The sequence below is a fragment of the Amblyomma maculatum genome, chromosome 11, assembly GCF_055883805.1.
Source record: "Amblyomma maculatum isolate TAMU_Amacu chromosome 11, ASM5588380v1, whole genome shotgun sequence".
Lineage (NCBI taxonomy): Eukaryota > Metazoa > Arthropoda > Arachnida > Ixodida > Ixodidae > Amblyomma > Amblyomma maculatum.
The window spans coordinates 11,557,897-11,623,926 of NC_139354.1; the positions used below are offsets into that span (position 1 = coordinate 11,557,897).

At 45.0% G+C, this 66,030-nt stretch overlaps 2 protein-coding genes across 2 annotated transcripts; both read right to left on the reverse strand.

Moving 5' to 3' along the window:
- Positions 1-16,600: 16,600 nt before the first annotated feature.
- On the reverse strand, positions 16,601-18,810 carry LOC146172864 (uncharacterized). The gene is made up of 2 exons (XM_084584908.1): positions 18,490-18,810; positions 16,601-18,138 (listed from the first exon to the last, which is right to left on the reverse strand). The coding sequence occupies exons 1-2, from the start codon at positions 18,735-18,737 to the stop codon at positions 16,620-16,622; spliced, it is 1,767 nt and encodes a 588-aa protein (XP_084441034.1). The 5' UTR covers positions 18,738-18,810; the 3' UTR covers positions 16,601-16,619.
- An 8,060-nt stretch (positions 18,811-26,870) lies between these two features.
- LOC146172865 (tryptophan 5-hydroxylase 1-like) lies at positions 26,871-52,608 on the reverse strand. Its single transcript, XM_084584420.1, has 12 exons — positions 52,489-52,608; positions 44,608-44,781; positions 39,216-39,396; positions 36,270-36,409; positions 34,984-35,051; positions 33,885-34,034; positions 32,667-32,713; positions 31,248-31,383; positions 30,537-30,663; positions 29,540-29,635; positions 28,437-28,570; positions 26,871-27,172 (listed from the first exon to the last, which is right to left on the reverse strand). The coding sequence occupies exons 1-12, from the start codon at positions 52,606-52,608 to the stop codon at positions 26,986-26,988; spliced, it is 1,560 nt and encodes a 519-aa protein (XP_084440546.1). The 3' UTR covers positions 26,871-26,985.
- Positions 52,609-66,030: the final 13,422 nt, after the last annotated feature.

Consider the following 66,030-nt stretch of genomic DNA (forward strand, 5'->3'; position numbering starts at 1 on the left):
TGCCACAATCTGCTGTGATCTACGCAGTCAAACGCTTTTGCATAATCAATAAAGCAGAAGTAAATGGGTTTCTGGAACTCTCTTGCTTTTTCCATGATCCAGCGAAGGTTGGCAATTTGGTCTCTAGTTCCTCTGCCCTTGCGAAACCCAGCTTGCACGTCCGGAAGCTCCCGATCCACATACTGCTGCAGCCTACCTTGCAGGATTTTTAACATCACCTTGCTAGCATGCGAAATAAGCGCGATCGTGCGGTAGTTGGAACAATCTTTGGCACTGCCTTTCTTTGGAATGGGGATGTAAACTGACCTCCTCCAATCCTGTGGCCACTGCAGGGTTGTCCAAATCTTTTGACATAATGTATGCAGTGTGTTAACAGCGTCATGGTTGAGGTTTTGAAGCAACTCAGCTGGAATACCATCAATTCCGCTAGCTTTGTTCTTAGCAAGGCTGGCTAAGGCCCATTCAACTTCACTCTTCAGGATGCCCGGCTCGAGATCAGTAATCACAACCGTCCTATGTTGGGTTTGCACATCCGGGTCCTTCTTGTACAGTTCTTCTGTGTATTCCTGCCACCTCTTCTTTATCTCTGAGGTTTCAGTGAGGTCCTTGCCTTGTTTGTCCTTTATCACGCCCAGCTTAGCACAGAAGCTTCCTTTGATATCTTTGATTGTCTTATACAGAGCTCTTGTGTTCCTTAATTGGCTGTTGTCCTCAACTGCTTGACACTGTATGTTCAGGAAGGCATTCTTATCCCTCCTTGCTATTTTCTGAAAATCCGCATTGAGAACCTTGTATCTTTCTCTTTCCCCCATACCTTTTTGATTCCCCTGGCGCCAAGGAAAACATAAACAGTAGAGAAGCCTGGGAACTGCTACTGCGGAGCGAGTCCCCCGCCAACCAGCAGCAAGCTGTCCGCCTGGCGGCTGAAGCCGCGAAGAAACACTGTCACTTCGCCTGTCTTCAGTCGCGGAGGCCCCGGCCTCCGTCCCATAGGCCTGCGTGCCGGGGGCGGGGAGTAGGGGGCCTCCTACATCGGTGGAAAAATAAAGTTCATAACAACAACAACAACTGGGACGTCGTTTCTGGCCGTGAAAGCAGTTTCGGTTTCGATTTGCTGTTTTTTTTTTTAAATACTTCTAACTGGAATTTTGAAAAACGGTTTTCTGTGTTGGAGTCATGGGAATGCCGAGGAATGTAATTCAACTAAAAATACGAAATGATGAAAAAGCCACCGGAGTTGCCCTTGAGCAAACTCAGGAACTGTAACAGACTGATAATTCATATTGGTTTCACCGCGCTAACACATTGAACGACAGAAAAGACAAACACCACGGAGCGCGTGGTGTTTGTCTTTTCTGTCGTTCAATGTGTTAGCGCGGTGAAACCAATATGAATAACCAACTAGGCCCAATTCTCGCCATTTTAGCTGATAATTCAGTTTTCTCTTCGCTCTTGCAGCGACAAGTGTAGCATCAACAGAATCGCTGGTCGCGGGAAAGGAAAAAAAAATGCCCTCCTCGGATACGACGTGACAGTTAGCGCCCCCTACAAACCTCACTAGAGCGCTCACTCCGAAGCCGACTTGAGCAGAAGTGGAAAGCGGATCTGTCGATGACGACTTGCAACTGCTTCGACGCTGTCCACAAGAACCATAATCAACGTTTTAATATTTAGCTTTCCCGTGAATTATTTTCCCTCGCTGCTTACCTATTACTATAGTAGTTCTGAACAGTAGAGATGGTCTTTAGGCGGATATTTATTTATTTATTTATTTATTTATTTATTTATTTATTTATTTATTTATTTATTTATTTATTTATTGTGCAAGAAGCATTGTGCAAATACAAAGATATCCGCAAAGTGGGTTAAAAAACAAATACGATATAATGGTTACAAAATTTCGGCACTCATTTATTTGGTCAAAGGCGAAAAAGAAAAGCTGGTGACCACGTGACAGTGGCACGCGAGAGCGGTCACCCAGTTGCCATCGGCCACGGCCATCGGCCCTTAACAAAAATCAGGAGCGGCTGGCAGGGTCCTGAACTCCTCTTTCAATCATGGCTGGTATGGCATGGACGCTGCACCCGGCGCTGTTCTATGACAAGTATGGGCCCGTGTTGGTCCAGTTGTGGGAATCGGGTGCATTGGGTACCCTGTTCAGACCGGTACGACGGCTCTCCAGGACCATCGGTGACGCGCTCACTTCCGGCTTCGCTTCGAGAGCTCAGGCAGGCAGCGACGCCGAGCTCGGAGAGGCTTCCGCGTTGCACCTCAGCGACATTAGCGTCGCCACCGACGACGAGGCGTTCACGCGGGTCAACCGCGATCCTGGGGACACGTCGTCCGAGCCCAGCACTTCGCAGCAAAATGAGTTGGCTTTCCAGGGCGACCTGTACACCCAGATGAGGCGCAACCGCAGGCAACAAGAGCGAATCGAGAAGATTCGCGAGACCCGTCGCAAATTCCTGGAAGGCAGCGGCTGTTCTGCCTCCAGCAAGAAGCGACGAGTACCACGCCAAGGTGGATCCATTCTAATCTCCAAGAAGGAGAAGACCCTCCGCAGGAAGTTGGGCGGCGGTGGCACACCACTAGCGGACATGGAAGCCTTGCCCCAGGCTCGCGGCGTCGTCATAGACACCGGTGACTCGTCGAATTCCGGTGAAAGCTCGGGCATTGAGGAGGCCGCTGCACCAGCTGCGAAACGCGGAGGCAAGATTCTGGCCCAGGAGCTTCGGGCAGACAACGACAGCCTGAAGGCGTTCAGGGTCATACGAGGGGGCCGCAAGAAAGGTGGTGCGTCCCCACCGCCGGATTTCCGCCGCCAGTCTGAGACGGAGACCGAGGAGACAGGGTCCGTTTCTAGCGAGAAACGAAACCAGATACTTAGCATGAGTTCACCGGGCATCGTATCAGACGTGACGACATCGACTGAAGGGCCGCCGAAGCACAGTGCTTTAAAAAAAGAACATATTACGACCAGGAGGGGCTCAAAACCATCGATTGAATCAACTTTGCACTCTAGCAAGGAGACCGAGAAGAAAACACTCGAGTTGCCAAACGCAGAGCAAGCACAGCGGGTGGGACCAACATCGCCGGCAATCGGTTCGTTGGAGTCACCTACAAGTGCCAGTAAAAGCAATCAATTACCACTCAGTAGTGTTTCGACGACAACCGCGCTTTGTAAAGATGAGAGGCTGTCAACCGAAGAGAGTTCTTGGACTGTAAGCCCACCCGTTGCCGTTGAGAAGGAAGAGAAGGTTAAAAAAAGAAGAAGAAAGGCACGAGCTCACAAGAAGAAAGGAAAACGCAAGTCTAAAGTAGCGCGGCGTGGTAAAAGAGCGGAACCGGCCGGGTCTAAGGCTGAGGACCGAGAGCCTCGAGCTGGCGTCGAAAGCCAAGGACCTTCACACGACATGGCCAGTTATTCAGCCAGTCGCAGCCAGCCAGCTGTGACCAGCAGTGAATCGACGGAAGACCGTGTGACGGCATCTCTGAAGCTTCCAACTGATGCAACCCTTGAAAATGAGACAAAGGAGGCCACTGTCTCGCAGAACGTTCCTATGCCGAAGCCAGGTAATCTAGCATGCCCCAACCAGTAAACGATAGTATTAACTAGCTTGGAAAGCCTATCCTAACGACTATCTGTTCTTGGTTCTTCAGCACAGGAGGAAGTTATCTCTAAAGCATGCCTCAAACAGCGCTGTACTGGATGCGAGATCACACACCAGAGGAACTCAAGAATGGCTAAACAAAAAAGGAAAGAAAATTAGAAACCAGGCAGTCTTTGAGCACCCTGCTAGATATGATGAAGCGTAATGGTATTTATGAGCTGATATTTACCGTGTGGTCGAGCAGTCAAATCTGCTTAAAGTGCTAAAACTGTTCGAGGAAAAGAGGGTCACTCTTCTGATTTGTGGACTTTATGGAGCACCTCAAAGGGCTTTTACGGCTCAACACAATGACGCTGAGGTAGTGAAGGCGCGTTTTTTATATATTTTATGATCGCGCCGCTCCCTATCTCTTGCGGTGTAGCGCTCTTATGCCGCCAAGAGCGTGAATAACCTGCTCGCAACGCTGACTCTCTGGTTTCTCCTGACTCTCTGGTTTCTCCTCGTGACCCTCTCAGTCTGAACCATCGAACCGTAACCGGCAGGTATGGGTTGCCCTTGATGAAAATGCGAGGCCATTAGCCCCGTAACGTAGGGCATCGTCAACCAAGCGAGTCTCTCACAAAACAAACTATTTGAACCTGCGAACAAAAACATCTTGTGTCGGGAATGAAGAAACTACGCTTACTACAAGTAGTAATCACCGTTCATTCATCCTGCGGTTGGGGCCTGAGCAAGCACATGGAAACTATAATTGCTGAATCTAATTCAACGATGAGATTTCCGTATGTTTCCCAGTGAATGCAAAATAAGACGCGTGAATGAAGGTGGAGTGAAAGCTAAGTAACACTAAATGGGTACGAGTTCAGCCGTTCGAAAAAAAAATTGCACGCTCTAAAATTGAGACCAGCCACTCACCATGGGATACTGGAACATACACTTGCCTCGAAACCTATTCTATTTGTTTTTATACTATGCTTGGAATTGGTGCCACACCTAATGCTGTCTTTCACTGTTCGCCGCAGGTTCAACAAAACACGGAACTTTTAAGGAGGCCAAAATTCTATCACCACGCGTCCAGGAGTCTGCAATAAGCAGCAAAAAAGCTGGCCCATGGTCGCAGGTTGAAGAAGCAGTAGAAATGGTTGCATCGACATCCAGCCTTGCAGCGCCGGGTCACTCATCGACCAAGCGACACAAGAAGCACGCCAAGAAGCACACGTCAAGGTTGGCAGCAGCGGCCGAGGAGACTTCGTCCCATCAACCAGGAGACGACGCGCGAGATGAAACAGACGTGAAATCTCCTCCGTTGCCCCCCGAAAGTACCGAGAAGATGTTTGACAAAGCCGCTGCAACTCACGGTATCCGTTCGGGCCGCTTGGGGCATAAGAAACACCACAAGGGTGCCAAGAGGTCTCTCAAGAAGAAGGCAGCGCCGTCTTCGAAGCCGAGCTCGCTGGCGGTCGCCGGACAAGCTCAGCCGGAAATGCAGAAGGCCGGAGCTGCACCGTCGCAAGCAACCAGAGAGGCCGAGACGTCCTCTCCTCCTTATCAAGAAGGCGCCAACGCTGCAGAGGTGGCCGGCGTGAGTACATCCAGTGCATCGTCTGTGCGGCGTCTGTTGAACCTGCCTTCTACGGACATTACGGCATCGGACGTTAGCAACACACGGAACCTCACCACAGAACAGCGCCCGGGAAATGTAACAGTCGTTGAGGGCAACGACGTCACCATACGCCTTGACCTGACTAGCAGCAACAGGAAGTTCATGTTCTGGCCCTTTCGTCTCAAGGGCAAGAAAAAGAAATGAAGGACATGTCGACCATGAACGACTCGACTCTTTCTGCAGTGGCACTTCTCTACGCTTACACGGTGCGCACCATGTCGAAGCCCGAAATAGGTCCACCGCGAAAAGTATTCGCGGGGTTGAACGGAGAGGGCAGTAAATATTATTGCATGAGGCAGGGCTATTTCATCGAATAAGGAATTCGTGTTTCACTTCTGGCTATCTTGCTGAGCTTGAACGGTGGGACGCAAGCAACACTAAAAAAAAAAAAAAAAGAAAAATTTGATTCTGTTCGCCAATAAATCCCACCCGTAATGATCGCTTTTTTCACTTCGCCTTTGCTAGGCTGCACAGTGTGCAACTGCTCCACTTTTCGTCTTCTTTCAAAAACGCATTAATCTGACCCAAACAAGACTTCGATAATACCGTCACTTACGTAAGCTTTTTGGTCAACACTAAAAAAAAAAAAAGAAGAAGATTGGATTCTGTTCGCCAATAAATCCCACCCGTAATGATCCCTTTTTTCACTTCGCCTTTGCTATGCTGCACAGTGAATAACTCTCTTTTTACAACTGCTCCGTTTTACGTCTTCTGTCAAAAACGCACTAATCTGACCCAAACAAGACTGCCATAATATTGTCACTTACGTAAACTTTTTGGTTTAGTTTATGGGGATTAACGTCCTAAAGCGACTCAGGCTATGAGCGACGCCGTAGTAGAGTTCTCCGGAAATTTCGACCCCCTGGGGTTCTTTGGGGGGATCTTGGGTATCAGCGAGCTCAAGTGGACCGGAATGGGAGAACTTAGCTCCGGCGACCATTATGTCTTTTATCGTGGGCACGAATCAAAGAGAAGGAATGGGGTTGCTCTCATAGTAAACAGAAGAATGGGCAAAGCAGTGCTATGGTACAACCCCAAAAACGACCGAATGGTTTCACTTCGGATCCAAGGTCACCCTTTCAACATAACAGTTATCCAAGTCTGTGCACCGACTACTACTGCTGAAGAAGCTGACGTTGAGAGATTTTATGCGGACCTACAATGCCTTTTAGACCGCACCCCATCATCAGACGTCGTTTTTCTCATAGGAGACTGGAATGCTAAGGTCGGGAGTGAAGAAATATCCGGAATTATAGGCAAGTTCGGTCTTGGCGAGCCAAATGAGGCTGGGCAGAGGCTAGTAGAGTTTTGTCAAGAAAACAACCTGACCATAGCGAATACTCATTTTCAACAGCACAAGAGGCTCCTGTACACATGGACTTCACCGGACGGTCTGTACAGGAATCAGATCGATTATATTCTTTGCCGGCAGAGATGGAGAAGCGCTATACAAGCAGTAAAAACAAGGCCTGGGGCCGATTGTGGAACCGATCATCAGCTTCTTGTTGCTATAATTAAGCTTCGATTGAGGAAAACGCAGAACACTAGAAGGCCTTTCAGGTATGATCTGGATCAAATTCCATTAGAATATGCTGTGGAAGTGAGGAATCGATTTCAAGAATTAGATCTAGAAGACAGAGAGCCCGAAGAGATGTGGACTGATGTTCGTGATATAATACAAGAAGTTGCTACTAAGGTAGTTCCAAAGCAAAAGAAATGCAAGAAAGCAAACTGATTATCGGAAGAGGCTTTGCAAATAGCTGAGGAAAGGAGGATGGCAAAAGTTATGGAGGAAAGAGATACAAGGTTATCAATGCGGATTTTCAGAAAATAGCAAGGAGAGATAAGAATGCCTTCCTGAACATGCAGTGCCAAGCAGTTGTGGACAACAGTCAATTAAGGAACACAAGAGCTCTGTATAAGACAATCAAAGATATCAAAGGAAGCTTCTATGCTAAGCTGGGCATGACAAAGGACAAACGAGGCAAGGACCTCACTGAAGCCTCAGAGATAAAGAAGAGGTGGCAGGAATACACAGAAGAACTGTACAAGAAGGACCCGAATGTGCAAACCCAACATAAGACGGTTGTGATCACTGATCTTGAGCCGGGCATCCTAAAGAGTGAAGTTGAACGGGCCTTAGCCAGCCTTGCTAAGAACAAAGCTAGCGGAATTGATGGCATTCCAGCTGAGTTGCTTCAAAACCTCAACCATGACGCTGTTAACATCCTGCATACATTATGTTAGAAGATTTGGACAACCCTGCAGTGGCCACATGATTGGAGGAGGTCAGTTTACGTCCCCATTCCAAAGAAAGGCAGTGCCAAAGATTGTTCCAACTACCGCACGATCGCGCTTATTTCGCATGCTAGCAAGGTGATGTTGAAAATCCTCCAAGGAAGGCTGCAGCAGTATGTGGATCGGGAGCTTCCGGACGTGCAAGCTGGGTTTCGCAAGGGCAGAGGAACTAGAGACCAAGTTGCCAACCTTCGCTGGATCATGGAAAAAGCAAGAGAGTTCCAGAAACCCATCTACTTCTGCTTTATTGATTATGCGAAAGCGTTTGCCTGCGTAGATCACAGCAGATTGTGGCAAGCTCTTCAAGAGATGGGAGTTCCAATTCACCTCATCTGTCTCCTCAGGAACCTGTATGAAGGACAAGAGGCCACAGTCAGAACTGGGCATGGTCTTACTGATTGATTTCCGATTGAGAAAGGAGTGAGGCAAGGCTGCATACTGTCGCCCTGCCTATTTAACCTATATGCAGAGTGCATCATGAGGAAGGCCGGTCTGGACGAGTCTTCAGCTGGAGTGAAGATTGCTGGAAAACTTATCAACAACCTTAGATATGCGGATGATACCACTTTAATGGCAGAAGTGAAGTGGAACTCAAGATACTTATGATGCGCGTACAAGAAGAGAGTGAGAAGTTTGGGCTTAAACTGAACATTAAAAAGACAAAGATCATGGCGTCTTGCCCTATCAAGTCCTGGAGCGTCAATGGACAAGAAGTGGAAGCTGTGACAGATTTTCTCTTCTTGGGCTCCAAGATTACCTCGGAAGGAGACTGCAGCCATGAAATTAGGAGACGCCTGCTTCTGGGAAAGAGAGCAATTGCTATGGTCTTTCCAGTTGTGATGTATCGATGCGAGAGTTGGACTGTGAAAAAGGCTGACCGCCGAAGAACTGACGCGTTTGAATTGTGGTGCTGGCGAAGACTCTTGAGAGTTCCTTGGACTGCAAGAAGATCAAATCAGTCGATATTGTCGACCATAAACCCTGATTGCTCATTGGAGGGTCAAATCCTAAAGTTAAAGCTCAGCTACTTTGGTCATCTGATGAGAAGAGAGGAGTCGCCGGAGAAAGATTTGATGTTGGGAAAGGTTGAGGGTCGCCGGAGAAGGGGTAGGCAGCGAACGCGATGGTTAGATGGCATCCTCGAGGCACTGCAGATGAAGTTATGTGATGTTAGGAAGATAGTGAGAGACCGGAAAGCGCGGCGTGACATGGTCCATAGGGTCACGAAGAGTCGGACACGACTGAACGACTGAACTGAACTGGGGTTCTTTAACTTTCACTCACATCGCGCAGCACACGAGAGTCTTGCTTTTTAAACCTGATTGCTGGGCTACTTGGTGCATAGTCGCATAAAGGAAAGGTTAATAGCGCAAGAAGACACTCACAAATAGACACAAATAGACACACAGGAGTTAGCGCCGGGGCTGTGTGTCTATTTGTGCCTATTTATGAGTGCCTTTTTGCGCTGTTAACCTTTCCTTTAGGGGCTTTGCTTTTTGCCTACATCGAAAAGCAGCCAAAGAAGCCGGAATTCGTCCTGCATCCGGCACATGAGTTGAGCGCTACTTCAGCTTTCTAAACTCTGAAAGTTACGTGTTGGGTAAAATTCTGGCGCGTGACTCGAGAATACCTCCAAAATTGATAAGGCGAAAGCCTTACGGGCTGGTTCTACTATAGTGTTTGACAGAACCCTGCCGATCACACAGTGCAGGACAGCGGCTTCTTCCGTGCTGGATTCGAGCAGAGATTCGAGGTGAGTATAGCTCCACTCTGCAGTGATGCTCGTGCTCGCGACGGGGTTTCTTCTTCTTAACTGACGGCAGATGGCGTGGGTAGCGTTCCCTCCCTAAGGCTCCTCTATTTGCCTTATCCCTCCCCACTCCCGGGCACCCCATCCCACCTGGAGATCGGGGTGAAGGTGTCTTCGTCACTCCCCTACGTTGCCATAGAGACGGCAGGAACAGCAGGAACGTTAGACAAGAACTAAGATGTGTTACGTCCCCTGCTTGGCGTATTTGGTTAACGCACTCGGTTGGGGATCGGAGGGGTAGGAGTTTTATTCTCGGTGGAGGATTACTTTTTTTCCTTAAATGTTAGACACAACCGCTCTAACATCCCGCGGAAGCTCGCGGTCACATCTTGCGCCCACGCGAGATTGGCATATCATGAGCCAAGCAAGGCTTTAGAATTAAAATCGAATTAAAAAACAATTGCAGTGGCTTAGCTCGGCTACGCCAGGAGATACTTTACTTCAATTCACTTTATTTACCTTAAAGACCCCCTTTTCGGGGTGTTACATAACGTAACAAGAACTACTTTCCCCTGGTTTCGGGCATGTTGCCGAGCTATTGTTGAGCTTATATTGTTTAGCAATGATGAGTGACAATGGTCGTCACGCATCATTATTTTTTATTTCGTGCACAGAAAAAAAGACGGTCCAATAACCAGTATAGTAACACGCGGCCACAGTCCTTCACACACTGCACATGTGTCCAAATGTGTTGTTCACGAAGTCTGCTTCAAATGTTGAAGGTTGAAGGTTGGTTGAAGGTTTATTTCCGCAACTGGTGTTGCGAGGACAGCCAGGGAAAAAGCTGTATAGACAGCTTGAGAGGTCCTGGCTTCCTCTTACAGAGCAGCATTGACGGCGGTGGAGTACAATACATCAAACAAGATGTTAGGAAAAAAAAAACAACATCGTCGGTACAAAGAAAGAGACGTACTTTTACATGAACATTTGAGGCAATTCTTTCAAAGAAATATTGGTTAAATCTATATTTTCGGAGCAGTACAACTGGTTCAGAAGGGTCGGTAAGATATGCTGCAACATTTGCTTGCCATAGTTTGTGCGGCATTTCTTAACATGCCAAGGTTCTGCTGCGCGGGTATCATACACAGTTCTGCTTTGCTCTAACCCAGCAAGTGTAAGTAAGAAGTCATCCTTTTTCATTATGGCGAGTTTATATTTATAGCACAGCCTATAGTGATACATGGACTTCATTTGTATAACGTTGTGTTGATGGAAAAGGCTTGCAGTGTGGAAGAAATACGGCACTTTACATGCAATGCGTACAATACGCTTTTGTAAGACAGGGAGTTTGTTAAGATTTTCAGCTGTTGTTGTTGCCCACACCATACATCCGTTGTTGGCTATGGAAGAGAACAAAGAGTGGTAATGTAACATGTTAATTGACGTAGGAAAATTAAAGCAATTTCGGCGCATGATACCAACTGTTCTGGAAAGTTTCTGAACTACGTAATTAATATGATCCTTCCACGACATATCTGCTGCAAAGTAAACGCCGAGAGTTTTCACAGACTGCACAAATTCTATTCTGGTATTGTTTAATTCAATTAGAGGAGGTTCAAAATGTTTATGACGTTCGAGTCGCAGTTGAACAGATGAATTTTCTGACAGTCGAATGGTATGACCAGTTACACGACGGGCCTTTACATCCTCTTTTGTCGCTGTCGTCGGATCCACGATCTTCCGAAGGCTCCATCTTAGCTGATATGAGCTGCCTGTTACGCTCTGCATCCTGGCGTCTCCGCTGTCTCCGCTTGGCGAGACGTTCTTCTCTCTGTTCAGGCGTCTCTGCTGTTCGCTTGGCCTTTCGGTACTCATCCTTTTTTCTGCTTAATGGCGAATTGCCAGGCATGGACTACAGGATCCGAGGAATTGAACCTCTCCTGTCGATACCTCCGCTAAACAGCGGCCAGACTCTCCTCCGTGTGAAACGACTGGGCTGCGGCGGCCGTGTCTCGCCTTCTTTAATACACGCAGTTGCGCATGCGCATAGCTAGCACGCGGCAACAGCATAACGTTGCGCGCGGCAACGGCGGTCGAGTCCAACCCGACAGCAAATATCTGACGTCATGCCCCTCGTGCTTGCTCCTCCTCTCCGCGGCGCATTCCACACATTCCCTGCAGAGCGGTTTTACAGCGAAATGCTCGACTGGTAGCCGAATGTTGCTCTCGCTACAAAACGACGCAGTCACTCATCTGAATGGCGCCTATAGCTATCGCAGCGTCGTATTTAAGGACTGTAAACGGTGAAATGCGCTAAGTTTTTGGACAGTATGAATTAGTTTAAAGGTGGTTTTGAATCTAAGGCTCCTCATAATTCCACCTAATAAGAAACAGCTCGGAGAAATTGTAGAATGTTTTCTATGCGGTATAATTGCGGCCTGAAATTTAAAAACGATGATGTGAGAAAAAGTTATTTTGCTGTCTTAAGGACCGACATTCGTCTAGACGTGTCTGAAAATGCAACACAAAAGGGGAACACACCCTACTCTGACCAATGGCTTGCGTGGTGTAAATAAATAAATAAAAAAAAAAAAAGATTAGATGGCTTGACTTTGCAAACCAACTTGGTGTGTTTGGATCCACTGCGAACTGCTGAAAATTGATAAAGACTACGATCATACAATGCACATCGCGATCTATGATCTTCTATGATCTTAAATCCCAGGTTTTTTTTTTGTTTAGGCGATAATTCATTTATTTCACTAATCTAGTATCTGCAGATTATTTGGCTGTCCACACTGAACCCTGACCAATCCCCCTTCGTGAGTGTCATTTACCAAGGAAGAAGATGAAGAAGTGCAAGGAAGACATGCGGGGTAATTGGCAGTGGCAATAGCTATGAGGTTGGGTAGCCGCTTGTTACGCAAAATTCGAGGGTTCGAATCCGCTCCGCTCCAGCAGTTTCTTTCCCTTGAAGTCGGCACAGGCTTCACGAAAAAACCGCAATTGTTTCGATCGAGTTAATGCATTCGGGATAAAAAAGCATGATGATGAGTGTGATTGGAACTGCTGTGTACTAAACGTTATGCCCGTTCAATAGCAGAGCACTAACCGATTGCTGCACAGAAGCAACGCTACTCGGGGCTGCTAAGTGTGTTCTTGCCCCCTCGCACAGATATTCTATTTTCCGTTAGGTGGTACAGTTGACCTTCTTCAATATCGCAAATTCTTCGTTTACAGTCCCGGAATAACGGGTCGCAGCATCGTTGGCTGCAATTGGTATTTTTTCGATTCCCTTTTTTGCAAGATGTAGTTCTTGCTGTTGGCAGAATTCTGTCTCTTCATTTTAATGTGAAAGCATTATGTGGTTCATTGGCAACGATACCCGATATCAAGTAAAAGCGGCGTTTCAAAATCCACATAACATTAGGGAGAGGGGGGGGGGGGGGGATTTCAAACACTCCGCATCGCTCACTTTAAACGTGATGCCACCCGTGAAATAAAAGTGCGTAAAACATAGCGTGCATTGTAAGGTAGCTGAATACGCTTGGAATTTCACGAGCTTAAAGGGGACAAGTGTATGAAACTTGCAGGTGAAGAATGCGAAGCGTTTTTGTGTGAGCATTCGAAATTTGTAATCTGTTGAATAAAGTGACGTATCAGCTCAGACTTTTCCGCAGTGCACTGCATCGTGCTAGGACCAAAATGACGACGTCATGCTATCGTGATGTTATCGTTATGTCATGATGGCGCTATCTTGTAAGCGAGGAAACGGTTACTTGAAGTGGGAGAAGCCACTGGCAGCCTCGAACGACGCATGATGCTGCCAAGCAATGTTGGCTTTGCCCACATACATATCAGCATATGGGCAAAGCCAACAAAATCTAAGGATTCAAGAAAAGAACGACGTTCTCATGTTTATCTGCACTCCTCCGGTTCATTGAGAAGAAGCCTGCTATGGTTTTAAGCCAATAGCTAAGGGTAATAAAGTGAAAAAACCTTTAGCTCATGAGTGGCGTCCCCAGAAAGTGTGCGCCTCTGGAGCGACTTAAAGGCAGTGTAATCAAGGCAAAAAGTAACTGTTTAAAGATTTTCTTCTCTGCTAAGACACATAAAACAGGATTACCATTTAGGACCATTGTGACGGAGAAGAGTACCTGGCAACATGAAATTTCTGGCTATTAACAGAAACATTTGGCAGCTTTATCTATTAATGATCCTTTTAAGGTACCAAACTCTGAGTGAGTGTGTCGTCAAGTTTTTACAGGAGCAAAACCCAGGCTCATGCTCAGCTTTTAGCATAGACGGGGTAGATTTGTTATACTCTCTGTCACACAAGGAAATGATGACTGCTGTTTTTGATTGCATCACTTCGGACAATGATGAGGAACAATTCATAAGTGTTTGCGGTATTTCAGTGTCTGGGTTCCTTGAACTGTTGTCTTTTTATGTGAACTATACCTTTGTTGAATGGGAAGGCACACTCTATACCCAGAAAGCGGGCGTTTGTATTGGGTCTAGAGTAGCGCCTGCTCTTAGTGAAATTTTTTTTGTCATTCGTGGATCGAGGTATCCAGAAAGATTTGTTTGGGGCACAGTCCCAAATTTTCAGATACGTCGATGATTTTTTGAATCTCATTGAAAAAACGGACTTTGCTAGGCACATGTTTACAGTGTCAGAAGTATTCAAAGCTAATTCGTGGGGTTTGCAGTTCACCATGAGGTACCGGTTGATAACAAGATACAATTCTTAGATTTGTGTTTGACTGAAGGGAAGGGGCACATGTGTTGGAATTACGCACCACGGGCCAATAAACCGCTGCTGAACTATAAATCGCATCATTCTAAGGTAGTGAAATGTGGAATTGTTGTTTCATCATTGTCTTCTGCGTTGTCAAAATCCTGTCACCCTGCTATGAAACAAAGTTTCGATAACCAGGCCAAGAGACTTAGGGAAGCAGGTTATCCAGCTGAGCTTATAACTTTGGGTTGCAATAAAATAATCAAAAAGCTTAAATCGCCGGCATTGCTGCCGCTTTCACAGAAAGAACAGAAACGGAGAAAGTTCGCAGTCCTTGCCTATGTACATCGCCTTTCTCATGGTCTTAAAAATGTTGCCCATAGGTATGACTTTGATGTTTTTTCGGCCCCTAATAAGCTCAATAAAATTTGTTCAGTGGTAGAAAATAAGTCCCGCAATCCTAATAAATCTGTAGCATCTTGTGCTGTTAAACACGATAAAAGATTTGTGCAGTGCTCCAAAGGGGTAGTTTATAAAATTCCCTTGTCCTGTGGTCAGGTATACATTGGGCAAACGGGACGATGTATTAACACATGTCTCAGAGAACATCTCAACTCATTAGAATCTAATCGTTCCACTAATCTAGTTGATCATTGCCGTGAGTGTCAATCCTGTTTTCAGTCTTTGCATTTTACTGACATTTTGTACAAACACCCCGACCAGTTGACCAGGGAAATCATCGAGGCGTATAATATGGCTAAGAAAGAAAGATTGTGTGTCAGCAAACCTTCCCTGCTCCTGCGTGACTGCGAAGTTACATATCTGGACATCACATAGTAACACGTGCGGTCTGGTTTTGGTGTTTTATTGTTTATGTACCTTATATAATAGTGTTTTCGGCGATTAAACTTTAGTTGAGAGTCAGCGCTTGTTCCTGTTGTTTCTTCCTGTCGACCCCGTTTGTTCGCGCTGTTTTTTTTTGGATGAGGCATTTTCCATAGATGTCAAAACTGGTTCTAATCCATCTCAAGCAAAGAACTGCTCGAGGTAGTAGTCCGAATAAAAAACGGGTTTCAATCATACGTTCAATACCGACAGCTCGTGCTACCGTACCTTGTCGTTCGCACATATATTTATGTGCGAACGATGAACAGTGCGAACAGTGAACGATGTAAACCTAACGCTAAAAAAAATGTAAGCCAAATTTGACCAATATAGGTGTATTAAGCAGCCGTCGTCACACTCGAACAAGGACTGCGGGAAGATTTTCATACGAAAAACAAAACAAAAAGGCTAATGTGTTCCAGCGACCTTTGTGTGCTCGTGAAGCAAAAAAGAATAGGTTTTCGTCAACGTGTGCAAAATAAAAGAGTTTATTCTGCGGCGAATGCTTACAAAGCAATAAGTGAGTTCTTTTTGAATTAACAGCTGTGACTTTGCTCCTATCTTGCCCTCTGCCCCTCCCCCCCCCCCCCTCCTCCTTTTTCCCTCCACCTTGATAGGCTGCGTTAAAGATGAGTCCGCTTTGAATATGTGGAAGGTCGCCATGAATTCCGCGCTTGTTTCGGAACCTGACAAGTGGGCTGCTTTAGTCGGTAAAGTGTCTGGTCCGCAAACTCTAGGTCGTGAATTCGAGTCGTACCCAAAATTTATGTTTCGTTCAAGCAATTTTCTTTTTTTAGAAGCTATACCTAATACTTGCGTCAATTTGTAATTCGCGTTAAAGGCAAAGTTTTATGAACTATCATTGTAAGCGTGACGGGATGTTTAACGTAAGAGTCTGGGGTATTTCGAATTGTCGCGCGAGATCATCTGACTGTGACGTCATGGCCATGTCGCCCACTAAGAGCGTTTCTATCAGATCAACGCCGCCGTCGGCGACACAGTACCCTTAACGTTGTGGGGTTTAAACACGTGGCCGGCACAACGGTTCCAGCATGTTCTTGCGAGACGGATGAGGCAACACATTTTGACGACAGTTTTATTGGCACCAGGTCGCATTCAGCACTCTTTTCACGAAAAAGGTTTGTCAGTCGATCATTAAAAACCCTTGAGATGCAACATTGTAGCTTGAAACTGCTGAACTGCAAACGCAAGTTTGTTGTAGCAGAAATGCACTTGCCCGCTTTTAAATGCGTCTGTCATGCAGAACAGATAACGCGCAGTTTCACATTCAAGTGTACATTAAAAAAGGTTTGCCAAGAAAACTGCGTGTAGTTTCTCTAGCGGAGACCGCACGTCAAAGAATACCAGACTCGACGCGCCAAGAGATACAAACAAGAACACGAAACGGCCGACAGAATGACCGCCATCAGCGCTTGCCCAGACATGCAGGTTATCAACTTTGAAGGAGTAACAGGGCTTCGCTGAAAGCTGATATGGCGGCGGTGTTCCTGCAGGAAAAGCAGGTGTCCAGGCTGTGTCGGGTTTACTGAAAAAAAAAGGAAAAGGCAAAAATAAGAAAACATTGCACAGACACACGATGAAGCAAACTGACAACAAACAGCATGCAAGACCATCGCTTACTGTGTGCGGGCTGCCCGTGGCCCGTCTCTGTTATTCGCCTCGTGGCGGTTCGGGCGCAGAATGACGCTTCTTCTCATCGCTCTTCCGACCTCTCACTGAAAAAGACCTCAAAAATCGATGCAAGGTACTTCGCTGTGACGAACCTCGCAATGAAGACTGCACAGTGTCGTCTTCCTGCTCCGGCTCTTCCGACAGCAACTCTGCGGCGTCTGCCGACAAAGCTCTCCCTCTTGGTGAAGTGGCATCGGAGTCATTGGGGTGCTCCGTGTCTTCGTACAACAGCTGGGTCACTGTCTCAGAGGAGTGACGCTGCGATTCGTAGTCTGAATCGACGTCGAAGTCGTCGCGAGTTATGTCTGGATGGTGTTCTGTACCTGGCGTCGACACTTGCGAGTTCTTCGAGTCGCAGTCCTTGGAAGTACCGAGATCTACGGGAATGGGTGGCAAGGCCATTTCAGATGGAACTTCATCCATGGTTATCTGGGGCAGTGAAACTTGCTTCTGAGGGCTCCGGCGTGGTCCTGGCTGCTTGAGGGATTGCTGCTCATGGTTATGGTGGATTACATCTCGCGAAAACATCTCCTTCAGGTAGGTGAACCTCTCGACAACTTGCGTAAAAACATGAACGATATGTTCGCAGGTCCAGCCTTGTTGCGGGCAGCAATGGGCTCGTGACGGGCGGTTCTCGACAAGCGTGGTAAAGAGCTGGAACTGCACCGAGAACTCTTGGACTTGTTGAGTGAATAGCTCGACTGGTTGCCCGAGGGAACGCACGAGAGAAATGTGCACATGCTCTTCCCTATGCACATGCTCGGAGACCTCTGCGACACGTAGGAATGACCTTTGCAGTCGCCTCTCCAGGTTTCTGTCTGAGCGATCGATCTGGCGCAGCACTACATTCAGAGGAGAGAAGTCGAGGCGCTCGCTCCGTACCACTGACATCCGGTGCACCAGGTGTACTCCTGAAGAGTGCGATGACTCCTGTACGGGATGCGAAACCGTAATGTGGTTGGCAGCGAGGGGCGAATCACGTGGCTGCACGAAACCTGTCGAGTGCTCCGTTTCTTGCAGAGTTTCAACCGTGACCCGTTCAAGTAAATCGTAAACCTCTGCAGTTGCCGGCAAGGTCGCCGCTGAAGACAGAGTCCCGTCGCATGCGTGATCTTGAGCATAAGTGTGATTAACGCGCAACAAAGCCGTTAACAAAGGTGGTTCATACGGAACCAGGGCTAGGCAATGCTGTGGAGCCGTTCGGTCTGGGTCGCTGAAAGACTGCCCCGGCATTTCTTGTTCAGGAACAGACGACCAGTCCAGCAATTCCGGCTCTACAAAGCTGGAAACAAGCTGAAGCTCAGCGTTATCTGGAGGTCCTTGCGGGGCTTGTTCTTGATCGGCTGGGGTATTTGGAAGCGGTGACGAGAGACTCGCGACTTCCGCGCCGCTTGTGGTCCGGCCAGGGGAGCTGTTAGTAGATGGAAGGCCTTCTGCATTGTGTTCTGGCAGCTTCTCAGCACTATCAGCAGCTGCAGTCGATCCTGAAGCCGAAGGTCTGCAAAAGAAGCAATCGGGTTCACATTCTAGACGCTCACTTCTTGCATGAGCGACTCTGTCTCTTCTCTCCGAGCTAAAGGTTTGCGCAGAAGACTGGTCACACAAATCGGGAATCAGGAAGGAGTTTGGTTCCACGCCAAACCCGTCCATGTCAAAGATAGGTAGCAGGCGCAGTATGGGAAATCCCCCCTCTGACCCTCTCGACTGCTGACATCTTTGGGATTGGTTAGAAGCGCCTGACAACTCTGAATTTGTTAACGTGCTTGACGAGGTTTGCGCAATATGAAAAGAAGATAAGCTCGACAATGTTCGCGCTGGCGTGAAGTGTGAAATATGCTGCGGTGCTTGCCTTTCCTGATGTCTTGTAGCGTCGGTGCATGCTGGTGCCTCAAGAAGCTGAGACCCAGCGTCGTTGCAGCTGTTCCGTGCTCCGTCGCTCGCTTCGGCCGGAGATTGTTCCGTTTCTGTCGGGACAGAAACAACGTTGGACTCGCCTGTCGAGCCCGCCGCTGCAGCAAGTCTGTGCTCCTCATTTCTACGTGCCACAGAAGAACTTTGCCTCGACAGGGCCCCCCTTTTGCTGGCTGCGTTGCCCATCGTGCAACCAGTGTGTGTCAGACAGTTGGGATTCGCCCACCAGTTTGCTTCGCGTGTGAAAGCGTCCGGGAGATTATATAGCCGACAATATATTTTCATGTGACGTAGTAGGTTGTCGATATCACCCTCGCTGTGCCATGTCATCTTCATGTCTTTAGCCAGCGCCGCATCGCCGTCTTGGTAATATTATTAGCACGAGTGGTAACAGTAACCCATTCACGCCTGCGCACTTGATGCGAATGTATTCGCTATCGGTCAGAAAGCACATAAATCGTGGTTATCGGAACACAACGACCAACCTGGCAGATCACGACTAACTACGTTTTGAAACCTGCATGCACAGCATGCGGTAAATACAGAAATAAAAAAAAGCACACCAGCTTCATAATTCCCCTTGTCTACAGTGAGAATGATAGCGGGATTCTGCGAGTGACAGATACTGCGTCTTTCCTTTCTTGTAGACGAAATATAGAACGCCGGTGAACTTCGATGCCTCGGGCGTGCGCTGTGGTAAAGCGCTGGGCTGGGGATACAAAGGATGGAGGCGCGAACACGAAGACAAAGGACAAGATAAAAGAAAGCCACAGTACAAGCGCTTGTACTGTGGCTTTCTTTTATCTTGTCCTTTGTCTTCGTGTTCGCGCTGTTTAAAATAATAATGAATATGTACCAACTCGCCCAACAAAGTATCTTGGAAAGGATGGAGGGTCGATTCTGCGGTGGAAAACGAGGTTTATTTATTTATTTTTAACTCTCGCTCTCGACACGCGGACACATTTGCCGACAAGGCTGCTAACGACAGTATGAGGCATTAAATGCTTTCGCCTTAAAATAGAAAACTATATGCTCATTCCGAGTGGACTTCGTCGTTTTAGTACACTCTGAATGCAGTATAGTTTTCTTTTGCCGCTTTTTTTTGTATCATGGCCTTCTTTTTTCGTACGAGTTTCTCCGTCACTATCAGGAAGGGCTTTACGTACCGCCTTATTTTTGGCAAGGTCATGGGCTCTTAAGTGTCGGAGAGTACACTTGCAGAAACTTTGCGTACAAAACACTGTGTTTTTAAACTCAGAGTTTTGTTGGGTCTTCTCTGTATCTTCGTATTGCGTTTTCTTTCTTTTTTTGCGCGCTGTGACAATACAGTTGCAACCCATGACCATGGCCTGCTTTACTGTCATGATATCTCCGATCCTATGATAAGAATGTAGGGCGCGTGAACTCATTGTTACAATCGTTCCACGCAAGGAGCACTGCAATCATATCGGAAAAATCAGTGATACAGGAGCAGCGGCGAGCTGCTGCGTTTCGCTCTGACGATTATAAAGGGCTGTAGTATATACAAAGAACTAACATTTAGTGCCTATTTGCTTTTCATAAGACGCGCGATCAAGTTCTTGCCGCAGCTACTCCCGTTACCTCATGGCAGTTACTCCGACGAAAGCGCAGTCGCTCTCTGAAGGCGGTTCAGGTTCAAGGATCATAACTGAGCACGAAATTCCAACACAACCTCGCGTGCATTTCGCCGACGGTTCGGGTCCTCCTCTTGGTACACAGTGCGGACAGTTGCAAATACCTTTACCAGACGAGGACAATGGACAGGTACCGGATCAAGAAGGCTTTGTTCATCATCAACCAGAAGCATCGTCACCGACAAGTAAGCACCAGTGCATTGTTCCGCTTCTTGAAGGTTCACCTCAGAGACAGGATTTGGACGCACGTGTAAAAGGCATCGGCGGCCAGGCACATAGTGGAGTAAAGCACCAGTTAAGCTCCCATGAAGACAATAATCACCTGGAGCGCTGCTACCTCGTTTCTGTAAGTAACAAAGAGCCTAACGAAGATGAACAACTGAACTCTATCCCAGGCCACCGGTCAAATGAAGCATCACTCCGACAATCCTATGCAAGCCGCCAACATGCAAAAGAAGCGAGCTCAGTTTCGTGTTCTGCACAGCCACCCCCCTCCGTTTTATGCAGCAAGAAGGTGTCGGTTGAAAGTACTGCAAAAGCTGTGCGTCCCCAATCTTTGCCGTTGACCCCGATATATGTTCGGCAATCCGGGGTACCGATTACATCACCTGCAGGGCCACTGTCAACGGCAGCTGTAAAGGCACCAGAGAAAAACCTCGAACAAAGGGCACAGGTTTGTGAAGTGAGCTCTACAACGCCACCAGAAGAGCCCAGCGTGATGTCGCTAAGAGCATCTGCGCCGCTGCCAATAGCAGCAGTATCACCGGAGCGAAGTGTTCCGATGCAGGAAACAGTGCCACCATCCACATTCTATATGAACCCAGCAATGAACCTTCCTGCTGACCAGAAAGGTATGACGCCCACTAAGGAGCAATTTATTGCTCAACTTAACCTGCGGGCGCGGCAAGCATCGAATAACGCATTGCAAGGAGCTCTTTTCAGCAAAGCTCAGGTGACTATGCCTATGCACCTTCAAAACCTGGGACAAGAAGCTGAGACCAAGCATAAACAACGGTACTGTCCAGTACAGCACATTCAGGCACGGCAAACAGGAGATAAAGTTAGGCTTCATGGTACACAGAGGGATTCTGTGCATACTGGCAACATTTTCCCACGTCAAACAGCGGGGAAAAAGCGAGTGAACCGAAACTTTCTGTGCATCTCGTACTCTTTCGCAAGACGAATGCCTTACATAACGAAAATGTCACCCCCATCAAACTCCTCATTATCGCCCGATTCAAAACTTAAGTTTAAACCTAAGATAGTTATTGACTGGAGGACGTTGCCATTTCAACCGATTTCGCCCCCTGCAACTAGAGTATCGCTGCATTCAACGAGTGCGCTTCAGCTGAATGGTTCTTCATCTGAAATGAAAACGACGATGCCAGAGAATTTGTCCTTTAGCGCCGAAGCTCTCACTGGAGAGCCACCGAAAGCGATGTGTGAACGGCTAGCACAGTGGCAAAAGCACTCCATATATAACTGGGTGACTTGCCCAAAACTGTGGCCGAACAGGGACTCGTATTCGTCGTCGGCTCTAGATACCCGAATGCAATCTGCGCATCGAATTTCGCCGACTCTGGTATCCCCCGAGAGGACTTCCACAGCAAAACGACGGCAAGGTAAAGAATCGCATCTGTCTTCGCCGTTTTATGCCAAGGCGACAGCTATAGACATGCAATCCGCACGTATGTCCTTAGCGCAGCCGTCTTCGCCTCGTTTTGTTGGAGTGCCAGATGCACAAAAATCACCAGTGCAGCAGTCCGCACAATGCTCGCCTTACAGAGATCCATACCCGTCCTCCCCGCTGGACGAACACGGGACTCCACCTTCACCACAATTCCCGATGCAACATCTGTGGTTACCGAATTCGAAAACAGCAGCGCCACAACTACGGTTGCAAGACTTTTACCGAGATTTCCACCGGATGTCTCTGGGACAGACTGCAGCAGTGGAAGTGGACTCTAAGTCGGCCCATCTTTCGCCTACTTCTCCGGTGGGCACTCCTCAAGAAACAAGCAGAAGTGATAGGTACCCAGTCAACCATCAAGAAAGATTACTTCTTTTACAGGCTACGGATCTTGGAGAAGCAGTGACTCGGCAGTTTGAGTTGGCATCAAGCCCCACCTCTCTAAAATGTGAAGAGCCATGACTTGAACGGCCAGAGAAAGCAGCTGCTTATGGCCAAGACCTGCACCTAAAAGCGCACCTTCACCCCGTAAGTGACCTCTCTCAACGCAGGAGTGTTCTCGGTCGCAGCCAAGGACTTCAGAGAAGATGAAGCTAACCGCTTTGTTACGCCAAGAAAGCGCCCAGGACCGCGCCTGCCTTATAACCCGTATCTATAGCTACCCACCAAGGATATGAGCTGCCACGAATTAATAGAGCGCTCTTGTTCGCCAAGCCATCAAGCTCCTCTTAGCATGATACTTTTTGGGCCATTGACTTTCGCGAGGAAAAGCTGCATCCCCAGACCAAACTGAAGCAGTCGCAAGCTCAAAGACCATTGACGGAAGAAGGATCCAGAAGAGTTACTTCAAAAGGAATTGCCCACAAAGCGTCAAGGCTGCCTTAATGGCATCATCATCCACAGACCCCCGAAACGGCCTTTGTATTTCGAGCCTGTTCTTATAGAAGAAGTATTCTCCGTATAATTTGAGGTATGGAGATGAATGATTGCAATGGAAACCTTCCAGAATTAAAGCTTGGTTCTGTTACTGCAAAATCACCTCTGCAATGTGATGAATTTCTTTCGGCAAAAACTCTATCCCTTAAAAGAATACTGAATCAAAATGAGAATGTTTTTTGTGGAATCTTGGAAATCTTTTTTACCTGCCGCTGCCTCATGTGCTAGACTTACCTGCAGTCCCTCACAGCTCACACCTTGTACTACGCCTGACTCTTCACACCAATCCTGATGTACCAGCTTCACGCCTGCTAGCGGGTGTAACTTGGCGGAAAGGAAAGCTGTTTAGCGTTCGCCTTTTGGAAAATTGATAGACGTTTCGTTAAAAGACAATTTAACGTTTTGTTTTTGTTTTTTTCGAATATGATGGAAGCTTAAGTGGATCGAATGCGCGAAACATATAGGTAAAGCATGCGAGTTCTGAATGCTTTGAAATCGGAAGGCTTTGGGGGGTATCACTTCGCAAGTTGACGCAATCTGCAAATAAAGCCAGGATAACATTCAGTCTGCTCCCAGCACACAACATAGTATATGGACCACAGGACAACGTCGTTTACTGTGACAGCACATTTCAAGCGCAGCAACACCCGCACGAAACACGCCGACTAACGCCACCTAAGGTGCTCTACACTATAAATCCACTGATGTTAAATTCCTAGGAGCGTTGCCTTTGCAGCCCCCGACTTGGCAAACAGGGCACGGGCGAAGGCAATGAAATTCTGAATTCGTCATAGATGACGTCATCGACGAGCTTCGCCGCGCTCCTCTGAGGCTATGGCGAGTAACCTTATTATTGCGTCGCCTTCAATCGGCGATTAAATCCTAATTTGACCTGCTAGAGCTACTCCCCTCTCCCCTCCTCTCTCTCAAGAAAACAGTTACAATCTATTTATTACAACCTTGGTACATTTGAATTCCTAAATATTATCCAATTCTCAAAAAGCGTCCGCGTCTTCTTTATGAGCAGGCATAAAGCGTCAAATTGCACCTACTACAAAACATCTTGTTATAAAGGGCGGGGCCATGATAGAACAGCACACGAGAAAGCAATATCCGTCTAAACAGCACACAAAAAACACCGCAGTGATAAAACAGTACAGGGAAAAGCAGCATGGCGACAAAACACACAGGAAAAAAAATCCCCAGATGTCAAATCTTCTCTATACAATAGCAAAGCAACAAAACAGCAAACGAAAAAAGAACAACACAATGAAAAAAGAGCATGCGGGAAAAACCGCAAAACTACAAAACAGAGCGGCGCAGTACGTTGTAGCGCAGCGGGAGCAGTGAATAATCAGTCATAACCGCGAAGGTTAAAGGAATACGCATACCGCAGCGGCACTTGGGCTCAGAGATTTCGGATTTTGTTTCGCTTGCCGAAAATATTCAAATGCTTACTTATAACAGAGGTTGTTTATAACCTTATAACCTTCGATACTTCGAACGACGGTGCCGAATAAGCAAATATAGAAATGGCCCTCAGCTTTCATATTGATTGCGTACAATGTAGCATTACATTATTATTACTTTTTAAAATAAAGCAGAAAGCTATTTAATTATAGTTAAATAATCGTTAACTCATCAAGCCTTCTACACGCATGTCTAATTTGCTTTGAAACGCACCTGCATAGGGCGCACAGACGCATTCTTCTTAGTTCTTAAAATACAAATTTGTACAGGGTTAAAAAAATCAGCCTCTATATTGATGCATTGTGTGCATTATATAAAATCCATACCTACCGACGGATTACTGCACTTCTGGAGACCTGACTGAAACGTGGTAAGTGCGTTTCAATAAAGATTCTAAAAGCGACGCTTTCGACAACGCTGAGCAGCATGCCGTCACTGACTACGGTGCCCCGTAAACGTTCGTCGAATTCTTTCTTTTCGGTGGTATATAGTGAGACCTTCATAGTGATGTTTCTTTTTATCTCTAAAATTAAGAAGGCTGACCTAAGTGAAAACTGCCACGAAGCTTATCCGGGTTGATGGTCATCGATGCAATCAAAATAAAGTCCAGAATTTGGTCACAACGCGAATAACTGGTTTTCTGTATACAAAGGCATCAAGGCGCGAAACAGTGCAAGTAGTCCTAAACAAAGAACTAATATTTAGTGCCTATTTAAGTTTCATAAGACGCGCGATCAAAGTTCTTGCCGCAGATGCTCCCGTTACCTCATGGCAGTTACCCCGACGACGGCATGCAGTTACCTCACAGTTCACTCATGGCAGTTACCCCCAGTTCCGAGTAAAACTGCGCGAACAACGGGACTGAAGGAACACACAGGCACACACAAGGCGCAGACACAACTCTCTTAACCGAAGCCTTTCGTGAAATGAGACGACTTATATTCTGCAGAAGGCAGTCCACAGAGTCAGCCACAGCTAGTTCCCTGTCCTGGTGAGAGGCTAGTGCCCCGGCACGTCGCACCGTGGTGAGTAGCTCCGAGCGTCCTGTCGACGGTTCGAAGCAAACCTTTGGTCCCTTCCGCGGCATCTCTTGGACGTTTCCTGGTAGGACGACATTGCCCAGTACCTTGACAGAATCCTCCGTCGTGGACGCCCGGCGTTTGGCTGGAAGGCCGAGCCACGTTCCCTGCCAAAGAAACTCGGTCGTCTGTGCTGACAGTCGCTTGCATTTTTGGAACCGCCTTGCGGCTAACCACGCGTCGGTTCCATCGTAGACGATGACTCTTAGCCAGTCGAAGTAGTGCCTCACGCGCCTCCAGGCTTCTGATTTGAGGATCTTGCATCATATTCTGCGGGAGTGGCTCCAGGAAGGTAAAATAGTACAGAGACGTGAAGGTATCACAGTAACTTTATACGAGCTGTCGGGGGTCAAATCTGATTTTTATTTCTTGATTTCAAGAGAGGTATAATCAGATGTACGAAGAGACTATTTTTAGATAATGTGCCTGTTTGTATGCAAGCAGCATACAAACATCCAGTATTGAATGTGCCTTCTCTGTGAACAGGAAGCGTTGAATTTTACCTAACCAAGATGGTCCCAGAGTTTTAAAGTCTGTCAGAACGCTTTATACAATTTCGGGTGTTCTCTCTAGTAAAATGTACTAGGATATATGAAGTAGTTTGAACATGCATTTTATTTTTATTGTTCATTTTATTTCCTGTTATTGCATTCTCTATAAGTAATTTGTTGAATTTCAAGGGTAACACTCATGAAAAGGGGGAAAAAGGTACAGCAACCACAGATCTAAGGTAAAAGCAGGGGAATGGCGGTACTTGTTTGCTTACGGAATCTCACTTATACATCGAACTGCTAATCTCTATGTCAATAATATGTGACCGAATGGCCACGGTACCTGGTTAGCAAGCTAGCGCGGGATTGAGTTCGTCGTTTATACGCGTTTAATTAACATGCGTAAGTTATTCGTCCCCTTTCATTCATTTGCATGCAAATTATTGTAACAGACCAAGATTTAACCTTTGTCTTGTGGTGCAGCTATATAGTAATGCCACCAAGTCTCAGGTTGTAACAAATTTTAGTTTTTAATTTTTTGGTAGTTTAACGCAACAGTTCCATTCCAAGTGATAAATATTAGCAACGAACACGTCGGAAGAAACACATGTAATGTTGATTTCTCTGCGCGAACAATTCTCAAAAATTTATGTACCAAGGTGTCGAAATCGCACTTCAACGCTCGTTCTCTTTTTGTTTGCTATTGACACTGCCTATATGACAGGCTGTTTTTTTTTTTTAAATCACCGTTGGTATTAGCAATACACAAAATTCTCCTTAGAGTATATATCTGATAATTTTCAAGCAAACGATTCATTTACGCACATATTATCGCTTTCTTAAATCCGTATAGGAATTCAATAAAACTTTTGATTTTATTTAACTATTGGGGCTATGATACGAGGTCACCGAAAGTCGCGGCTTACTATTTACCCTCGATAACTATTCTCAATTACCAATACATTAATACCGTATCTGCTGGGTCTTAGTTTAAATAAATAACTATCAACTGTTTTAAAGAGTTCCTCTTTTCGTACCCATTTCTTAGTAACCCTCTATCCGTAAATGATGCAAAAGAGGCAACCTCTTCTTGTTCCTGTATGCTAAGCGTTCTCAGCGGTTCAGATTTTCCGTGTCGGAAACCTTCAGTTTGCTCAACGCGTTGGTGACGATGCAGAGGTCTCCCTTCAGCTCGCTGACGATGTTGGCGATCTTGCGGGTATTTGTGAGCACGTCCACAGTCTGGGTGTATGGGTTGTAGCGCAAGCCGAAGGGGCGCTTGATCGTCTTGGCGAATTCCCTGCAAGAGGTATATAGACACAGCGCTTTTCATGATAGTGCGGTGTCTGATATGGCTAAGGTAGCGTTCCTCATTAAGCATGTTTGATTGCTGAACAATTATTGAATACACAAAAACAACGTTTACAGTTAAAGAAAGAAGCTCTTGTCTTCTTTCTTCCATCGAAGTCGGGTTGCTAGCTGGTGGATAGTGCCGCGTGCGATATAAGCCGCCATTATTATCCGCAGCGTATAGTCCCTGGGAGTGACTAAGCATTTTTTCATATCTGCCTACAGGTGGCGAGATAAACTGTCTGCCTCCAAATATTGAGTCAATTAGCATGCCAGATTTTGAAAGGAGAGGCCTTCAGGTGTCTTGAGGTGGCGCTACTTCACAGCCAATGTAATGACCGAGGCCAAACTTTTACTCTAAAGGAAGCTTCTAATTTTATCTAATTAAAACAAACGATTTAGGCCAAGCTATTTTTCAACCTTTCAATGCATTTCAAGATGCAGTTGTAGCATAAGAAAAAGCCTTTTCTGTCAGTCTTCAAGGCTTTGACCGACAGTAATTTAATTTTTCTTTTGATATGTATTCCATTTACGCAAAAAAAAAAAAAAAAGTTAGGAGGACCACAGCGCGTTATTTCGGCTTCGACTGCGCTGACATTTGCAAAATGCATGGTTCACGAAGTAATGCTCATTCACTCACGCTAAAGTATCAAAACTAATTTGGATGAATCACTGGCTTTTTTAAAACGATTCTTATTTGTTTTTCTTTCGAAATTTTCGTGACATCTAAAGAGTCTGAAGATAGACACTTAGTAAATTTAGATTGCTCAACTTTGTATTTTTTATTATTTTTTTTTTACGACAGGAAGTAATTTCGAACGCCGGCGAGCTGTGCAAATACTTTTTAGTAGCATCTATATGCTAACAGTGGTAAGGGATATTTATCCTCATGAAACTATATAAACCGTAGTCGTCGTCTTTTGAATGGTTACGACAAAATAGCAGGAAAAAAAAGATGGGATAACTGGTAACGTTCATCGCACTTAAACATTACTGAAGAATATTTACCTGGTGTAAAAATATGTGAAGGCGTGCAATTTTTCACTATGATTATTTATGTGACTGATATGCAATATGAAATAAATTAGCGTGATCACATTTGGTAAGCAACAAATAGCTCAGTGATTATTAATTTATCGAGAAATTACTGAGCGTCGTGATACGCGTACACACGCTCCCTTATTACATGACACTGCATCAAAGGGGAACCATACCTCATTTGCAGCTTTGCTTCATTGAAGCTTTCAGTGTAGAAGTAGACATTCTGGTAAGCCGTGATGATCGGCTCGGTCTCAATCGTAATGGCCGGGTCAAAAGGAAGTACATTCGCTTTGTCAGTAAGGGCATGCTGTGTGTGCAGAGAGATAAACTTAAGATTACCAACAGTATACATTTATTCCATATTTCGAGACGACATCAACTCGCATTACGTAAGATTTAATTTCCTGAAGCTACACAAGGAGCTATTAGAAACAGCACAGTTCGTTGACGGTTCCAGGATGATTTCGATCACTGAAGTTTGTTTCACATGCGCGACGTCGCTAAACCCATGGCAATTCTCCGTCTCTACATCGAAATGCGATATCCGCGCCCAGGACTCAAATGCGCCCCCTTGATCGCAATGCCGATCGCCGGAGTAGCTACATGGCGACTAACGTTGCCATGTCGTGGTAAGGAAGCGACATTCTCAAAACGCTGCTAAAATGCTATTTGAAAATAATTGAATTATGGATTTAAATTTGTTTACTTCTGGGATATAGTGAGAAAAAAACTTAGTTGAAGCTGCGCCTTCGGTTTTTGAATAGTGAATGCAGTGGATCTAGCAAAGAAGTTATGCACGACGGAGGTATGGGAGGGGGGGGGGGGGGGGGGGGGGGGGTATACCAGGAAATTTAATGACTCTCCGTATTAATGAAGAATGCCATCTTGGAGAAAGCCTGAGTGCAACTCGTGAGCGAACTTGCCTAAAGTTAGCAGGCAGAATACACAGGCCACCTTACTTTTTCGCGGTAACGTAAAAGGGACCTTTTTCTTTATCAGGTTAATTGATGTGACAGTTGCCGTTCTACAGGGTTAAGTAATCGCTTAATTTCACTTATTTGAGAAAAATGAAGTCTTAGTTTGCGAGGCCGAATTTAGTTAGCGCTTCTGTACTGTTTTTGTTGTGAAATTCCGAGCTCCTTCTTTAAACTTTATGACATGAAAAGTAATTTTAATAGCCCCCGTTTTAGGACAAAATAAGTCGGCATGGTTATTCACTCTTGCCTAAACGAAAACTGTTAGCCTATTGAGAAGGTTTCAATTAAAGCATACTTACGCGAAGCTCCGCTGCTGAAGAAAGTAAACCGGCTCCGTATACCTTCATTTCGCCATTTTGTTTGCACAGTCCGAACTCTACAGTAAAGAAGTAACACTGCGAGAAAGAGAAGGAACATGCCAGTCAGTGGAACACCAGAAATCATTTCATTGCGTTAGTGTAACTGCAGAGACCAAACATCGGACGAGGAGAAGTTAGACATACGCGATACAATGAATCCCGAACTGACATCTTAAATCAAGTATATCAAGGAGCCCAGTCATGAATATTTAATGAATATATGGTGAATATATGAATATATATTTAATGACCATATATTTAATATATGGTCGGCGCCACAAACAGATTCTCACTTCAAAACATGCGAAGCTCCCTCTGCTAAGAAGATTTTAACCGAGGTTTAAATGTTTTTAAATGCTTTGGTTTAGTTAATAATGTTTAATGTCCCAATGTGACTCAAGCTATTAGAGACGCCATAGTGGAGGACTCCGGAAATTTCGACCACCTGGGGTTCTTTAACGTACACGTCTTAGCCACTGCATCACTACGGAGAGGCCGATTGTAAAATGAGTTTGCAGACGCTCAACCATGGAGATGCCATTTGAATGCCAAAACAGGATTGACACTTCAGACCTATCACCTTGTTAATGTTGTTCATGTGATGCACAAAAGCAGGTAAGCAAAGCTTTGTTGTCTATTTTTTTTTTGTTCTCGTCAACCTAATGCACAAATTACCACTAAGAACAGGTAAGAAAAAAGAAAAATATTGGTGCAATATTCGTGATAGATTTAAGCACTAAGACTAAAAGGTTGAAATATTTAGGGAGAGCGTTGTGCGCTTTCTTCAAACGAGGGGAAGGTAAGGGGTGGAAGGGGGAGATTGTGGAGATATATGGAACTACCAAGAAGTTTTCCCAGTGGAGTTTTGCTCTTAAGACATAAATCTGAGGCGAGCAATGTCGCCCTTGCACACGATAAGATCTGGTATTTTCCTCACCGTGGCCAGCTTGTCAATCTCGTCATCTGAGGCACCGAGAGAGGCCAGACCAATCTCTTGAGAGAACTGAGCAAAGTTTGCGTCGGCCAGCATTGGACAGTGGCCCAGAATTTCGTGACAGCAGTCTCTGAAAAAAAAAAAAAAAAAAAGAAGCATTATCAAATCTAATATACTTATTCTGCGATAAAAAGCTGCGCCTCCCCACGTTCCCACACACAGAAAAAAGGAAAGTTTGCATTGCGTATGCACTTAATAACGCAGTTAGCAGCTTACTTACAAAATACGTGTAATTACTGTTTTCTTTTTTTTTTCTTCTTCAGTAAAATCATTGAAGTTGGACAAGTTGCCGTGATTTTTCAGAAGTCTCTCTTTTTTTTTTTTACCCGATATGCTTGCCCCACAGTAGAATTCGTAGATCCCGTCTCTGTTGTTGATAGCAGCTTGTGACAGCAGCTTGTAAAAGAAAGTCCATGGTGGAAGAACCTTGTACGCTGGGCTTTATGTTTGTGCTGCCGCTGCAATGAACTGAAGCCAGCACTCACAAGGAACTATGAGCTGGTGTTAATATATGTGCATGGTGCCTTGTCTGCAGTCATTTTTTTTTTCTCCTTCTATTTTCCCTCCTTTTGTCCCCCTTTCCGCAGTGCGTAATTATCCGCATATAAAACAATGTGCACTGTCTCCTAAAAGCATCGATAGTGAGCAACTCACGGTTCTGGAGTGTAGAACGGGTCAGAGCTGTGTCGAATGTATTGGGTACAGTGAAACACACGGAAAGCCAGCCCAGCCAAGAAGTCTCTGGCGGACAGGTAGCCTGCCACTGGTCTCAGCTGAAATCCTGTTCTGTCTGAAAAACGAAGACAAAAGAAGGCGGCGTGTATATTTGCATTGTAATCTGTTCGGAATGACATCGCAGAATATGAGGAAAGGGGACAAGGTATAGAACTGTTGCACGGTCAGTTCCAGATGACGTCCCAGAACCATTTGCATTGTTGAATATGCCCTAAAATGGTGTCCCTTTATGGCTTTATGTGTCGAATAAAATTCTTGGACCTTTATTTTTAAACATCAGTTTGCCTTGTCGTATGTTTAACAATTTCACATGTATGTTCGTCATTCACACTTCATGTCTTTTTTTTTTTTCGCACCACAGGTCCATGAAACAGGCTTATTTTTGCCTTTTCTATTAGGGCTTTTCGTACTAATTTGGTTGCGTGAGTTAGGACTGGCTTTTATTTCTTGCAAGGAGAACAGATAAGCGCTTAGGTCTGGAACAATAATGACATCCTGTACATGTTTTTATGAAAAATGAGATTAAATAAACTGATTTAGATTGAAGCGTGGCCACCTACACTCAATCCGTAAAGGTGCAACAAGACTATGAAATGAAGCATCTGAAGTTTGGTGCTCCGCGCATTTTGAAAAGTTGTTAAGCGAAAATTAAGATATCTACACAATACAAATTCTGCATCCAGTCATGGAATAGTCAAGGAGACGAATCTTTTTATAGGCAACCAGTCTTTATATAGAGCCTGTTTCGAGCGATGTAATAAACAGATTGACAACCACGCCATTCTTATGAAAAGAAGAAATCTGAAGACCTCAGACAATATTTACTTAAACTTACTTAAACGTTACTTAAAACAATTCGCCTACATTCCCCAGAACAGCTACTGATTTTTGTGTAAGAAACCAATGAACCATGTATTCCTAGACTACTGGGACACCATCTTTCATTTGGATGTACTTCAGAGAACTTAAAAAGGTTACAGGGTACCCCTGGACCCGTACGGCATACGCGTCTTGTCAGTGGACACCCGCGAGGAAATAACGTATGACCACACTGCTGTGCTGGGCTTGCACGCTGTGTGGAAAACTCGAATGTAGTTTGAACGCGCAGACTTGATTGTTCAGCCGGCCTATGAACATCTCATTGAGAGCGTTGCGTGTTTAGGAAATGTGTGCAAATCACTGCCTGATCCACCACAATGGGTGTCTGTGCTGGTTGAATTTAAGATATTTTAGATCAGTATTGGCCAAAGTGTGGCTGGCCTGTTTTATTTCTTGAAATCCCTTGCTTTGAACGTCGAAGCGGCAATGAAAAAAAAATAATAATAAAATAATACTTACATTTGAGGAACTGACTGACATCATCCAGCTGAGGTACATTGTCTTCTCTGTAAAATAGTGAAATTCATAAAGACTAGTTACCAGTCTCGAAAAAGGTGTATTACAATAAGCAAAATATGCAGTCCTGACAACAGCAGGGACACGTGCGTAAGCAAAACGGTTGGTGGCTGTGATCGCGCATGAACTCGGATTTCTTTATCAATGACGTCATATGAAACGTTCTCACTATTGACACTGCCCGATTAGTAATTGATCTTGTGTGTATTTCTCGCCTTGTTTTCGTTACATTGCTGCAACCCAGGTCACAATAAATAAATTGGTTGTTAGTCAGCGCATGTGTCTGTCGTCGTTCCCATTCTGTATATTAGCGTCATTCAGCCTTATCAGTTTTTAGTTTAGAACTTTACATTGATTATCAAAGGTGCTATCCGAAATTCATAATCTTCTGGTCAGTCTTTATGGTCTGATTTTGCTCTTACTACTTAGTCTCATTCCAGAAAAACGCATTCCATTGTCTCATTAACTGCTCCAAACTGATTTTCACTTCTCACACAGTTGAAAATTGCTGTTGTTTGTTTGCAGCGCTGATGTTTCAGCTTGCTTCTGTAGCTTGCACGTTTGTTTCAACAAGGGGCTGATATTCAGCCCCTAAGCAAATTTGTGAAAATAATGTCTGCAGGAAAATTTATTTTAGTGATGTGTTCAAATTGAATGCAATATTATTTCATTCTCAATTCGGGAGCCCAAGAAAAAACAACGTGTGCTGATACCCTGAACGGATACAAGTAAGGATGAGCCGAATGCTAAAGGCAGCCGTTTGATAAGGAGGCATGGTGGCCGTTTCTCTGGCAATGAATTTGCACTGACCTGCAGGTTTGCATGAAAATTACTTTTGATCAGTGAGCTATCACTCGATGCAGTTGTGCTGACAACGCTGCATTTTTAATTAGCCCTACTATACTACTACGCTGAGATTGTAATCCGGGGGAAAATCTTACATTTACAGCTAATTCGTGACGAACTAAATGACTCACACGGCCATGACAATGAGATGACCGTCGTTTAGGTGCTGAGTTTAACATTCATACGTGACTACTAATTCCACCATCTGATGATTTTATTTGACGCGCTACATTTTGTCTCGAATTTTTTGCGGACACGTTTGGTGCCGACACAGCCTGGTAAGGCTTGGGCCTTGAAGAAGAAACTTTGGCTCGCCTGTAACCGCAGTACTTGATAAGCAGGCGGAAATTTTCCAGGAACTCGGAGCATGCGTGGGTCTTGTACAGCTGGCTCAGCTCCCTGAAAACTCGCCCCCACGTGGTGCGCTCCTCGAGGGTGTACTCCACGCGGGGTATTGGTGCGCCGCTGAAGGGCAAAAAAGTGTGTGCAACATAAGACCACAGCGTAACGCGAACGCCGCTTAGGAACAGAACGCACATCTTTTCTGTTCTGATTGCGGGATATCCTGCCTCCTACGCGGAACTTTATGTAATATGCGCTATATACTTGGTAATGTATATATGGTATACTCCTTTTTGTAACACCGATCGATTTGAGAGCAAATAAATAAATAAGGAGGAGGAGGAGGAAGTTGAGGAGGAAAGGCAGGGAGGTTAACCAGTAAAAGCAACCGGTTTGCTACCCTGCACTAGGGGAAAGGGTGAGTGAATACAAAAGTTGTGAGAGGGGGATAGTTGAAGTTAATACAGTCACATAACACTGATAACAGACACACCACATCACATCACGTCACAGTCATATCATAGCAAACTCATAGTCTTTCGATTAGGCCTGTGCTTTTCATAAAGCACACTGAAAAGTGTTCGCTAGTTGCATTTACACGCAAGAACATGTCAACTTACACTGTACGCATTGATGGTAAAACAATACTCTACGAAAGCAGCCATCGCTTTCTGGGAGGTATCATCGAGCGAAATCTTTCGTGGACTTCCCAATAAATAAGGAAGTCACTAATAAAGACACGGGTACTGATTTCTGTTTTCTTTTGAGTCCTGCGCAAAATTTTGTCCGAGCTAGCTTCGAATTGCTGGCACAAATTCTGCTGAGCAATTATTGTAACGCATTCTGTGGAGTGGCGAGTTGGAGAGAAGAGAGAAAAGGGGCTTTAGTCAAGAGAATACGGTTAAAACTGCTAGTCCGGCGTCGTCATGCGCCCTCTTAGTGCGTCCGCTTCTTTTTCCGATAGTATCATTCTTTATTATAGGACGGAGCGCTACATTGTAGAAATAGGACTCAAAAGGGCACCTATTTCAGTCATGTGGCTCTGCCCAGCTTCAGCTTCATTAATACTTACTATTTGTATTGCATGGCCACGTCAGCGAAGAACATCCGTCTCTGTCTGTAATCAGGGTCCTTGAAGCCCTTGAGTTGGTAACAAAAAACAAAGGCACGCCATTCACTGTACACGATAGTTTCAAGCTTGCACAACAACAGCAACAAGAGACAGCGTTACGCGGCAAGAAACTACGAAATACGACAAGCTTTCGTTCTTTAAATGCATAGTGATTGCCAGTGGTCGTAGAATATAGCGCCAATAAAGAGCAATAAGCCAACTAGAACGCCATAAATATTGGTCATTTAAATATTTAAATATTTAATATTGTGAACTTTTCTTTTTTCCTCTAATCGAATAACTCGAATGACGCCCGCCAAATATTTTCGTCTCGAATGCAAAATTCACAACATTCTTTCTTGCGTGAAAAGCTGAATGCGCTCTTCGTGTTGTAGCAAACTGCATTTAGTTTGGCTTTCAGTGGGCGTTCTGGCCCCTCACTGTTCCCACTTTTGTGAACTTTTCTTTTTTCCTCTAATCGAATAACTCGAATAACGCCCGCCAATTATTTTCGTCTCGAATGCAAAATTCACAAAATTCTTTCTTGCGTGAAAAGCTGAATGTGCTCTTCGTGTTGTAGCAAACTGCACTTAGTTTGGCTTTCAGCGGGCGTTCTGGCCCCTCACATCAAAGGCAAAGCACTGTACTGTGGTCTGGGACAGCTGCAAAATAATGGAATATTAAGAGGGCACTTAATCTCTGCCTTTAGGAAACAGCGTCAAAGGCTCCCGTCTGCGGTCTCCCTTTGAAAATGGTAATTCGCGTACACGCACTTTGCTACTCGCTTAATTATTAATTACTTGTAATTTGTGCCTCTGTTAGTTCACACCACGAGCGGCTTAAGCTGGTCGTGTTTTACGCATGTTCGTTACCATACAGTTGTAAGTGCCATGCTATTTGAAGGAACACTCGATATAAATTCCCACTTTTATCAAGACGTATACGAATGTTCCTGTGGGGTATAATATATAGGAGTATCGTGTTGTGATTCAACGTTCTTGGGTTAGGTTCCCTTCTCACGCTCTCATCGCTGAGAAGCTTTCCGAATTCGCAGTACCTGTCAACTAGACCATGTCACGTGGTCTCATGACGTCACACAACAACTCGCTGGTTAATCAGTGTCCGGCCATGTCACCAGCCAAATACAACCTTCCAGAAGCATTCTGGGATAGGTCGCTCGCAACGCCACCGCCGGATATCCTGCGGTACGGTACATTTAACGCTGTCGCGTTAAGAAGAGCACTTACAGGATGGTCGGCGTCCAGCTCCGCGCCGTACATGAGCACCTTGTTGGAAGTCTTGTCCAGGTCGGAAATCTTGCGCGGAAACCACGGCATTCCGGCGAACTCTGCAAGAGATCGTGCAATAGGCAGTGCGAGCAGTCTTGAACACGTTGCTCAAAGACAAGAAACCGATTAAAATTACAGCTACCTCATCTGAAACGTAGCTTATATCAGTCGTCATTTACAGTGCATGAAGAAGTTGCTAGACAACAACAGAAAATTAATCTATTACTGAAAAGCACCTTTATCTGGGCGCGGAGGTACACATTAAGATACCAGAGCGCCAGAGGCGAACACGGATGAAGAATTGGTAGCGCCGTTCCCTTTATACGGCCTCGTTCGCCTTTTGAGCACTCATGTCTTCCTGAATAATCTATTATTATTACGTTATGTTCAATCAATTCTTATTATCACAGCAATGATATATACAGGCAGGAATAATTTGGTGCGGCTTGTTTGAACTATTGTGACTCATATGTCGGTAATTCCATATGCAGTTGTTTTATTAAAGCGGTAGCTTTAATCCCCTACCGAATTTGTACGAGCTAAGCTCGTCAAAGCTGACTGTCACTCGTCTCTGCAGACGAGTCCAGCTACTCGTGCGTCCTGTGGCGCGATGTTTCCGGTTTCTCTGGTATGTGTCCGGTATCGGTCGTCCAACGTAACCTTTACTCAGCCGACTGAAGATGCTTCGGAGGCCGTTAGTGAAAAGTTTCGGTGGAAGAAAATAATTAACCTAATTCATTAAGAGGAAAACAAATGTTAAACGAGGCCAAATTTCTAATTTCTATTGAGGTTTCCATAACGAAATATGAAATTGCGGCTTAGGCGGAAACCGAACCCAATACCGTAAGGTTTCGAAACGGGCACACTGTATATATATAGGCAACGAAGGCTGGTTATTTCAAGTTCATGTAAAGGTTTCCCCTTGTGGTCTTATGACTTAGTTAAGTGTCTTCGAGACGTGCTGATACACACAGGATGGTTTGGTTGGTAGGGCTTAACGTCCCAAAGTGCCTCAAGCTGGAAGGGACGCCGCAGTGGGCGATTCCGGATAAATTTCGACCACCTGTGTTTCATTAACGTGCATTGACGCGAATAGTATACATGGATGCCTTGTTCATCAAAAGCGGCCACCGTGCCGGGATTTGATCCCTAACCACGGAGCCATCGCGGAGGGTAATATGCACATGATTTATTATGAATATGCTAATTAGTAAAGGGGTAATTACATTAAAATAAATCCGAGTCCTGGGGTTGTTCATTGTATTTGTAGAATTGGATGACGTGTCCATGAAGGAAGAGAAATTGAAATGCGATGAGAAACAAATCGTTTTCTCAGTCAAGATCATCAGAATTGGGCAGTTATGAGAAGAGAGCGCATGAGAAGCATTCAGCGATCCTTAAAGCTATCGCTTGCTGCTCTTCAAGGCGATTGTGCGCCTCGAATGGCTTTGTTTTCTTATTTGTACCTCACAGGCCTCCAAGAGCAATGGGTGAGGGTAGAGGGGAGGGGGGAAGGAATGTGTTCAGAAATTAAAAATCACAGTCACGGCGCTACGGACGCGGTACAAGGCATAAACGTATAAATAACATTCGTACAAAATAATGCGAAAAAGGGATAACCAGTGCAAGTATAATGGCGGTACAACAGAACAACATTTAGAATAAATCCCGATCGATAAATGCATTTTGCTACTTTTTGAACTATTCGGGATCAGAATACAAGACGATGGAATCAGGATGATGATTGCAATGCTTTGTAGAGTCAACGCTTCGACAAGTTGGGCCCAGACGAAGACAAGTAGCTTTTTCACAACACTGGCTGGGCTTGCGAACTGAGGCTTCCCCTCAACCCTTGTTCAGTGCTCTTTCATTACTTGTAAATAAGGTAGAAAGCCCACCACATCAACATTGTTTCACAAGGTTTCTGGTTGGTTGGTTTGTGGGGTTTAACCTCCCAAAGCGACTCAGGCTTTGAGAGACGCCGTAGTGGAGGACTCCGGAAATTTCGACCACCTGGGGTTCTTTAACGTGCACTGACATCGCACAGCACACGGGCGCCTTGCTTTTCGTCTCCATCGAAAAGCGGCTGCCGAGGCCGGGATTCGATCCCGCATCGTTGGGAACAGTAGTCGAGCGCCGTAACCACCGCACCACCCCGGCGGGGTCAAGGTTTCTGCCACAGTCTTATAGTACATATGAGATAACATGCATATACTTAACAAGGGGTTCTTTCTAAAGGAAGACGAGATGCAGCATATCAGAAAGAAAAGATTCCTCTCATTTCACTGAAATAAGTGCAGCGGTAAGACGCCCGACTACTGTCCGGAGTTCCCGGGTTCGAACCCAACCTCGGCGGCTGCGTTTCGATGGAGGCAAAACGAAGAGGCGTCCGTGTGCTGTGCGATGTCAGCGCACGTTAAAGATCCCCAGGTGGTCGATATTACTTCGTAGCCTTCCGCTACGGCTCGCTTTCTATCTTTCCACTTTCACTCCCACCTTCATCCCTTCCCTTACGGCGCGGTTCAGGTGTCCACATAGCAAGTGCGACAGATACTGCGCCTTTACCTTCCTGTAAACCAATTATTATTATTATTATTATTATTATTATTATTATTATTATTATTGTTGTTGTTGTTGTTGTAATTATTATTATTATTATTCACTGAAATAAAAGAAACAGTTCGTTAAAATAACGGCGAGGCAGCTACAGTAATCCAGCATATATATTACAGAGCATGCTGTACACGCATGCGAACCATGCATGTTGTAGCGACTCACCGGGTAGGTCGTCGATGCAGAGTGATTCTCCGGGGATCAAGGTCGGACCTCCGCGCAAGACCGCAGGCGGAGACAGCACGGGAGTGTCGCCGCAGCAACCGTTGCCGTCCCTCGAGGAGTCCATCAGCAGCTGGCCCTTGGAGGAGTAGTACTCCTTAAGCTGGATGCAGTCCACCTCGTGGTGCAATGCATGCACGACGTCGTCCATGGTGCCCTGGTCGCAGTCGACGCCCACGAAGATCTCATACTGCTTGGGATTGACGCGCGACTTCCGTGACTCGATGTGCAGCACGTTCACATTCTTCTCCTGCGAGAGTGGAGGATTGGAAACGGATATGGAACTAATTTTCACAAGATGCCGTACATTCGTGTGCTCCCGCCTTTACACGCGTTCCGGTCAAGTTCATTCGTTACTTGTTTTGATTATTGAGCCATTTCAGCCTACGTATTTTCTCGTTACATATGGCGACGAAGCTATTGCAATTAATTTATGCTGAAATCTGTCTTCATTCGCGGTGCTTTGTACCTGCGATAATGCTTGCAATAAGCATTCATGAAATTATTAAACAAGGACCCTGCTAATTGACTCATGCACGTTGAAGCACGTTGAACAATTTTTAACGTGGAATGGATGTCCTAAACGGCCGTCATTTCGCAGATCTTGAGCCGAGAAATAGAAAAAAGGAACTTGGAAGATTGCAAAAATTATCCTGCAATTATAAATAAAAATCCCGAATAACTTCTGAACTTACTGGCAGAGCTACCGTATTTCCTCGATTCTAACCTTCCCCATTTTTTCCATGTCGTTTTAGGCACTATATTAAAAAAAAAAAAAGTATCGTTAGAATCAACTAAAACGCTGAATGCATAAACATGCTTTAAAAAAAAACACATTAAAATAATAAGAAATCAAAATCCCCTTCTATCACCTGTGGTTGCTCAATGCAGCCGTAGAAATTAGGTTTTTTTTTCTTTTTTCTTTTTTTTTTAAAGATAGCTTTAGCAGAGAAAAATCTTACACCAGACCTTTATCTTTTTCGAAGGTGACTCTGGGCTTTGAGTGGTGCAGTTTGTCTAATTCTGCGACAAGCTTTTATTTGATTTCAAACGATTACAAAAGTGCGCTAACATCGCATGCAATAATCAGAAGAGTTCACAAATCAGATAAATATTGGAACACGCAACAGTCGTATGAAGTCCATACACCCTGGCCGACATAAATAAGCATGAAATATGAAATTGCGCAAACAGAATTAGTTCTTTTTTTTTATTCCTATGACTGGAAAAATTCATTAAGCGTAACTTGAGACAGCACAGACTTAGAAATAACGGAGATAAGACGCTCTAAAGGACTAAGGTTCATACACCTAATTCATGACGGTAAGCTAGATATTCATTATCAACGGGACTATGCCCCCTGCAGATCGAACGCTTCTCCCATACTCTCCCAATTAACCTGGTTCTATGCTAACTACATCCAGCCGACCCCTGCGAACTTCTTAACCTCATCCGCCCACCTAATTTTTTGCCGATCCCTGCTACGCTTCTCTCACTGGAATTCAGGTTGTTACCCTTAACCACTTGTCGGTTCTCCTCTCTTCGCACTGCACGATCATGCATGCCTACATGACCATTTGTTCTTCTTGATTTCCGCTAGAATGCCATTAACTAAAATTATTTCTCTGGCACAGTCTGCACGCTTCTGATCTCTTAACGTTACATCTACCATTTTTCGTTCCGTAGCCCTCTGCGTTTTCCTCAACTTAAGTAGAACTCTCTTGGTTAGCCTCCACGTTTCAGCCCCATAGGTGAGTACAGGTAAGATGCAACTGCTGTATACTTTCCTCTTGAGCGATACCGGTAAGCTGCTAGTCATAATCTGCGAGTACTTGCCAAAGGTGCCCCAACTCACTCTTGTTCTTCTAGTTATTCCCCTCTCGAGGTCCGGGTCTGCGGTTATCTATACCTATCCTAAGTATAAGGAAAGAAGTGAACAGTCGGCGAGGCCAAGGAGAGCGTTGGGGATGGTACTTTATGTCTTTTGCGATGTGGATTTAATAGTTCGTTTGAACGTCTAGCGCTGCCAGTAATTCGGGCAGAGCAGGGTCGAATTGCCAGCCGCAGGGCACAGCTTCAGCACGAGAGATGGGCGCCGGAGCCAAGCGATGGTGATGGCGATGCCGCAGCATTTTCCGTTCTTTGTCTTCTTTACACTTTTTTTTTTTAATGTTTACTTGGATAATCACAGAAATTAGTAATGCAATCTGTTTTAGGGGAAAGATAATTAGACACAAAGTAGAAGAAAAAACAACGTGCCGATGGTGGGATCCGAACCCACGACCTCCGAATAACGCGTCCGGTGCTCTTCCAACTGAGCTACATCGGCCGCTGTCCCCCCTGCTACTTTCTTGGGCATTTATGTTGTCTGTATACGAACCTTGAGAGTGTTCACCAGCGCCACCCTCAGCCATAGCGGCGGACGTGGGACGTCCTTTGTTACCGCCAGCGTCACGTAGAACGTGATCAAGAGCCAGGGCGAACGCTGTGCTAGAACCCTCTTACGCTACCTATGGCTTCAAGACTGCCAGAACCGAGACCCCCGTAAGCTACAAGCAGATCAATCAAGGGGAAATGAGGGTGCTCGTTATAATACATGAAGGAAAGAAGTGAACAGTCGGCGAGGCCAAGGAAAGCGTTGGGGATGGTACTTTATGTCTTTTTTTTTAATGTTTACTTGGATAATCACAGAAATTAGTAATGCAATCTGTTTTAGGGGAAAGATAATTAGACACAAAGTAGAAGAAAAAAAAAAGTACCATCCCCAACGCTTTCCTTGGCCTCGCCGACTGTTCACTTCTTTCCTTCATGTATTATAACGAGCACCCTCATTTCCCCTTGATTTATCCTAAGTAGACATATTTACGGATACTATTTCCAGTGATTTGCTACCTGTTGTAAACCGTTGTTCTTTTCCGAGGCTATTAAACATTACTTTAGACTTCTGGATATCTGGCCGGGCATTGTCAAGCCGCATTTGCGCGGCATTTGCGCGGCCACCCCCTTTTCCTTGAGAGACAAATAAAGTTTGATTTGGTTTAATTTTTAGGCCTACATTTCTGTTTTTCCGCCTAAGTCATCAATTATTCTGTGCAATTCGTCCCCTGAGTTATTTATCAAGGCAATGCCATCAGCAAATCGTAGATTACGGAAGTATTCTCTATCAGCTCCTATCCACAAGTGCTTCCTCTCCGAACACTTCCCTCTAAGCAAGCTGTGAATAGCAATGGGGAGCTCGCATCTCCTTGCCTAACACTTTTATTTATGGAATTTTATTACTTTCTTTATGCAGAACTATGGTTGCTGTGCATCCACTATAGATATCTTCCAGTACTGTCGCATACGACTCATCTAAACCCTCGGATCAAGCAATGCCTGCATGATTGCCGAGGTTTCGACGTTGTCAAATACTTTCTCGTAAGCAATGATTGATATATACAAAGGGCTGGTTATATTTCGATAATTTTATATTTCCTGGTTGATAGTATGAATATAATCGATGGTAGAGTGCCCTTTCCGAAAACCTGCTTCATCATTTATGTTGCTCTGATTATATTAATGATTACCTCTGTAAATAGTAACGGATAGTAAGCTTACTGGGCTGTAATTTCCAAGCCTCTATAGCGTCTCCTGTCTTATGAATTAAGATAATGTTAGCGTTCTTCCAGGATTCCGGTACCGTTGGTGTCACCAGGCATTGCGTATACAGGGTGGCCAGTTTTTCTATCAAGATATCCATTCCGTCCTTCAACAAATCTGCAGTTGCCTGATACTCCCCAGCTGTTTACCCCATTTCTTGAGCTTCTAAAGATTTCTTAGCCCCTTCCTTCGTTACTGGCGGAACTTTTCATTACTCTCCACTACTGCAGCTAGATATATACATAGTTGCGGCATTAAGCACATCAATCAGAAACGAGCACGATCACATCATTCTAGTAAATTACGAGGCATTGCTTATTGGAGTCAACGAGGGAAGAATGTATCATAGAAATACTTTTTCATCACAAACCTTTTGGAAATCGAGTAGCCTGAGCCGTGATGCCGCGAGAGGAAAGCCAACGCTGTATTTTTTTTTTGGACACGATTAAGAACCAATTTTGTTAGATACTTAGTATTTACTTTTATTCTTGTTTTCCTTAGCATGCTTAGCACTTCCTATACTACACCTATATTAAAGCATAAGCTCTTCAACTCCCATGCCAAACCGCAAGGTCATCTGGCTCCGAACATTTGACCTTGAACTCTCTTGCTGTGCAGCAAATATTGTCGCCATTATTCTCCCAGGACATTCATCTGCGCAAGCTAGGTACCGTGCACGCGCCACTATCATCTGCGCGTCGCCGCAGTTGTGCTGCAACAAAAAAAAAATTTTCGCGACTGGGTTTCGAAATCGCGCCAGACGAACAGATCAGCATCGATGGCCCAGGCTATGTTAGCGCCACATCCCCCCCCCCCCTTTCCGCCCCTTGTTGCGCATTTAGAAGCACCACAAAAATACAAATCAATATGTGCAATCCACGAGCAGTATATAGCGCCGCGTGTAAAACTGCAACAAACTCTCGCGCTCTGCAGCAAACATCATCGTCTTCATTAAGTTCCAACTTTAACACAAGGCAGGCAACAACACTCTCATGTTGTGCAGTGAACATTACCGTCGTTAAGAAGTTTTATCTGCGCCTTTCTCTTATTTAACGCAGGAAAACACACCATTACACATACGCCATCTGGGCGAGTGCGGGCGAGGTCCGTGAGCATAGTGTCGGACGAATCCACCAGGCGGTTTTACAGTAAGACGCGGCCTGGTGTAGAGGAAGCCAGTCTCTAAAAACTGACACCAATACGGTGCCAGACAGGCTGCCGAGACCCTCGAACCACGAGAAGCCCGACGATAGCCTGTTGCTGAGAGCTTACCAAGTGCTGAAGTGAGCCAAGATCGAAGAGGCGGCAGTGTCTGCGGCTTAAGCTCCTGAAACATGATTCAAGGACAGTTGAATCTCTGCCTCTTTTCTTTATTTTTCCTTGGTACACTTCTAGTCGATTTTTGCTTTTGCTTCTGCGTACACTGACCCACATTTGCAACGCTGTTTATAATTGCGATAGGTCAGCCTATTCTATATCACATGCTTTTTTCTCCTAACGGTGCGTTATTACAATGTAAAAATCCCCTATGCGTACATTGGGAGTGCCGCTTGTGCACGGGGGGCTTTGTGAGAGATGCACTGCACGTAGTTTCTTTCGTATTAAGCTCCTTTTGTATTATTTGCTCACTATTGTTGGTTAGTATCACGCTTCGCCTTGTTTAAATTCTGTTCTTTAGCCTTATTTTGTCGCATATCCTTCTAAATAATCATCCTGTAAGCCTTGTCATCTTTAAATTAATTTTCGCTAACATTATCTTTCAAATCTCTTTTTTACAAAGGTTTGCAGTACTTCTGAGGTATGTAAACCGTGTGACGCTTACCTTGAATACCCTGAGAGCCCTAACCAGTCCGCCAACTTGGTTCCTCAGCGAGAAGACAACGGCGGAGTTCTCCTTCGGGTCCTCGGTGGCGCCGTTGCCTTCAATGGGAGACTCGACCTCGGACACCTCCGGCGTTTCGGCCTCGAGTGGAGCTTCCTTCACAGATATCTTGCTCTGCGAACAATGGGAAAGACATGCAATTTAAAGAGCCTAACGTCTTAAATGTGCTAGTGGATTATGAAAGGCGCAACCATGAACCGCTCTGGATGGATTTCGACTGCCTTTGGTTTTTATGACGTGTACTGACATCGCATGGTGCACGATAGTCTTAAAGTGCTGGCTCTTACGAGCTCGTTGCAGAGTTTTATATCGCCAGTGTCCGCAGCGCATCTGCTGCGATCGGAAGGTGGCAAAGAGATAGAAACGTTCGTCTTCACTTATGAAAAAAAGGGGATGTGGGAGAGGGAACAGGAATAAAGGGTGGGAGGTGAAGGGTGGCCTTATGCGAGAGCGAAACAACGCGCCACAGGAAGGAAGCTGTCACGTTGAGATCCCACATAGTTACTACCTTGGAAGGACGAAGCTATGACCAGTAGGGGGTAGTGTGCAACCTGGAAGGTGGCTACCCTGGAAAAGGAGGTTGTTGAGAGAGCGGAGGAATGGGCAGAGAGAGTGATTGCCTAAGGATGAAGTCCGGGAGGGGCCACCGTGTAAGGAAGAGGTTATAGCTAGGGAGGATCGAATGCGGTCTAAATAGATGTGCGGTTACCCTATTCCCCTCCTGGGAGCGAGCTTTCAAAAGATGTTCTCTTCCCGCTGTCCGAGAAAAGTGCAGATTCTTCTGTGCCTGTCTAGCTTAGCGAAAGGGAAAAACAAAAACATAACAGGGGACGTCTGTGATAAAAATCATTTGCTGTCACACTACGGCTAACGCTAAAAAAAAAAAAATGCGTTACACACAAACAACCGTTCTGTGAGATTTTGCCAAAAGATAAAAAGAGGCAGCCTTGAGCTTGATACCTCGCGAGCTGGCGTTGAGCTGCCGAATGCCAAATCGACATAGTTCGTGGTGGGGAAGGAGGCCCCTCTGCCAAGCAGATGGTAGAATAAAACCTTCATGCGGGAATATTAAGCCTCTTGGGCACAATTTAATTAGCCTAGTTGCAGAGAAAGGAAAAGGGTAGAGCAGATGTTCAACGGGAGGGATGTAACAAATAACCTTTGCAAGCCTCATGTGTGGCGCTTGAGAAGCGATTCACTGCTTAATGGTTCGATGCAACATGTTAAGATTCTTGCCGTCCCCAAAGGCTTCAGTCAAAGGTGGAGTTGTGTGCTTTAATCACTTGTTACCAAAATTTATCAATAATATTGCAACCATGACAACGTCACACTTTTCATCAGCTTTTTAAATCACCGTCCTTAAGAGATATATCTGCAGCAGAATTCAGGTATATGCACAAAATCCTCGAACCGTAAACAAATTGATTCTGAAGCAAAAATAAAAAATACTCGGGGGTGACAGAGGAAGTGCAGGTCTTAAATATAGACATTGAAGAGCTTGTAGTAAGTATAAGAGGTCGCGCCGCCGTCATTCCGTTTGCAAAATTACATCTTGTCGACGTCTTCTTCGCCTTACCAGCATTTGCCATAGGAGACCTACTTCTCTTCGAGTGCCCCAGTGCACGACAGTTGCCGAGGATACAGTCGTCGGCCGGCCTCCTACCTCCGTCCCCAGGAATCCCGACACCCGCCGACAGAGGAATGCGGTCCCTAATTGACGGCACGATTAAGGGAGAAATGGGGACACCGGCTCCCCAACCCCACGTAGTTACAGGGAAAGGTCGTGGTAAATTGGGCTTACATGACGTACACGACACTGTATGTAACACGTCCACGTCAGAGCAGGGAATCGGTTACAAGGCACACGGCTTCTTGACAGGCCTATGCTCTTGCTTAGAGCGTGGGACGTGTGCATGGACGTTGATTAACGCTGCAGTTCCCATTCTGCTTCATGAAATGCTCATTCGAACGTGCGCCAAACAAGCGAGCTATATGGAGTTTCTGCTTTCTGCACGCTTACCGAAGAGATAAGTCTATCAGAGAATTTAATTGGGCTAAGACGCGAGACAAAACCTTAGTCTTCCCCTTGCCAGTGAGAATGTCTTTCACGAGATGTAAGGAATGGGCTTCATAGAATGCATACCCTTTAGAGGCTGTGTAAACTAGATGGGCAAGATATATCCTGGGTTTAAAATATATGCCCTCTTGAGGTAAAATGAAAAAAGATGGAAGAGACGAAGTTGAACCCCCAAGCAAGCGGTGCCACTTCGTCGCATCACAAAAGGCGATCAGTACGGAAATACTTTTTTTTTTTTTCACTCCAACAATGTCGTCGTTCCTTGTTCTTTAAATATAAGTAAGGAATCACAATGAGGATTTAAAGTTGAGTCATGCAAGACGAGTGTAATTTATTGGCGGGCACAGTAAGAATATAGACGCCCATGAATAAACATAAATAAACGAAAAATAACCGTTGGAAAATATACAGAGGCGTTGAGCGCAGAATTATAGAGAGCATTAAGCTGGAATGGTCAGATGTAGATAGAGAAACACTATCTCCAAGAAACTTATTTCAATGTATTACACCTATTTACTCATTAACTTAAAACCAAAACAGCAAAGGATTTCCCTGAAAAGAAATATATAGGGGTTCTGAAGGTTTATCCGTTCTGATGAATATACGAGGACACATTATTTCTTTGTGTAGCATAGCTGAACTGGTTTCTGAATGAACGCTACATTTGAATCGGTCAACAGTAATCTATGTTGGCCAGCAGCGGCTTTGTCATTATGCCCGTCACACTTTAATGCCTGTGATTCTTAGAAAAAAAAATATAGCCCGCTGCCTCGTAGACAGGCAGCGGGCTATATTTTTAGCCTATATATATATAGGCTAAAAGTAGACAGGTAGGCTTGAAAATCAATATGCAGAAGACTAAGGTAATGTTCAACAGCCTCGGGAAGGAACAGCAGTTTACATTAGGTAGCGAAATACTGGAAGTAGTAGGCGAATATGTCTACTTAGGACAGGTAGTAACCGCAGATCCGGACCATGAAAAGGAAATAACAAGAAGAATAAGATTGGGATGGTGCGCATTTGGCAAGCACTCGCAGATTATGACTAACAGCTTACCGGTATCGCTCAAGAGGAAAGTATACAACAGTTGCATCTTGCCTGTACTCACCTATGGGGCTGAAACGTGGAGGCTAACCAAGAGAGTTCTACTTAAGTTGAGGACAACCCAGAGGGCTATGGAACGAAAAATGGTAGGGGTAACATTAAGAGATAGAAAGCGTGCAGAGTGGGTCAGAGAAATAACTCAAGTTACCGACATTCTAGTGGAAATTAAGAAGAAGAAATGGACATGGGCAGGACATGTAGTGCGAAGAGAGGATAACCGATGGTCGCTGAGGGTAACAAACTGGATTCCAAGGGAAGGAAAGCGTAGCAGGGGGCGGCAGAAAGTTAGGTGGGCGGATGAGATTAAGAAGTTCGCAGGGGTCAAGTGGATGCAGCTAGCACAGAACCGGGTTAAGTGGAGAAATATGGGAGAGGCCTTCGCCCTGCAGTGGGTATAATCAGGCTGATGATGATGATGATGATGATGATGATGATGCCTCGTTCTGCAAGTATAAGATTCACCTAGTTAACGTCGAAGGATGTAAGTTGGTTTTTCATTTTGGCACGGCTCATGTTTAGTAATCGTGTTACTATCAGATATTAGTTGCGACATTTGTGTCTTAAAGTGATTTGTATACGGATGCGTGGGGCTTCAAGTTCATATAAAAAAGAAAGCATGCCATCCAAACGTTGGACATAAATATAGCGGTTCTGAAAAATGCTATACAAAGGAAAATATATCTACCTTAAAATTAAGTAAAACTTTTCACTTAGGCGCTACTACTGGTACATACAAGGTCGCCATTCTTAAAATGTATACAAAATGAAATTAGGCACCTCTAAGACGTACGAATATGGACACAGCCAGCGACACGGGTAGTGAGGAAAAATTTCTTATGCGAGGAAAATTACTGACCTCCTTGTCTTGGCCTGAAGTGTACGGGACCGGATGACATCAGGGCTTAAGTCTACGTTAAGTGGACGCAAAATCAAGACCGGCGCGTATGATATATTTAAGGCAGTGCGATGGAAATGTTTTTATAAAACACACAAGTGGAGAGCAAGGAAGTGCTCTGCATTGTAAAATGCTTCAGTCTGGAAGCAAACTGTGCACGAAATGTAAATCATTTCTCAACTTGACATAGTAGGAGAACATATGCTATGAAAATGATAGCGAATAAAAATTGTTATTTCGTTTTTCGCATACATCTAGCGCCAGAACGAAGTAGGATTGCAATGCTTCAGCTAACTGTCTATTACGACCACTCTCCTACTTAAAATGGTATGACTCTGCGCCAATAATATGTTTTTTTCATAATTTCCAAGTTTTTCTTTTTGAAAGATGCGCTTCAAAGGGTATCGCCTATATCGTCATGATTTCCGTCACTCTGCAGGCTACAAGTGAAGTTCTTGCGATGGTTCCCGCCAAAAAAGATATTGCGCAGAAGAAACCTTGTATGGATACCTACGAGTACAATTATTTGTCCCCAGAAGACATCTGGAAATTGCGACGCAAAGAAAACTTGCCCCTTCTTTGTAACTGGCGTTCCCGTCTGAAAGGACATGCAATATTCAGCGGGAACCTCTTTATTCTCATATCAGCCTGCTGTGGAGAACAGGTAGTGAGTAGCTTCCTATAGACGGTATGACCAACTATAGTTCGTCAAGCCGGGGACGAACATTGTCCTGCTTCAGTGTGGAGCTTAGTGGCATGAACAATAAATATAATTTACTTATGTTTTATTATACTGGAATCAGGCCTTCAGCGCGTTTTTTTATTTCTACCTGCACAAAAGTGAAGTGCCTTCACTTTACACTCCAATAAGCAGTCGCTAATATGCACGCGAATGACGATCAACCTCATTAGTTCTTATAAACCAGCATGGTGGGGACAAAGGTACTGAAGAAGCACTACACTGCCGGAACAAGACGAAGTGTAGCATCGCGCGATTCTGAAAAATTTCCCTATCTGTGCCTCCTTTTAAAGAACTTTTACAATAGAAAGAGAAAACTGAACACCAGCATAGATGCGCTTTAATCAAGAACCTACTCTCAAATGCAAATTTGTTATGGTTGTAAAATTCTACAGAGACACAAAACTACTTGAATGTATGAATTCGAAGAGATTATATTCCTGTGAGTAAAAATGTTTTCGATGGAGGGTTTATATTTCCATAGAGCTATTTTTGCTCATATTGCCTTCGTTAGTTAGTTATATTGGGTTTTATAATGCAAAAACGACCAGGACTATGCTTTGCAAAACACAAGGTTGATATTGCTTTCGATGCATGTGTTTGCTTATTAGACCTACACGGTCATGTTTCACGTGGGGTGAAGGAGTCTTGGACGGCCAGAAGATCAAATCATTCGATATTGTCGACCATACACCCTGACTGCTCATTGGAGGGTCGAATTCTAAAGTTAAAGCTCAGCTACTTTGGTCATCTGATGAGAAGAGAGGAGTCGCTGGAGAAAGATTTGATGTTGGGAAAGGTTGAGGGTCACCGGAGAAGGGGTAGGCAGCGAACGCGATGGTTAGATGGCATCCTCGAGGCGCTGCAGATGAAGTTACGTGATGTTAGGAAGATAGTGAGAGACCGGAAAGCGTGGCGTGACATGGTCCATAGGGTCACGAAAAGTCGGACACGACTGAACTGAACTGAGGGAGCCGTAATCGCTTAAACCTCGGCTTAAAAGTATAAGACTGAAGGTGCATACGTCGTTGGTTAGAATCCTTGTCGCGAGCTAATTTCATGTCCCCCACGCCGGGGTGGCGCAGTGGTTACGGCGCTCGACCACTGTTCCCAAGGACGCGGGATCGAATCCCGGCCTCCACGGCCGCTTTTCGATGGAGGCAAAAAGCAAGGTGCCCGTGTGCTGTGCGATATCAGTGCACGTTAAAGAACCCCAGGTGGTCGAAATTTCCGTAGTCCTCCACTACGGCGGCTCTCATAGCCTGAGCCGCTTTGGGACGTTAAGCCCCACAAACCAAACCTAACTTCCTGTCTGACGAGCAGGTATGTGCTACATACAAATGCAGCGCGACATCCTAGGATACCACCCAAAACGCTCTACGGCAAACGGTTGCATCAAACTGTTGTCACGAGGTTAAGAGAAGGCATTCAATTGGAGTTACACATGTTGTAGGTTCGAATCCTTGTCGTGAGTTTGTCTCCTACTGCTCGACTAGCATATTTATGCTATGTGCAACAAGCAATCATATCGCATCTTCCTGAACGCTTTAAGACGAACAGTTGCATCACAGTTTTGTTATGACACTCTTGGAAACTGCCGTTATATGGAGGTCGCCTAGTGGTGCATATGTACAGAGGAACGCAATTCATAGCAACATCTAAAGTGGCGCTGGCCTTGGTTGCAGATGGGTCGGACACATCCAGTGATGGATTGTGCATGTTATGCTTGCTGTGCACGTTATATAGTTGTTTGATGACGCCAGCTTATTTTTCTTACCATCGCTGAGATTTTTATGACCATTTCTGAGCACTATAATGACGAAAGAAAGCCGACAGCTTTTCTCGCAATGGGACAAATAATGTATTCGCACCAATAAAAGGCGTCATTTAATAAAAAGGGTATAGCGTACGACTCACTCATACATTGCTTGAAGGCAATGAAAATTACGCAGGCTTTTCAAATGGTACTTCCATCCACTCATTGTTGAAGGTCTAAGACGTCTATAGCCGCTGTCTTAACTAAAGATTTTCGAAGACATCTAGAGCATAGGCTCCCGTTTAGACTTCGTCTACAGAGCACTAGACTTAACGTCGGCAAAGCTATGATCCGGTGAATGCCATGTTTGATGGATCAGAAACTACATTTTCATAAGCTTCTCGCAACATTACGAAAGGTAAGGGTGATATGTGCCGTTGTTGCCGACAGGAACGTAGGAGCACAGTTATGTTATTCGCTTCATCCTGATTGACCAAGATCTCTATTACCTTCCTCGGTGCTGCAAAGAGCTTGAGCGAAAGGAGTGTAGGACCGTAGCGTCGTACAAGTTTAGAGGGAATTACTACACAGCATTGCCACAAGAGCGTAGTTGGTGACTCTAGCAGTAGTGGTTTGAGCACCAGTTGCGGCATTGCTGCTCGCTGTAATACTGTGTACTATGTTGTGTGCGCGCAGCTTACTGGCTGCCATCTTGTGTCCTAGAGCACGTGTCCTATGTAACCTTAGCGCATTCTAAATTTGACCAAAACAGAGAACTTGAAGCAGAATTAACACCTCGAAAACGACGCAAAAGTTCCTTAGTGTTCTAAGTTTTACTCGACAAATCTCAAGTACGCTCAAAATGGACAATTTCCAATGGAAAGCGTTTAGAATGCTGAAAAATATGCGGGAACTAGTGTGCATAGGGCCTTGATTCAAACATATATTTTTTTTTCACTTATCCTTGTTGGTTCCAACGTTTGCGAGCAGAAAGCATGCAAACTTTGATCATGTATAATTATGACATTGAGGAGTTAACTATTTCGAGAGATTTAGGCCCAAAATGAGAATAATGTTCTTAAAAAAAGTGAAAACGAAGTTCATTTTATCATTTTGATTATGAGCACATCAGCGATATCGAGCCGCTGAAGAAACAGCCGCCTTTCCGTATAGTCAAGTTTCTTTTGGCTAAAAACCTGTTCAGGGACCGATATTTAGGCACCTTGACAAAGCCCTAACACTCCTCTCACCTTTATCTCCTCGATAAAGGAGTCGGGAAAGTCAGACAGGCTCGCCATGGCCGGCGTACTGCAGCAGCGTCTGCTCTGGAAAAGTTTCCGTCTGCTCAAAGAGGTCGCGTCCGTCGCCATTTTCTTCGACCCTACCAAGGAACTACAAGCACACTGCGCTTCGCCTGAAGTCCAGAGACGCGCTTCTAGCCCAAGCGACCACCGATCGCAAAATGCCTTCGCCATCCACTTATCAGTCACTTATAGCGGCCGTTAGGACCCATCCTTCGCCCTCCGCTTTTACTCTCTTTCTTTCCCCTTTTTCCTGCGACCCTCTTGTTTCTCCCGCCAGTTTTGGGGATGCGTCGCCACCACAGCAGGAGCGCCACCTGGCTGGCGCCTGAAGATTGCGAATGAGTGAGAGAAGGAAAAAGGGAAGAGCATGAGTGCGGGCTCAACGGGGTTGCGATTCAGCGAGTCAATGACGGCACCCAGTCTGGATCTCCCCCACCGTCGTCTCTGTCTTCTACCCCTTCTCGCTGTCTCCTCAACGAAGGAAACGTCTTCTCAAGCAGAGTGGATGTGGAGTGGATGTGCGCTTCGTAAGACGAAGCCAAGGTGAAAAAAAAAAAAAGAAAATAAAATAAAAAGCGATGCACCGCAATTTTGTGAAATGAACAAAAGTTTGTTCCCAGTCACGTGGTGCTCCTCAAAGGTTTTAAAACTCTTCTCTATAGTTTAGTTTAGTGCAAAGCATTAAGCAAACTTTTCAATGTCCACTGCAGAGCTCAGTTGATTTCGCTTTGTTACCGGTGTGCGGAAACATCCGATCCAGATTTTTGTTTTCTAGCGAAGCATGGTTTACAAGGTATTTTGTCCCATTACTTAAAAAAATCTTGAAGAATAAAAAAAAAAAAAAACCTCCATGTGATAGCGTCATTGCACAATTATATTGTGGCGCCGCCAAGCACATTTTGAATGAACGATCCTTCTTGCTCCTCGTATCAGGGAGCGAGCTATGCCGCTGTCGGCATTGTCTTCAATCTGCGTCAGCATATTTTTCCAGAATATGGACAACACACATCATGATCAGTGATCAGTAATAGGCAGAGCATGGGCAGCCAATTCAGACGAAGCCAATATAGCTCCATATCACACACACAAAAAGAAAGGTGAAAAGCAGTGAAATTTGCAGTTGGGAGTACATTTTCATTTGTATTACTGCGCACAGGAACCAATTCTCCTCCTTGGGTGGGGAGAGGGTTGAGAGGCAGGGTCTTTCCAACCGTCTTTCGCTAAGTCGAGCTCTGCATCTCAAGTAATGGTTGCCAACTCACTCCAGCATCTGTTCCCAAGTGTTTCATTTCTACTACATCGCGACCTATAAATGGTACATCCGTTTATGAGTACGTTGTTTTACTAAGATGAGCTGTTCATATGAATTATTTCGATTCTGACCATTGATTTGTTTTGGGTTTGAAGGACCAGGGTTTGTCTCATTTACAGTAAGATTTTTTTTTTCATCACGAGGAAAATGGTGGACTTTGTATCGTGCGCATATCGCGGTTATACGCCATTGAATTAATTTGATCGAAGTCATAGGCTTTCCCTACGCTTCAATGTTAGTGAAATTTGACGAGAAACAAATAACGTCGATGAAAAGAATTCTTTTTGTCTGCGCCATTTATTTATTGTTATGTTATATCCCCACCAGACGAGTTTCCATCAAACTCTTGACTTGAAATCAAATTTCCTGTTTGCAACACTCCTTCTGGCAAAAGTGCGCAGTGGTGTTTCTCATTAGTGGTTTTACACACCGGAATTCTGGCCTGACAAATCTTTTATGCAATGCTACGACGTATTCAAAGATTTCCTTAAAAAAACAAAAAAAAAAACAAAACAAAAAACAACGCATTTTGCACAAAGCGCATATCCTTCGGCATCTACCTTTACGCTATTGTAATATAGCAATAACACTTGCATCTACCTAAACACAAAAAGGAATTTGCTAGGCGTCACCCATAGCTGTCTGCCTAGATTATAGTGAACCTTTCATCATCTAACCTTTATGCGCTTTTCATACGTCATGTCCAAATATCGAATAGGGCTTTCGTAAGTGGGAAAATTAAAACACTTTGGTTAGTACTCCTTCAAATCTAGCATAAAATTGGGGTTGCGTTTTATAAAAAGTCAATATTCATCCCCCTTTGCACTTGCGAGTGACGCAATCGCTACGATAACATGACACGAAAGCAGCAAGTGGACAATCAGACATCGCAAGGGTATTAGATCCTCATATTCATGATAGCCTTCTCTACTCTTCGTACGCACCGACCCACAGTTGGCTGCATGTCTCAGTCAATGGTGAAGTCCTTGCCGTGTACATTGAAAGAATGGTCTGGTTGCTTTTCACCGACACTTGGAAGCTGCGTTATGTCACCGAGCAAAAATAACTTATACGAGGTGACCAAGCTGATGCAAAATCGGAAATGAAGATACAGTCCCATAGAATGCAGTCAATAGTTCTTTAACGGACATCTCACTTTCACGGGCTGACCAAGGTAGCTAACAAATAAGCCGACGCCGCGACAGCATCGTCGCTATTGGCTCGCGGCTTTAGCACTGAAGGCAGCGAGACTTGTCGTTGGGCAATTATAGATAAAGTCTGTGCACGAGAAAATTAGTATTTCTGCGATTACAATTGCCGTCGTCAGCGAAATTTTGCTATTGAGTCGGAATAAACTTATAATATTATTCAATCTAGGCTAGATTTCCAATTCGTGCAAAAGTATTCTTTAAATTTACCCTTAGGTAAGCTGTACAGCTACACAGAGGAGATACGCAACCTCTCAAGTACCTGTGCAGGCAAAAAAAAATTCGTTCTGGTTTGGGGTGAAAATTGTGGGAGAGCTGTGCAGCTGATTGTAACTCCCAACACGTGATAACACAAATGCTGACTCATAACCTTTACTAACTATCAGTAAGCGGTGGTTATGAACAGCTGCGAACGGTAGAAATAAAAAAAAATGAGTCCTAAGAAAAGGTTTCAAAATATCGCCCTGGATGCACAGCTCTTCCGCGAGGACGGCCACTCCACACAATGAGATGCATCATGTGCTTGCGTGGGAGGCGCGAAGATCGATGATGGTGGCAGTTCGCTGCGTAGTGCGTTAAAAAAGAAGAATAAAACATCCGGAGGTTGCAGTTGAAGGGGGGGGGGGGGGGGGGGTAACTGCTCAGCGCTAGAGATAGCGGACAACGCGCTATAATCAGGCTCAAAACGGGAATCTTAGGGAGGAGAAAAAAATGAAGGGAGCCCACGCATTGGAAAGCGATAAACAGGTCGAGAGCGAGAAGGAAAAAGCGGGCTCCTTTTGGGAGGAAGGCGGTCTATACCGAGAAAGGGGAAGCTCCCTATCTCCCCGCGACGGCGCAACTGGTGTGGATCAATCACGTGCTGGTCACGTGACCACCTGTGGCGTGTTTCCGCCGAGATGAGGCTCATTGAGAGCCGCAGGTCGACGCCGGCCGAAAATCGGAGCTCTGCGCCTTAGAATCACCCAATTCCTGAGAAGTTTCTAAAATTTTGTTCCTCTTTTTAAAGTCGACTGACTTTTCGGATGAGCGTTAGCCTTTCCCGAAATACATGCTGTTTCCCTTTATCTTCCTGCTTTTTTTTTCTTTAGCATACCTCTTTTCTGCTATGAACGTTTCCAACGCCGATAAAGATGAATTGGTGCATTTTCAATTCTTCTTTTCCTGTGTTCATCTCCTTGCGCCGTTTCATTGGTTAATGAATTGTTCAGAGTAGAAAACTTTATTTTCTGCTATGGTGGCACGGGTACCTGCGGCGAAGGTGATACGTGTGTGGCATTGTCGAGGCTACAAAATGGGCGTCTTCGAAAATGCGCCATCTGTCGTCTCTTGATAACATCTGACTTCTATGATCACGTCACCTATGATTACTGGTGTATGCATGCATGAGATAAGGACATATTATTTAGGTATTTGCCGCCTTTGAAAACTACCTTTTTTTTTTTCTGCAAAATTCGTATTCCTGTTTCCAATGTCTTAACCTTCATCTTCTTTAGAAAAAGTTATTAGTCTATCGTGTTCCGCTAAAGCTTTGTATCTCTTTCTTCATCTGCTTTCGCTACAACTAAACTGACAAAACTGACGTGGCCTGTGCCCACTCGATATTAAACGTTGTTGCGCGTTTAATCGAGTGAAAGCACTGGATACATGCTACATGTACAGGAGATGCATTTTACATTACCTGTACATTGAAATACGAGATGAACACCGAAGTGAACCCTGCGTATGGAACCCTCTTTTAAGATGAACTTTCATCGGAAGGCACTCAATACCGTAAATGTTTTAATCGGATGATTGAGAATGCGCTCCTAAAGACGTCCCAAGATCTTTTCTATTTTGATTTGTTTAGTTTTGTAACGCTGCATCCCGCCGCCGGCATGAATAGTGGTTTCTTCTTCTTTTTTTTCTAACCATTTATCTCAATGATTACATTATCACTGCCCATTTATCAGCACAAAAACAAAATCCCCTATGATTTCTCGGTGCCAGCGCCAGTTGACTTCCTTCGTAATGTTGCACTGCAGTGATAAAAACTGAGCTACAGCAGATGGAGGGAGCTGGAACAGGTCCGGATTAATTGGAGTGATGTGGAAGAGGCATTTGCCCTGCAGTGGATATACTCAGGCCATAGATGATGATGATGATAGCGGGTATCTTCGTTCAGGCCGCAGTTTATCCTGGCTAATACCCTGCAGTAGCTTGCGGCGACAGGTCCCGTCAATATCTGAAAAAGGAATCAGAAGATAAAAGCTGCAAACCGAGCAATAGGCGAGCTCGTGAAAGCTACACAGGGACACAGCTGTAGGTCGGCTGAGTCTCCCCCACAAAACACTTTTCGTTCATGCGTGTAGGACGACTGCAAAACTGTTTTGTTTTCTTCGTCAGTACATTATTTTCTTATATACCTCGTCAGCACTCGTATGTTATATGGGTATGTATGAAAGTGCTGAAATGAAACTTCTTTCTTTCTTCCTATGCATTAAGGCGTGAAATCGACTAGGATACTTGAAAACTATGAATAAGTTACGTTATTATGATGGCTGCAAAGATTTTCATCCACCTAAAATGAAATATTTTTCGGTTTACTGCCTATTATACGCTCCACATTATTTTCAAACTTCAATCTCGAATTGTAGTTCATTTGCAGATTGCTCTGTACTTTCATTATTACAAATGTATTTCCGAATCGCATGCTGCAGACCATAAATGAATATCGTTCTCAGCATGTGATTCGGAAGTGAATGTGTAGAGTAATTAACTCTTGGCTTTAGACGCATATATAGGGCCATTTCGTTGCTCACTGAGTTGCTTATATTATTTTAACGCTAAAGTGTATGTTCAGAGGCCGCGGAAAAAATTTGTGTCCGTCAGCGACGACTCTTTGAAGCCTCGCTGCCTTGAAAAATCGCGAGCATATCTTTGATAGCCTTTTAACCCTAAAACATTAATACCCCCCCCCCCCCCCCCCCCCCGTATCCACGTCAAATATAAAAAAATGATGTTTCTGGCAGGTGGCAGTTAGCAGGTGATGGGGTTAGCAGTCACTGAGACCCTTTAATTTGCTTAAACCCTCGCAGCTTCCAAAAATGCGAACGCGCCTCTAGCAGTTCGCAAGTGACAGCCCTGCACTGATAGGCTGAAGGTGCATTGGGGCACCGGTGCTCAATTTTCTTGAGTTTATGGAGGTTTCCAACACTCCGGGATATTTGTACCCCCCGTTTGAAGACTCACAGCCTCCAAAAGTTATGGACAAACCCCTGGAAGTTGACACAGGGGACCCACTTCTCTGACCACAATGCTATCGTGATCCCACTGAGCTCGAATTCTTCACCTAAAAGATGTGTCGACGGTTAGAAGACATTGTATGTGCTCTATCTTAAATAAAAGGAAATTTCTATCGCTCCATACATGAATCAGAATGGAACATTAATGTCTCTGTCATCTCTTTACATAGGTATGAAAGAGCACTAAAAAAGGGTAGAGGAAAGCCTCAGTTCGCAAGCCGAGCCAACCTTTCGACAAGTGGACTTGCGAAGACAAGCCCGAAGACAATATCACTTGTCGAAACGTTGGCCCGGCATACGAACTGAGGCTTCTCCTCTATATAGTTTTGTTCAGTGGCTCTGCTCTTTCTTACTGTGTAGCCATCTTCTTTCTCTCGTTCTACTCTGGATCCTTTACACAGGTGATAACATAATCATGTGGCATGCTGTAGAAAGGTAACGCTCTCGTGCGCACTCCGCATGAATATCATTTACTGGCAGCGAATGTTTTTTTTTAACGAATGATATATTCGAACGACCTTAAACTTGGCCTACACAAGGCTGATACAAAGAAATGTTTTAAGGGCAAATTTTTAAACTAAATTGAGAAAGGTGGCTACATACCTTAACCGCGAGCTCAGCATATGCGCCACAACATTCTTGGTAGGCTTTGGCAGTGCAGGCTATCCGAGGTTTCACCTGATTAGACCGATGATATCGTCCAAAAGCTCTGTTAGAATTACCCGCACTAGGACACGTGGACTGTGACGTAAAGGGCCAATCAGGAGCAAGACACACGAGTTCCAAGATCGTTGCTCTATACTCTGGTACCCGCATAAGTGGTTTGGCCTTAAGTGTGCTTGATAGAAAGTGCGACAGGGTGACGCAGTTGCTTTACTTCCGGAAACGCGATACGATATAATAAAGCCACAGGAAGCACGGCGGCTGGCCATCGATGTATATAGTACTTGGATAAATTCAATCACTTTCATGTGACCGACAATACTGAGTGAAAACGATAAACAAATGAGGGTCACGCACCCTGAAGTACATATCGGCGCTCACAGCACCGCATTCGCTTCATTTACCCCGAGCCGATGCGGCGCACCTTTACTTCCCGCTAGAGACGCCAGAAAGGTGGCTTGAAAAATGCAACAATGTGCAGCACTGCACTACTACGCAGGCCAAATACAAAAAAGCGATGCAGTGTGATTAATCTATTTATTGATGAAACTACGATTGCTTTAAATGCTTTTTAATATCATAAAAAAAAGGAAAGAAGAGCCACGTGTCAAGCGAAATATGGTCAGACTAAGTCATGAATAGGAAACTTCCATAGAAACTATTATATTATTTCACGACTATACTAATCAGTTTAAGCTAGAAAGGCGAATATATCCTCCACCATGCAGACAAGAAACTTAACAAAAGGCAAGAAGTAGTCTGGCGTCGGCTCCAGACGCGAGCCTTCTTTAGTCAGTCTGAATTAGCACACATGTACCCGACGCAATACAATCCAAATTGTATAGAATGGGGCGAGATATCCGGATACGATCATATATTATAGAGCTGCAAAAAAATGCTGCCCCCGGCGGACCTACTATCAATCCCTTCTTTAGAGACCTGTTGACGCAAGTTCGGGCTACTGAGTGGGCTCATAAGGTTGCCGAGAGCCACGGACTCGAGGCCGTCTAAGTGTAGTGCTCACACATTGTTTAATGCCGACAATAAATGTTTTCCAATCCAAATCCATAGAAACTATTGTCACGACGCCAGCGCCAATTCTTTTAATAGGGGCCGAAAGGAAGCCTACTGAAGCGTTGTATAGTCCTAGAAAATGTATTAAACAGAAAAAAAACATCACGATTGGCGCCGGCGAAAAAGAATACGCCTGAATTCTTTAGACAACTCGGTCACTGCTACGCTTATTATAGCGTTGCATGCGTGCGCAAGGAGTCCGTCCTTTTAAGGCGAAAGCCTTTAATGGCTCATGCTGCCGTGGGCAAAGTGTCCCGCTTTGCGGCAGCTCTGATTAGCCGAGGCGAGATGACGTCATAGAGGTCTCGACCAATCACAGAGCACCATCACAGTACACTTGAATGCGTGCCTTACATGTCCATATGCCAATCAATGATCAATTAAAAGTTATTGACTAATTAAGCAGTTCATTGACTTAATGACTGATCAATTAAGTAATTGATCAATTACCTACTCAATAACTTACTAATTCATCAATTAAATTATTGCTAAATACTGCCAGTTGCGTAGCAGATTGCGGCACTCAGGCTTTCGCTACTTTAATCGCTACGTTCCTCGTAGTTATTTAGGCATCAGCTCCTTTAAATTATCCAGGGGCGCTGAAGTAGCTAGAATTGAAACTAGTGATAGTTTTCTACCCCTTTCTACGTCCAATCCAGCGCAGTCGCCACCTTGAAGAGCAGCGGCGATGAGTGTTCGCGTCGTGTGCCACCCAGCAGTGTTACGTGCGCGGGTGCGGCGTATACAAACGTTTTTAAGGCGAAAGCTTTTCTAGGATCATGGAACGAAATCCTGTGCGCTAGAGTTGTTCGCAAGATCTTTCATATGATTATCTGAATCTGAGTCAGTTGGTTCATGATAGTGTGTCACTAGAGCCTAACATGTAAAAACGCACAAAAGAGAAGACAAGACGACACGAGGCTGACATGATCCTCGTGTCGTCTTGTCTTCTCCTTTGTACACACTATCTGCAATATATCGCGAGAATCCGCGAGATATGTGCTTGTCAAGCTTTCTGAGAAAGTGTGACGATACTGCGCCTTTCCTTTCCTGTAAATCAATTATAGTGATTTATAGCACTGCACCGAACGCCAATAAGAGGCGAACTAGGAAGGGAAATGATAGGAGAGGAATGGCAGGCTTTCGCCATTCTCCTCTCAAGAGACATCTAGGAGACCTAATTTTCTTTGTCGTGGTTGTAGTGCGCTTTTGCTTACTTATCTGCCTCTTGAAAAAAAAAAAATGAACAGGCCATCCCCCCACGCTAAAAAAAAAAGATGCTTGTCCATATCGAGTATGTCATGCTGGATAACATGCTGCGGCACGCATTGTACATTAGTTGAGCAAGGTGACCACTATCTTGTCAATCATGCATTTCCTTTGACCAGTATGAACAGGGAAATTTTCGATTCAGTGATTGTTACCAGAGCCGTTCGGTCTACCGATTGACCCTAACATTACAATGCCATCGCGCGCCAAGCTTTCAAGAACGAAGCGACTCGGCCAAGTGAAAAGGGCAAGTTCCAAATGGCATGCAGCCGTTCCTTGCCTTCGCAACATGCACGCTCTTCTCGCGATCGCAGTGTACACACAAAGATGATAATGGATAGAATAATGACACTTCGTGACTTCGTTCATAAGTGCTGGTAGCCATAATTGGTCAAAGTTCAATGATAAGGCATAAAAAAAAAATCATTTTCAGAGCGTCCAATAGACCTTTTGCCGCAACGTAGATAGTATAGCCCCAATAATTTCAGTTAAATAAAATCGCACTAAAACATACCCAATGAATACAATGCGACATTTGATTTATTATATAATTTACTAAACCAATCGTGCAAGCGCGTACATTACGCGGTCATTGATAACACACAGAAACAGTTCGGTAACTGGTGCTTATGTATAGCATCAGCTATTTCCAAACCTTGTCACGTGCACAGAAGCTGGAGGTTCGCTTGACAACCGTTGACCAATTCAAAGCGTGCAGTTCGCAAAAAAAAAAAAAAGAGGAGCGAAGATCATTTCCGTAACCCCCACTGTTTTAGCGTTGGACCGGACGAACGTACAACGTAATACGCGAGGCCTAAGGTACACACAGTTGCTTCAAAGCCTTTCTGTTCTGCCACTCACACAACTTCATTTCTCTAAACACCTCTAACCGCACATAGTGTAAGACTTTGGGGCGTCGGTGCCTTGCATAGGGGTTCCGAACTGTCTTGGTTCATATGGGCCACACATCTTCGACAAACGCCTGAGCTTCAGAACGCCGGTCTTCTCTGGGCAGGTCACGAAAATAAAACGCCGGAGGCACCGGCGCTCGACTCTGCTGCTGTGGCATGGCCAGCGGAGAAACCAGCGGAGGAACTACCGGTTCTACTGGCATCGGACTCGTTTCCGCTTGTAAACGTCCTGGAAAATGTTCCGTGCTTTGAGGATTGACGCTCCATCCTCGGGGTTTCGGGGTTGTCTCTGCTTTCCACGACACAGACAATGGCTGCTGGACTGGCCACGCAGGTTGCAGAGGAAATGAATCCTGTTTTTTCTTCGAAGGCCGACGTTGTCTTCGGTTAGTGGTGTGAGTGAATGGTGTACCTTGAGGGAGAACATGTGGCCTTTTCTGAGAGAGCATGTGCTGCGCAGGATTAGGCAGCAAGCATCCAGGTGACGGGGGTCCTCTCTTTCCGAACGGGCCTTGAACGCCGTTGCCGGCTACGTGCAGATTTTTCAGCGGCGACTCGTTGTACTGCATCACAACTAAGTAGACGCCCGTTTTCCTGAGTACTCTCAGAAGACGTTTCAAGGTGCTGAGACTTGGTTGCTGCAGCGGACACTTGCGATGACAAAAAGCTCTGAGTTGTTGTGGCTCGAAACTCTTCAATACGCAGCATTCCACAGTAACCACAGTTTTCTGGAGACTGTCATCCCTTACTGAGCTTTCCGCTGACGATGTCGGATGTTGACTGTTTGAATGACGTTTGTCAGAGTTTGCTGACTGATCTGGTAAAACGATGCCGGTGGTGCCTAGATGGCCATCTCTATCCGAAAAGCCTATCTCTAGCTTCGCTATCAACCTTTCTGACAATCAGAGGCAGATGTGTTGAGTGCTGCATCACAAGCCCGAATTTCTTGAAAACAGGGTAGCTACGCGAACTTGTTGATATGATCCAAAGATGAAGAAACCGGCGACATAAAACGGTTCCAGTGTGCCTACAGTTTCCTGCCGACATTTATCTATAACTATATTTCCTAGTGGCGGTATCGGACGTTCACTCCCTGAGGTTCACTCTCTGAATCATCTTGGTCACATTTTGCAGACTGATCTGGTAAACTAGCGCATATAGTGTACAGATGATAATCACTATTCACAAAGGTCATCTCCAACCTTATCAATACTTATGTCAGTCAGACAAGCTGTGGCTCGTGCTGCGTCCCAGTTCCGACATTCAGTACGAACATTCTAGTTATCACTGTCAAACCCAACCACGCATGCCGTGTCTCTCTATCGAGGTCAAGGAGACAGGAATCCTTTGGAGTGAAGCGGACTCGACAACTGGAATTTCTTTTGATAAGCCAGTACAGAACCTCCAAGCGTACCTATCTCTGCAGCCGATAACCTCGCATTTTAATCTGCAACTCGCTCTCGTGATTTGCATTGCGTATCATAGTCTCTATCAACATCTGCCTGCGCGCAAAACCTATCGCATTTCATACACGTCTTACGTAAGTTAAAACTGAATTTTTTTCCTTTGCAACATAGGGTAACGATGTCGCCTAAATTGTTTTGATTCAGAAATGATAAAACGGGCGACAAACACAAAACGAGAACAGATGAAGGAGTGCTCCGGACAACGTTTACCTAATAATTGATGTTTTATTGAGAGGTGAAGAATCTTGCAAAGCAACCAACGCTTGCGTGTGAGGTTGTTTTTCAGGGTCTGTCACCCCTCAATGAAACATAGCTTGTTATTGGCGGATACGACACAAGAATCCAAAAGCATATATCACTCACAGAAGGCCCTTCAGCTAATGTTGTTAACCAATTTTCCCGACACTACTGCTAATTAGATTAGGCAACAGATAATCTGCCTTCATCTGTTACACTCTGCCATGTCACGTAACAGGTATAAGTGGATTATTCACGATGGCATGAGCATAGGTTGACGCCATTCTCTGCAGAGCTTCTTCTGAAGGGCATGTGCCTCTTCAAATTTGGATTGCGTCGAATTAAAAATCTGAGTTACCCTGTGTAGCCGCCTCAGCTGTGTTTTGAAAGAAGCGAAATGTGGCCTCTGACCGTGCAAAGGCGAGTGCTTGCCGCTCATTATGATGGGCTGTAATATGATGCAAGTAAAATCGGAGGGTTATCCTGGTTACACCTAGTTTTCGGGCATCAGCCTGACGTCGGACTGGCATGCACCTTAACCATGGCGGTACTGAGCAATCAAGCACTGGAAAAGCAGTTGCGGCATCTCGCACCTATTCACATGCTATCGCAGTGAAAAGCATGGCGGAGTGCTCCCGAGGGATCATAGAGTGACGTCACTCACCGCGCCTCCTCTCTGGCGGCTCAAGGTCAAGCGCGCGAAGGAATGATCTTGGGTGTAGCAGTGCTCCCGCTCTAAAAGGAGATAATCTTAAAATATTCGACTTTAATCCCTTCCTTTCTTATGTTGTTTTTCATTGACTTTTGGTGAACTGCGGAGCTCGATTTCAGTGTTATGGATGAATTGGATGGCGCTCTTTAGGAACTATGCTCATAGCAGCTGCGTCGAGGCGTTGAGCGCGACTATCATTCAAATTACGGTAATGCAAGAATAATTTGATCTTTTCTTCACATTTAATTCACTTCCCTTGAATGTTGAAAAAAAAAAAAAGACCACGCACGGGATAACGTTGTTGCGAAAAAGCGAGATCAGCTGCGTTTATGAACGAAATATATGCAGTGTGTCCTGAAGTGAATTTAAAATATACCTAATAACCTTAATTAATCGAATAATTAAACAGGTTAAAAAATAGTTTGCAAAGTGTCACATGATAGGGAACTATTAGCAACCAGATGCGGGGCATCCTTCTTTTTTAAAACTTGGGCTCTAATTTTGTGTGAATGTGTGAAACGCCGAGTATGCGTCCAAAAGCGGCGCTTGTTTCGGTAGCGAAGGGGGCAGGGCACCAACTGGGCTCCCGACGGAGCCATTAGCGGTTGTGCGCCGCTCGGTAGCAGCCGAATTCGTAATGAAAGCAGCATACCCCTTCCCACAGATGGCATGCCCTGCACTCTAGCTTAGTCTGCGAGTGGGACGATTCTGCAGGTAGGAGTGAAATATGGGACAATCCTATACTCCATCAACAGGAATTCATATAATGCTCCATAACAGCGCAATGTGCCACAAGGCTCGGAATATAATCTGCTGCAAGCCGCGATGAGACAGTTTTCAAACGCGCTGGTGCCATTAACGTATTATTCAAAAGAATGCCCTTCCATCGACACGGTGTCCCCAAGAAATCCATTTTGCCTTCTCGTGGCTCACGCAGGAAGAGAAGAAGAAGGAGGAGGACAGGTGGGAAGGTTAACCAGCAAAAGAAGTAGTGCTGTTACGGGCTTATCATATGCCACGTTCTCCTTGGTTCTTTGGTTCTTTGAGCTACGATGTTGCGGCTCATAATATTGTCGACCTAAGAAGGATGTGGAAAATGATAACGCACGTCATAGCGCACAGTTTTGATCGGGCAATAGTAATTTCTGTGGAGCGACATATTAACGAAAAGCGGTACGTTTGGCGTCTACGTTAGCACGTTTTTGCTCTACAAAAAGCCTTTAATGGTTATGAGGAATCTCATACGTGAGGGCTCCGGAAACTTGGACCACCTCGGTGGTGTTCTTTCGTTTCGTCCGACATTCCTTTTTTATTATTATTATTATTATTCAAAGTCATGTCATGGGGCATAG

Coding starts and splice junctions, on each gene's coding strand:
- LOC146172864 (XM_084584908.1), bottom strand. CDS start 18,737: ATGGGCAACGCAGCCAGCAAAAGGGGGGCCCTGTCGAGGCAAAGTTCT. Junction 18,139..18,489: donor GCTACAAGACATCAGGAAAG/GCAAGCACCGCA, acceptor CTTCTTTTGCAG/ACCTTCGGCTTCAGGATCGA.
- LOC146172865 (XM_084584420.1), bottom strand. CDS start 52,608: ATGGCGACGGACGCGACCTCTTTGAGCAGACGGAAACTTTTCCAGAGC. Junction 36,410..39,215: donor CTCCTCCAAGGGCCAGCTGC/TGATGGACTCCT, acceptor GAGCAACGTGTT/CAAGACTGCTCGCACTGCCT. Junction 30,664..31,247: donor CCGTTCTACACTCCAGAACC/GTGAGTTGCTCA, acceptor TTTTTTTTTCAG/AGACTGCTGTCACGAAATTC.